General features: G+C 40.1%; 1 protein-coding gene, 1 non-coding gene and 2 pseudogenes across 2 annotated transcripts; all 4 read left to right on the forward strand.

Annotated features, from left to right (window-relative positions):
- The first annotated feature begins 11,629 nt into the window (after positions 1-11,629).
- Tbc1d15-17 (TBC1 domain family member 15/17) lies at positions 11,630-60,680 on the forward strand. Its single transcript, XM_080273374.1, has 15 exons — positions 11,630-11,661; positions 15,541-15,627; positions 16,913-17,021; positions 18,875-18,951; positions 19,458-19,582; positions 20,836-21,077; positions 29,852-29,950; positions 31,573-31,724; positions 33,683-33,881; positions 34,923-35,140; positions 35,394-35,581; positions 38,052-38,178; positions 39,802-39,953; positions 58,392-58,409; positions 60,317-60,680. The coding sequence occupies exons 1-15, from the start codon at positions 11,647-11,649 to the stop codon at positions 60,552-60,554; spliced, it is 2,046 nt and encodes a 681-aa protein (XP_080129500.1). The 5' UTR covers positions 11,630-11,646; the 3' UTR covers positions 60,555-60,680.
- LOC145401140 (5S ribosomal RNA) lies at positions 18,358-18,476 on the forward strand. Its single transcript, XR_013897552.1, has one exon. It is a non-coding gene; the product is annotated as a 5S ribosomal RNA (ribosomal RNA).
- Positions 34,322-34,442, forward strand: LOC145401165 (5S ribosomal RNA; annotated as a pseudogene).
- A 5,989-nt stretch (positions 60,681-66,669) lies between the features above and the next one.
- LOC145401171 (5S ribosomal RNA) lies at positions 66,670-66,788 on the forward strand (annotated as a pseudogene).
- The last annotated feature ends 1,933 nt before the right edge of the window (positions 66,789-68,721 follow it).

Here is a 68,721-nt window from a genome sequence, read left to right on the forward strand (position 1 = left end):
TTCCATGAACTTTGAAAATCAGGCTCGTAAAACCGGACCTATCTACATTGATCCATTGCTAAATAAAGTCATCAGTGTCTTTTGCAACAGACTTTCTCGAAAGATATCTCAGTATTCATCGAGAAAAAAGCAAAAGAAGCGGCAGGACTCTTGACATCGACTGTACATGCCCCTACTGTTTCTAGACATTATCATTCAGCTTACGGGGAAAATTTTTGAGTATGAGGGGTTAGACATATCAATGCCATGACGCCCGTCCAAATTAAAACAACCACTGCATCTATTCATTATGGACGGTGGATATGAGCACAGAAATGGTGACATGTGAAGCTGTGTGGCCTTGGGAACGGGCACATTAAAAAAAAAACAGTAGGGTGGAACATAAACGTGTTCTTGTAGTCGTTCTGCATGTCAAGTAAGAATACGAAGGGGCAGACATTGTTATGGGTATGTGTCTGCTCTCACTGATTAGCAATTACCATTACTATAGCGCGTCTTATCTGACCTGACGAAAACTTCTAATCCCTTTCAGCGCAGTTGATGGCTAAGTGTAGTCAGAAAGGAGAGTCGATCTGACTAGTAACCAAGGAGACTCCCTACCTCATAACTCTAAGACTCATCGAATTCATGCAACAACTACTTCCTACTTAAGGTGTGGGAGTGGTCCTGTTGTGTCAAGTAAAACCAGACGGACTATAGTAAATGATCATGACAAGAACTCACCGTCAGAAGTATTGCAGAGTATATTGCCAGCTTCTTCAAATGAGCTTTAGTTGCCCTGCTCGGCTTTATGTACCAAATTTCATGATACGCAGGCATTCTTTCTCACGTTGTCTGTTTATCAAGAGTTTGTAGAACGGTGCAGTAAATCCTCGTTATAAATCGCCTTATCAATGGGCCCTCTCCTCATTATATTCACAGCAATTTACAGAAAAAGTATGTTACAGTTTTATTGCGACTCATAAACTGATTTGCTGGCTCTCCCCAATTTTACGGACAGATATACTGATAAAGCTGTGATATTAGGGAACGCATGCTTTACTTCCAATGAGAACTGGCTGTATAGGAAACAAAGACAGCAGTGTGTGGGGTGGAATGTGGGTGAGGTAGGGTGTCGCGCGCCACGTCAGAAATCGCTCATTACCTACAGGGTTTCCTTCAAGGTTTTCCTGCAACACTACCATCATGCGCGCTACTCAGCTAACGGTCAGTCTGCACATCCTTGTTGCAAATGATCGTATTTTTGATAATTAAGTGAAAATTACTGCGCTGGGTGGCAACCATATAATCAAATGGATGCCAGGTGGTCTGTAGTGGGTTAAGGGCTCCAACGGGGTGTGGTTATAAAAATTTACATCTGAAGCATGGTTAGGGATTATTGCTCACATGATGTCGCTCAAGGGTTATCGACTACTTGCGCTCGCCAGCCGTGTGTGGAATAAGTAGCCTAACCCCGGGCCCTACGCTCCTGATGGGCGAAATAAAGAACTGAACGACGAGGTAGACAGAAGTGAAAATAATGTGCATACGTTTCAAAGTATGTATCTATTTAAATCACAGGATCATAATAATATCATTTCAGTACAAGTTATTAACATCCTCAGGCTCCTACGACTCACAGCTGAATAAAATCGTCTGGTGTTGGCTGGAATATATCAGAGCTGACCCGACCGTGAGGAGGTTCATGATGGCTATTAACATTCACGTTCTAGTGACACACATTCAACTAAATAAAATTGTCTAAAATGAGCTGGAATAAAATACTAAAGCTGTCCTGACCAGAAGAGGGTTAACTTTGTAGGCAGGCTATGATAGACCTCTGCAATAGTCATAGGATACTGTGTTATCGTCTAATGTCACATGAATGTCAGCATTGTCATTATAGATAACACTATTTATCGTTTATCTTTGGGCAGTACGTGTGTGTGTGTGTGTGTGTGTGTGTGTGTGTGTGTGTGTGTGTGTGTGTGTGTGTTGTACTGAAATTATAATTATGGACAGTGACTACCGGCTACTATAACCTCTTCCCTCGCTCCCCTCCCGGACCTAAGCCGCATAAAATCGGCTGTGTGGTGGCAAGAATTGCAAAACTGAGATGACATCGTAGTGTAGAGGTTATTCCACAAACATACACGTCTGCTTTAGTTTTTTAATCGGATACTGCATCAGTGTCTAACTTTTGTTTGTTTGTTTTTTCATTCGTTCATTTTAGAAATTATTGTACAGACCCTATTAGTCGCGTGTATTTCAAACAGGAATTCAGACCATATCTACAAACAGCTAGAACCGAAAACTCTCGCCAGGAGATGCATATGCTCTCCAAAGCTTATCGCAACTAACACTCCCACCGCAACCCCACCGTCACGTGGATGCTCGCTATCGCCAGGATGCCAAACAGATAAATACCCAATTCAGATTCCCATATATTCCAGTCTGCAAGTGCCAGTGCGTGTAGAGAGTGTGCGTGCCTTAAAATGATGGAAGTGGTACCAAGTTGGCGGCGGAAGGAGCAGCGATTTGCGTGGAGTGTTCGTTATATCAAGCCGAGCAATATGACAGTCCGCCCTCTGCCCTCAGATTATATTTACCTTGTGAGACATATGATTTATACACTTCTATTTCATCTCATTAGAATTTTGCTGTCTGCTGAAAATTTAGCAAAGGTTTAATGCACGTTCTGTCCTTTAGCAAATAATGTGTTCTTTTGTTCATATCCAAAGAAACATTTAAGCCCCATTTCACAACTTCCGAAAGTACGAACAGTTTAATGACCGACTTGTGGCTGATAAGTCAACACACACACACACACACACACACACACACACACACACACAGCGCGCGCGCGCGCTGTGTACCCTGATTCACAGACGCAGTACATCTCCTTACCCAAAGCCTTGACCTTACTCACCACGTCACGTTGTCGTTGTGTTTGTGCTCGCGCGCGTGTGTGTGTGTGTGTGTGTGTGTGTGTGTGTGTGTGTGTGTGTGTGTGTGTGTGTGATGGTAGTGTAGAAAGGAAAGGAGGGGGAGAGGAGGAAGGAAAAGAGGAAAGAAAGCAGAGGGATTGCAACATGATGTACGAGCATGTCCTGTGCGTGCACGTGAAGAGGGAGAGGGGGTGTGTTGGGGGTGCCGCGTTAGCACCATGTGTTGTAAGTGCCCTCTTTGCCTGAATCCAGTCTATCCCAACAATAGCTAGGTCCCTTTTACGTTATCTTATTTCATATTTGCAGCATATACCCTAAACGAGTTATCTGAGCGACCCTGGCCCAGTACATACTCGTATCTCAGACTGCTGCGATGCTACCCTCCCTCATTATGTCTCTCCTTACTTCCTTCTTACGTCACTCTCCCTCTCTGAATAGGGTCAAGTCAGAAAAAGCAAGCATCAAATACGAACACTCAACTGTATCTGGCGGAAATATAATGGATCCTTTGCCTGACTCCTTGTTGTATATGACTTCACCCTGGTGTAAGGAAAGGATTTTTTTTTTTTTTTTTTTTTTTTTTTTTTTTACGGAGGGAAAAGACTCCGCCCGTTGTGCCCCCCTCCCCTCGCTTGAGTCTGATTCTGAATATACCTTTTGACAGCAGGGACACAAGGTGCTGCATTGTACTGTGTGTTTAGAGAAGGTTGGAAGGAAGTGTCTCCAATCAGTACTGGGAATCAGCACCGCACTTACGCGAGACAGTAACCTACACAGTGTTCGCTAAGTCAGTACACATGTTCAAGCACACCATGAGTTTAACACACTACCTTAGCAAGACATGACGACACGTTGGCCAGAACCTAAATTTGCACACCCAGCCCCCTTACCCGCTTGCATAGGTTAGGCCTTCAGATTATTATGCTTTAAACAGTAATCATCAAGAAAAAACGTTAAACAAATTCAGTTTCTATGTTAAGCATCAGATGCAGCTGTTAGTGGAACAACCAGACTGAGAATGGGAAAGTCTATCTATCTACTATCTACAGCCCGACGCCCTAATCCCGCAAAAGGTGGCCGCAGACAAAACGCCTCCAAGTCTCTCTGTTACCCACCATTTGACTACCCTCCCCCCAACTCACTCCCCCCTCCTTCATATACCTCTCAACTCCATTTCTCCACCTCATCCTCGGTCTACCCCTCCCTCTTCCTCCCTCCATCTCACCTACATTCACCCTCTTAGTCATTCACTCTCCATTCTCTCCACATGTCCAAACCACCTCAGTGTATTTCTCCTGATCTTCTCAACCACATCCACATCCACCCCAGAGCGTTCCTTCACTTCTTCATTCGTCAACCTGTCCCTCCATGTCACTCCACATGCTCCTCTCAAGTAACTCATTTCCACTGCTATCACTCTTGACTTGTTCCCCTCTTGCAAGGGCCATGCCTCGCTTCCATACGTCAGGGTAGGAATCACAATACTATCATGCAGTGACTTCTTAACTTCCATACTCACCTCCCTATTTCTCATCACTGCTTTCAGCGAATCAACAACCTTCCTTCCCTGCTGTACCCTTTCAAGCACTTCATCCCCCAAAGTTCCATCCTTACTCATCACATTACCCAAGTACTTGAATGCACTCACATTCTCCATATCCTCACCATCCAACCTCACTGTGCATTCTTTGACTTCATTCCTCTCAAACACCATAATTTTACTCTTGTTTACATTAACTTTCAGATTCCTCTTCCTACACACTGTCTCAAATTCATTCACCAAACCTTGCAACTCCCATTCATCTTCACTCAACAATACTGTATCATCAGCAAACAGCAACACCGGAATCTTCCAAATCTCACCCTCATTCATTAGAGCCACCCACACATCCACTGTCCTACCTTGCACCTCCTTTACAACCCCATCCATCTATATATTAAACAGCCATGGAGACATCACACAACCCTGAGATCAAAGAACACACTGAGATCAAAGAACTCACTCAGCTCACCATCCACTCGCACCGTAGCCCTAGACTTGGGAAATGTGTGTAAGTTTGGAAAAAAAGAAAAGAAAAGAAAAGTAATGGAAGCTTTGTAGACTAATGCAGTTTTAGTGAAATATGAGTGTTAGGGGCATTTTTGTTTTTCTTCAGGGGGCGGGAAGTTGGCAAACCAGCTTTTCTAAAGGAGTATGGAACGCTGACAAGGAATCCATTGTTTTCCACTCAGATACTGTATGTCGTTTTCATAGTGAAATTGCAAAACAGAAGTGCCGCCTTCAGAAACATAAAATGTCCAAATCTATGGCATAAAGGCTGATATAATCACAATTTTTCGTTCTGACAATATGTCTTCTGTGCCTGTCAACTCAGTGAAAGCCACAGAATACATCTATTTTATTGCATGTGGGTAAAACTAACGAGTGTAGCATCAACTAAATTATTATGTAACTTGATTTTATACACTTTTATTTATTCAGTATTTTTATGTCCATAGCATATTATCGTCTTTGCTTGTTCTAATGTCACTTTCTTATGATGAAGCATTGCTTGTAGGCAAATACTATCATATTTTCATAGATAAACTATCATGCTAGATGGGTTTGTGTTAACTTGCCAGAGATGCACCAGCTTCCTGACGATGGCAAAAAGGATTCCACACGGCAACTTTGTTCTGAGGGGTTATGATAAGAGATTCAACAAAGTAAACCCTGTTGACATGCAGCAAAGAACTTTTAAATGACACAGGAAAGCTGGGGGGAAGGGGAGGAAGCATGGGAGTGATGAAAACCACCTAAGTCCTGAGTGAATGAACCATATCATTATAATCACAATGTCTGCACTGCTGCCAAGATGAAGGCCTTGTTTACGATTAGATAATGATCACCTGATCATTCAAAATATACATACCTACTCCTGGTTGAATGAAACCGGACGCTACGAATGAAGACAAGACTGTGTAGTATTTACAAAGACTAAAGGTGTTTACACTTAATATAACCTTTGGTATTCTGCAAAATATATATATAGCCTACCAAAAATTTATCAGCTACTTATATCCAGGCTTCTCTTCTGAATGCTGAGCATCTGGATCAGTAACAGCTCAGTTTTGTATGTAAACGGCAGAGTGAATGTTTCTGATGACGGAGAGGTCAACGCAAAGAGTCAAAGGCACTCACTTCATGATTTTCTATAAAAAAAAAAAAAAGAAGTCAGAAGTAGCTATTATGAATATATAGAGAAGCGTAGTCTACTTCTGCGTATCATTACTACTTATCACATATTGGGATGACGGTGGATTCGTTCAGCATTTTAAAAGTGAACTGATGACTGTGCCAGTTGCTCTTGGCAGTCCTAGAGATGGTAGCACAGCCTTCCTAGCATGTGTATTGACAGAATATATGACTTGTTCATTTGAGGTTATTCGGCAAAGCGTCTCGTCTAGTTTTAGATGGACAAGTTTTAGTTTAGTCACTTGGGAAACCATCAGGTGTTACTACTTCTGGTGAACTGGGAGATGTATTTGTAAAACCTGCCACTCAAGTACGAAGTTTCTTTGACGGGACTGATACGTTTGATCGTTATAGTGTCAGTCAAAGCTAGTACTGGGGTGAAGCATTCAGAGCCTTTTCTTTCAGCTAGGAGGATTGTGGAGGACATTTTTGTTCTAGTCCCTATCAATCGCAGTGATATTCGGACTGTGCCTACTAACAATGCGGACTTAGGAGAGTTTCTATCAAGACAACTTACTGCAAAATCTTCTCCAGGGAAAACTCTGCTGTTTATCGGTGGGTCCCACAGAAAGGATGGAAGTATGTACAAAATTAATATACTAGACTCTCATATGGACAGTCATTTTCTGGAGGTCACGTATGAGTAAGCAGAAACAAGACTTGTCCTTCACCGTAAGCACTCTGACAGAATGTGTGTTGGTGTCAGTACGTGACTCATATGGTGTTGGTGTTGCTCCTTGCACATTGTCATAAACTGAAAAGGAAAAACATATGGATGAAAATAGGCATTATATATATATATATATATATATATATATATATATATATATATATATATATATATATATATATATATATATATATATATTGTCCGTGATGGCAGGCTAAAACTTCCTTTAACAACAAAGAATCTGAAAGGACCTTTTCATTTAATTCCAATACAGGAAGAGACAGGCTAGTGTATTGTGCAATGAAAACAAAAGCTGCATGAAGAGTTTTCATTACTCATAATCATCTCATCTGAGATCTTGGCAAAACAAAGCAATAATATAAAAAGGGATGCACGGAAACTTCTCTGTATATTGTACAGCACGAAACGGTCAACACCTGTAACAATGCTCATGAAACAGATAAGTAAATAAATAAAAAACGCAAGACTCCAGATGCTCTGCCTCCCACAAATGATGCACTGACGTTTCATCTTGTGCAGGCACATTACCAAAGTATGGTTTGGAATCAGGCCACCATACAACAACCTGTTTTCCCATCACCTTAGACTATGGGCTGGGAAAAGAATTGTGAGCAGCTGTTACCAGTCCTGATGTCATTCGCCGTAATTCCTGAGTCGTGTAAGGACATTATGCGTGTGGTTGAAAGATCGGTGTGAACCACGTAACTGCATCTATAGAAAAAAACAAACTGACCTTCTCTAAAGCCTGTAGTTGTGCCGGCGGTGTGAACGAGTATATAATAAACTGTGATGAGGGAAAATCCTAAGGTTATTGTTAGGAAAAGTCATTGGTGAAGCACAGTATGAAATTTTCAGTCTCCCAAACGAAAAAGCTTTGCTTAGGATTTGTTTGTTTGTTTGTTTGTTTTACATACTGGAGTATTATGTAGGAATTTTACTGCTGTGAACAACCAGTGGGCTAATTTGCAAAAATTCAAGTGTAATAGCCAATGGATTATGAATTCTCCCTCCCCCCTCTTTCTCTCGGTGTGTGTGTGTGTGTGTGTGTGTGTGTGTTGAGTTCTGTTATGAAGGAATTGCAGTGATGCGATTTATAAACTGTAATGCTGAAACATCAGTAACTCATGTAAGGAAATAGCTACTTCATGTAATGTGTTTTATTCATAATACTTTAGTTGTCATGTCATTCACACAAGTTCCACCCAAAGGTAAAGCAAATATCTTTATAGGCTACTATGGCGTGTAGTGGGCTGACAGGCATCGAAACTGTAGTATGTAATCCAAAAATTATTATTTATATTTCTCATGATTCCCGTTTTTTTTTTCCCGCAATTACACTATGAAATCGGCAAAATAAAGCAGCAAACAATAAATTCGTTCCTTAAAAGTACTCTTATCTTAAATCACTCTCATCTTCAATGTCAGGAGCAACTTGCCTAGCCCCGGGCTCCTACGCTTCTCATGAGGCAACGTAGGATTGGATGATGGATGGATGGATGAACAAAAGTGGTTCGTAAAAAATGCTCGAACTCTCTTATTTTCAATCTTATTATTATTATTATTATTTTTTTTCACAAATGGAAGAAGTCTATGAGGAAAGAGTGGAGAATTTAAGGGGAGAAGTCATGCAAAGCTTTGATTTAGTTTTTAAAAAGTGAACATAAAAGGGAAAAGTGGCTGGAGCATTGGTAGTGCGAAAGACTGATATTTTGGAAGAAGGAACGCAGAGAGAGAGAGAGAGAGAGAGAGAGGTGACTGAGGGATGAAGAAAAGGGATAGAGCTATAGAGATAGGTAATATGGAAGATTTGGGGAAGAGGGAAAGAAATCTGAAGAAGGTAAGCTATTGGAAGATTTGAAACGAAACTCGAGGACAAGTGAGTCAAAGGTGAAAGTGCCTAAGTTAAACATTCCAGATGCTAAGAAGGCATCCCCCTCCTTTATTTGGCGGCCCAGGTGGTTGTTCTTTCTACAGTATTGCCTTCATATCTACTGCACATCCCTGTTCACCACAAAGAATGAGGGTCCCGCAGTACAACAACGTGTTATTCAGTAGGGTACGTCTTTTCAACTGTGTACCTGACCACATAAGTGACCTGAGGACATATTAACTTCTGTATTCAACTCCCTCCCCTAACTCAGAGTATTACTGGAAGAAGTATAAGAAACGCCGGAATTTTCTGTTCTCTTGTTTCCTTGTCTTTCCTGCGAAAACAGTAATACCTATGACATTATTCTCGCTAAAGATCCTTATCTGCAGAAAGAACAAAAGAAAAAGCAAGCTTTAAAACGGTCCTTCTTCCTGCAGAGTAATGAGTTACTGGATCGTACCAGATTTCACGGAATAGAGGCCGTGCAGGTGACGTCACTGAGTGACGTCAGTGGTGTTTATCCGTCATACTGGGAGGTATGGAGGCAGGATTTAAGCATGATGAATCATTGTGTATCATTTGGGGAGCGGTTACCCTGCAACCATGGTTATTTCCTGTTCGGCAATGTACAAATCGCCAGAAAAATAAACCTCGGTAGATCGTGTCACCGTCAAAACATGGTTAACTTGATATGGTCGGATTCCAGTGTTTTATGGCTTCCAGAGGTTTCCTTCATATTTTACACATAGTCTGTACTCTAATTTATTGAATTAATGTGATAATCCATTATTACCGTGGAACACAGCTATATCTGATTTTTTACAAAATCGTGGACCGCTTGCATGACTGGGGCTGGTCGTTTCCCCGTTAAAGCGTGGTTAGGTTATATGTGGACGGTTCTCCGTTGTATATTCTGGACAAACGGAGAATGAACTGAATAATGGATACCTAACGCCAGGTATCAAAGACCATGTGGCACTCATTCAAAGCAAAGATATATGACTAACAATGGAACAGCAACGGGGAAGATGCAAAGTTGGTCTTGCGTAGAAATGGTCTTGGAGCAGAAATAGTCTAGGCGTGAAGTGGCCACGGTGTTCAAGTGGCTTTGGCGTTGAAATGGCTTTGCAATGAAGGGTCTTGACATTAAAGTGGCTTGGTGATGAAGTAACTAGATAATTGGTCGGTTGGTTGAAAGGCTTGACCCATGAAGGGAGGAAGGGTTGACGCCAACGTGAGGTCCTTAAACTATATTTGCTGTGAAACTAAATATCTAACCTGATAGAAGCAGAGGGAAAATAAAGGCCGGAAGAAACGCAGAAATATCAAGAAGACAGAAGAGAGGAAGACAGTAAGAAGAGAAAGATTGGAGGCAAAAAGTCCCTTTTCAGTTGCCTCTTACGCCACGCAGGGAAACTGAGAAAGTATTCTTTCCCTCCCATCACAGGGGGTTAGACAGAGGGAAAGGTAGGTGACGAATGAATGTAAAATCTTGCATGCACGGAAGACATGAGACGAAGGGAAGCAATGAGCGATGAGGGATGAGAAGCGTGTAAGACAAGATGAACGGGACGGGGAGAGACAGGACGTGGTGTGATTACAGCACGGACATTTGGCTACCTCATTTCTGGAAGTCGATCACTTCTCACTGGTGCCCTTGATAGATATAATGTCAGATCGGTAAAGGATCAGTTTAAGTATCTACTAGTGATGGTCTGAATATTTGTCTTCGCATTAACATATATTCGCATATTTTTTTCGTTATCCGTATTAACATTCGCATTTTGTCATGAGAATATTTTGCTAATATTAATAATGTAACTTTGTTAATGAAGTTTATAGAATAGTTAAAGAACGAGTGTTCTACGTTAGTGTTGCCAATCAAGCATCTGTGCCAAGCTAGCTAGGGCTGCTTTGTGTCTATGGCTTACTGCTTCATGCAGTGTTGACAGATTCTCAGAAAGTCTGTATTTCCTCCAGAGATTTTTGCCTGGTAACAGATTTTCAGAATTTCTCATTAAAAAGTGGATAATCTCCAGATTTTTGGCTCATAACCTGAAAAAGTACTCTAAATCCCAAGAATTTCAGAGAGAGAGAGAGAGAGAGAGAGAATGCCAGCCTGACGTGATCTGTTCTGGGTCCGTTCGAAGTTCGTCCGGTAACATAACGCCATGCACACTCGATCCCGAATTCCTGTTCAATATTACTTCTATACACCCCATCCCCCTCCACCATCAGACATTCCCGTTAGGACCACTCGTTCTCAAAATGCTTACCCACTGTACAGTACGTACTGTTCATGTACTGTAATTTACTCACCGTATATGATACGCAATTCCATATATATATAATTATATATGTATGTATGTATACAGTATTTGTATAATAGCCTACTTGAAGGCATGTCTTACCACTATTATAGTATCACATGATTCCTATAGTAATTTTTTTATGGCATCACGAGCGGTATATTGAGTTGCATTGTAATAACTATGGAAACTGTCTATACTGGATTTCATGCTTATTGTCTGAATATACTGTATTACTAATGAAAGGAATCTAATCATACTGCAATTAACTAAAGAAACTTACTTTTTCTGAATACCTACGAGGTTTGCAGACCTCTGGAAGCGATAGTATTGTGGGTTATGGAGATTTACGCAAGAGATAACGGCAATCAACTCACATATATCTAATCATATGTGTTGACACTTCCCACTACTGACCAGCAACCTAAGTCATATACCATAATTCAGTACAACAGCAAATATACAGGACATCTCATCTCAAGTGGTTTTGGAAATGGTAGTGGTAGTGAGTGTGTGTCCAATAGTAAGGCAAAGTGGTGTGTGCCGTGTTGTGATTGGTGGACACGGCGCCGCTCACACCAACGTTAGTCATCACCTGTAGGACGTAAACAAAGATGGACGAGGAGCTGGTGAGTCTGTTATATAGCTTCCGTTATTCACTGTAGCTTGTAAATGCGACGTAATTGGAGTAACGAGTCAGGGGAAATATTGTTATGTTTAGCCAATTAGTGGTTGATGCTCAGATTAACACTGTAACGTAGCCAGTTCCTTTATCATTTTCCACTACTGCCATGTCTTGCGACGTAGTATTTTCAGTATAAAGTTGACAAGTGCAGGAGGCGTGTTGTACATTTACTTGCAGTCAGTGATTTGCAAGGCATTATGGATACAGCGTCTCCAGCTCCTTCAAAAGTTAGTGATGGTGAAAGCTGCACGTTATTTTGTCTAATCGTATTGATAAATCACAGGTTTGAGATAATACAAACCCATATGTATGGATAGTAGGTATGTGTGCGCTTTGATTTGTTTTCAGCATTTTTACTGTCAAGAAAAGTGCCGCACAGGTGTTGAAAGATTCATGCCAGGGAATATGGTGTTATTATTTGTAATTATAACATTTAAAATAGGCTAGAAATTTACTTTTGAATAATTTTGAAGAGAGGACCATCTCAGAGGTGTAATAATATATCCAGTTTAGACAATACTGTATTTGATACAGTTTGTAGTTATTATCTATATCATGGCATTTACCGTTTTTTTTTTTTTTTTTTAATTCCCACAACTTTATTCCAGTTATACATCAGTATTCTTGATGGTTTACCAGCCATGCATAAACTATCTGTGCATTATTGTTTTATACTAAATTGGGTAACCTTTATTCTTATGATATTCAGATTTTATTTGCCAGCAAGTTCTTTCAAATCTTCAGGGATTGCCATTGTTGTTATATTTGATGAAACATTGCATGTTTGTGATGTGTTCTAAGGTTAGGTTGTCACTGTATGCCCAGCCCAAGCACAAAAGAAGGCTTGCACGAAGGTCATCAATTTTTATTTGCCACCATTGTAATGGGAGGGTAAGGTAAAATGTTTTAGTAATACCATACACAGAGTCTCCAAAGAAATTATAATTTTTATCATTTCTGAAATTAGCATTTAAAAGTCAGTCCAGAGCTCCTAATTATGTCAGAGGATGATTTTTAGCCAGAAGAAATTGGGTATTATGCTGGAAAAATTAAAACATGTAGCTGGCAAAAATCATAAGTTGCTGAGTGACTAAAATGTGCTTCTTTTGGTATATTATCAGGCCATCATTGTCTGGTATTCTCACTAAGCCTTTTCAAAGCCAATGGCCTCAGGTCTAAAAGTTTTAATGCATATAGTTACATGCTTTGTGGATTAGGTTACAGCATGCAATCACAGATACCGTACTGGTAGTTAATGAGATATACAGTACCGGTATGTGCAGAAAACTGCAGTTAGTACAGTACCAGTTAGTCAGACAGCTTAAATGACAATGTGTGTACTGTATATACTTCATAAATGTGGGGAAAGATGTGAAGCAAAAGTATACTACTCAGGAAATAAAATTCCTGTCCAAGTGCTGTCTGCAGTTAACATTCATTTTGGCTCTGATGACCAATCCTTAGGCATGGGTTCTGCTCACACAGGTTAGTTGCTCTCCCAGATTTTGAATAATCTGTAGTACTCTGAGTGTCTGTTATGACAGCCATGAACACTGTAAACTATACATACAGAGAATGAAAGACTCTTGCACAAGACAGCCAACCTCGTGTGCTGCTTTACTCCCACCGTCATGACACACTTCAGGTTTGGTGATGCCACATGAACCTTGTTTGATGTTCAGTAATATGTTGTGATGAGTTGAAGATTAAAAAGAATTTTTGTTAATAACAACAATATGAGCCAGATAAAGTATGGAGCTTCAAAATTCTTCACGCTTATCATTAATAGCTTTTTTTTTTTTTTTTTTTTTTTTTTTTTTAAATAAAAATTTTGCATGTACAATAGTGCCATATGTCATTGGCCATATGACAAGACATACTAGGATTTCATTGTTGTTTTATAACCTCACAAATACACTCATTAGCTGTATTAAGAACCCCTTGTTACATTCATAATATTACATTGGCCTCGTGTCCAGTATGGTGATTAGATCAGATGACACTGTCATACTGAGCTCTTGTTATTCCATACAGGACAGATAAACATGATGGGGAAAGTTATTTATATCAGACAAGACTTTAAGGGACAAGAATCCCTAGAATGTTGTAAACATTGGTAGGCAGACATACAAATTTTCAATTTCGCATGATCAATAAAGGCATGTAGCGCGAGAGAGAGAGAGAGAGAAAGGGGGGGGAGGTAATAAGAACCCCTCGACACACCTTGGATTTCATGCACATCTGTGAAAGCAAACCATATTAACAAGTTTTCTGTGCTAAACTAATTTATCTTTTTACTGAATATATTGAGTGCCTACTGTACTAAAGGTGATCAGTATGCAAGGCCAATGTATTATTTCTAAATAATCTAAAGACTGTCTGTAAACACCTGTGGGTTGGTTATATGGTTACCACTCAGCATTGTAAATTGTTTCCTGGCTTACTGGAAACCACTAGGCTTGTCACTCAATGTAAAGTTTCCATTTCAAGTGGCTTTACATTGCCTGGCAAGCCTAATGAGGTCCTGTAAGCCAGGAAACCATTTACGATGCTGGATGGTAACCATATAACCAACCCATAGGTGTTCCCAACATGTCAACAAGTGGGTTGGCAGAGGGTTAGTGCCCATCTCTGTAAAACAGCTAACACAAAGACAAGTGACCACCCCTTAAAGGATTATGGTGTCTGGCTGTAGATGGATAGATGTGCATGTGAATGTTGTATTCATTGAGTATTCATATGAGTACAGCTTTAAAAGGGCACTGATGAGGAGCCTACACATGATGGTGCTGTGTGGCCTGGGTGGTGCAAAGCAACTGCAGCATCCACCTGGTAACCCTACCTCCTCATATATCCTCGCACCTTGCCATGGAAAGGACCCTGGTCCAACCCTGGCAAGGCTTTGTCTACCACAAGGGGGCCCAGATCCCTATACAGTTAAATTGTATTGGTACTGTTGCAGTACTTGTAGGGTGGTCTCAGAAACAGTTGCATACCGTACATTTAGTCAGTGGATCTGTTTGTCCAGCCAGACTAAGGTTAAGCAAGAAGATCAGAAACAACTTCATATGTATATATATATATTTTTTTTTTATTCAAGGAAGAAGGAACTAAGGGCCAGGAGCCCGCAAACTGTTCCCTCCAAGAAAAAAAAAATACCGGTACAGTAATACAAAAGAGAGCCATGTACCATGGTAGTCCGTAAAACAGTATTTGTTTCTGAGATAGCTTGTATCTGTTTGCCAGTGCAAGAAATCATTGATCATTGGCAAGAGAACATGGGTTAGTTTCCTTCCCAAATAGTACGTATAATGAAAATTCATAATCATGCCACTTATGTTGATTGATACGGTACATTAATGTTGGGTTCTTTCACATAAGCTTTTTGGTTAGACATAGTTTTTTAGGTTTAGATATTCTGGAAGTCTGGTATTACCAGTAACATGTTCACTTACCAGGTATATATGTTAGCTTCACTCATTGGAAACTTAGTCATTCCCACAGCAGTTCAGAGGATGTATGGAATTTTGCTGCCTTAGGCTGATTAAAAGTAGATGTTAGTGGCTTTAACAACTGTTCATTATAAGCAGCAGAGCCTATATATAGCTATATGTTGTCCACTGTCCCTGGCAACTTGGATCTGAACAGTTAGTAGGAGCAGTAGTAGAACAATAGCCAGTTAGCAAGATTTTGTTAAAATTTGTAGGTAATTTGTCCTACCTAGGCCTGCTAGCTGTCAGTTTCAGAAATGTGAAAAAAAGGAAATATTTGTAGAAAGTCACAAAATTACTCTTCTAACTAGTTTTCATTTCCATTTTTGTAGCTTGTTTATGAGCAGGATGAAGTGTACACCGTTCCTACATCACAAGACGATCTCTCAATTTGTGGAAAACTACGGATATTAGAGAAGGTAAGGATACAGCCTTCCTTTTTTTTTTTTTTTTTTTCTTCTTCCCTAAAGACATAACTGTTGAAAATTGTAGTTTTAAGTACGCATAAAATTTCTTGTTTAATTTTTACACCAGGCATACTTACTACATTTTCATTCATTAAGAATCATGCCTTCTCTAAGCTAAACAAAATATCCCATTGGTAGCTAGAATAATATATATATATATATATATTACTATACCTCATACCAATTAATCTGGCCAGGCATGTATGGCAATACTGTTCCCGACGAGATTCTGATTGGCTGGAGGTGTTTGTTCGATTTCGTTGTTGCTTAAACCGATACTCTCTGTATTATCAGATATGATGCTGAGTTTGTCGACAAGACAATCGTCAAAAGCAATGAGAAATCCGTTATATATTTAACAACAATGAAATTTGCATAGGAAGATAGAAATATGAGTCAACAAAGTATTATAACAGTCCAAGTCAAGGTCAGCATTCGAACAAGTCCTTTAAATCTCCGACTCTCGGTAATATAACATAAAATTAAGGAAACCTGCTTAATCTAAGCGTTGGTGTAACACACATTGAAATTTTAAGATCAGTCCGTACTGTGATAATAGAGGAGATATAATGAAATAGTTTTCCTGTAGCCTACTTTGATTTTTGCAATTTTTTCAAACCTCCCTCCCCGCACAAGTCGTCTTTTCATTAGAATTTTTAATTATTCAGAGTTGTGGCACGATTTAAGGGTGTGGAGTGATCTTAAAATTTAAAAGTGTGTTACACCAGTGCTTAGATTAAGCAGGTTTCCTTAATTTTCTGTTATATTATCGAGTGTCGGAGATTTAAAGGAATTGTTCGAATGCTGACCTTGACTTGGACTGTTATAATACTTTGTTGACTCATATTTCTATCTTCCTACACAAATTTCATTGTTGTTAAATATATAACAGATTTCTTATTGCTTTTGACGATTGTATTGTCGACAAACTCAGCATCCTATCTGATAATAAAGAGAGTATCGGTTTAAGCAACAACAAAATCGAACAAACACCTCCAGCCAATCAGAATCTCGTCGGGAACAGTATTGCCATACATGCCTGGCCAGATTAATTGGTATGAGGTATAGTTGGGTCATAGGAGTTTATTTCAAATCTTGTCAGTATCAAACATCTCTCCAAAGTTGGAGGTACCTGTACTGGAAATAGACAGTTCAGCATTTCGCTGAAAGGGTTACATTGTACTGGTATTCAGGTAGTATGTACAGGTATACCGTATCTTTATATCTTACATTTCAGCGTCATGGGGTGGTGGTGGAGTGGCGGTATGCAGATGATGACACAAGTGACAGTGAGTGGGCAGTGATCAACTCAGCTGCTGTCACATTCACACATCACAATGTTTCAGGTGATGTGTCCCTCCTTATCCCTTGTTTCCTTCCCCATCCTATTATGTGTGTGTGTGTGTGTGTGTGTGTGTGTGTGTGTGTGTGTGTGTGTGTGTGTGTGTGTGTGTGTGTGTGTGTGTTTGTGTGTGTGTGTGTGTGTTTATTTTCACATGCTTATGCATATCCAAGTGGGAAAAAAAAAAATGAAGTAAGCAGCTCTTAAAGTACTTACGATGAGTTGTAGTTAGCACTAGCTGATGCGTAATGTATACAATTGACTATACAATTTGCAGTGTAGAACACTTACATGATTTAGTGCTGCCTCCACCCATCATTCACACAGTGTAGTGCCGTCTTCAGGTGACTACACTAAGTGATAGGTCAAATGGTTTTCTGCAACCTAAGAAACCATTTACTATGCTGGTTGGTAACCATGTAACCAAGTAAAGCTTGGTGGTCCAGTGGGGTAAAGCACTCCAGCGAGATGGAACATGGAAGGGTTTCCATCTGAAGGGCAGTTTTAGCTTTGTTGCTCACATAATGCCACTCAGTCACTCAGATGAGTGAGGCTGATCACCCTTTCATTAAATGTTGGGACTGCATAGCCTAACTCCAGACCTCTGCACTGCTGATGAGGCAAAAAGAATTGGATAATGGACAGAACACCTGGCATAGTGGTAGTACATGAAAAATGAACTAGTAGATCCTAAGGCTGAACAAAGCACAAGGCAGGATGAGAACATTTAGATATGTAGTGGAGGGCATTATGGGACACCAACAGCATGTGGGAAGTGGTGTGATTATCACTGGGTGTTTTGATCTGTTGACCCAGGTTTAACTGTTGATTTCACACCCCTTTTAATGATGGTCCTTGACTGCATAAAAGAGATAAGGATCTCAGTTATGGTCCCCTTGTAAAGTTTGATCATTCAGGCTGAGACTACATAAAGCCTGGGAGCACTGTGCATGAGTGAGTTTGAATGTAGGAGGAGGTGTAACAAGGTGATTTTGTATGGTAAGCAAAGGTGTAAGAAGAATAGGCATGAACAGTGAGAAAACAGAGGAAATGCTGAAGTGAATGAGTGAACCACTGGTATGAATAGAATTACACATGAAACTTTATGACTTGGGAATCAGCAGAATGGCTCTTGTGTAATCTGCACAATGTGCATTGTGAATGTACTTCAATCATATCAGTGTTAATGGTTTTGTTTGTGGTGTGGACTCAGAAGTACTGAAGCCTTGAATAATGAATGACATTAGATTTTGCTTATTTTGTAGGCATTTTGTTGATAGTTATCCTCCTTTTGTGTTCTTGGAAACCACCCACCTTATTTATGGTGGTGGAAATAAGGTGCCAACTGCCTTACCACGTTTAGTACACCGCTTCCCATCCGATCAGCGAAGTTAAGCAACGTTGGGTCTGGTTAGTACTTGGATGGGTGACCGCCTGGGAACACCAGATGCTGTTGGCATAACGTTCTCCCTACGTGTCAAGTGGGGTTGGTGGAGGATTAGTGCCCCTCCCTGTAAAACAATTAACTCTAAGCCCTTGGCCACCTCGTTTGGGATACATGGCGTCTGGCAATGAATGAATGAAAAATAAGGTGATGATAATGTTGATTCACTGAGCATCTTCTTGAGCCTAGAAACCATTTGGCCATTTTTTTTATTCATGAGTGAAATGATAAAATTATTTTTTAGTGATTATGGTATGTTGTGCAATAACAGGTGATGTATTGTTAGTACGGTAACTGACCATGTGCTGTGCACCAGCGTTCTTTACAGATTAAAGGCAGTTATTTACCAGACTCATGATTGCATAACGGTAAGCCATTTCTGTTAATAATTTTTTGTTTGGTTGGTTTAACAGATTCGGTAGAGATATCCACACCAAGACGAACAGTTCGTCCTATCTCAGTCGAGTTGATTGATCTTCGTAGTTATAAGGTAAGCAGTTACTATTTTTGCAAGTAACTATGGGTATTTTTTTAAAAGGTAATAGTTGTCAGGTGTTCAGGTAGAGTATGTAGTTCAGTTTTGTTTGTTCCCTTATCAGAGTCAATGATTAGGCTTGTTAGGTAGAGTCATGCTTTTGGGAGCATTGATGATGATTGGATAAAGTGTCTGGCCCATTTCAGTGTGCATGCTGTTGTTATTTCTTCATCTTTCATGCTTTCTCATTCCATGTTTTATGGACCCTGCCTAACCTCATTCTTAGTTGGGAAAAAGAAGTCAGGATAATGATTATAAATTCATATGTAACTGGGATATCCTTTGTTTATTTTAATTTTGAGAGAAGTTTTTTAAGTTTATTGAGTTTCAAATTCAGCATTGTTGTTACTGTGATTTATAAATGGGGCTTTGTTTTCTCCTCTGTTAAGATTAGTGTTTCCATCTTTTTGTGTATGACACCTGTAGACTTGATTTAGTGACGTGAATTTTGGTGTTGGCAGATAACTGATGACAAAACACTGGTGTTGATCCAGCGTGATGGCACCACGCACCCGGCCCTGGCATTCCGTTCTGGCTCTGTCTTCTGTTTTGTTGACGTCCTTCTTAGATATGTTGCTGTGAAACAGTAAGTCAATCAGGATGATGGTTAGACAGAAGCACTCAACAGACAGGCAAACAACAGCATAATAATATGGACATTGATGAATGGATGATGTGGGACTTAACGTAATGAAAAGTTTTAAATCTTGAATATATAGGTATAGGTGGTAGGTGGGGGTGCTCACAATCCACTCACTTGATGTAGTGCTGCTTATGGGTGTCTGCCCTTTCCTCTCCTTCCTTCTTTCCTTCCTTCCTCTTCTGTCTTTCTTTCCATCATTCTTTCCTCGTCCTTCTGCCTACGGGTGACTTTACACTCCCTCCTTGGTCTTTCTTTCCATCATTCTTTCCTCGTCCTTCTGCCTGCAGTTGACTTTATACTCCCTCTTCTGTCTTTCCTTCCTTCATTCTTTCCTCTTCCTCCTGCTTATGGGTGGCTCTACACTGAGTGACAAGCCAAATGGTTTTCTGTACACCAGGAAACCATTTACTATGCTGGGTGGTAACCATATAACCAAATTATGGTGCCATTAAGGCACTCCAGTTGGATTGAGCCGGTGAAGGTTTATATCCAAGGGATGGTTGGGGTTTATTGCTCACGTAATGCCACTCAGGGATGAGTGAGGCTGGTCACTCTCATCTAAAATGTCAGGACCAACTTGCCTAGCCCCGGGCTCTTACGCTCCTCGTGGGGCAACATAGGAATGGATGGTATTGTTAGTTGTGTGCTGTGTGTTAATGTTCAAGGTGTACCTCATAAATGGAAATATCTAGTTGCTGAACATATCAGTCTAAATAAATGTAAAGACAGTGGCTTTTATCATGCTTTTGTTGTTTCATTCATTTTAAAATTCTTACTATAATTCCAGTAGGAACTGGTTTAACATCCATGCCAGTGTAATGATAAGTGTTTGGTGCACATTGGTGCAAGATGTAGCATGCTGTTTGAGTTCTCATGGCAGTTCTTCCTACAAGGAAAAGTGAATGTTTTTCATTAGAAACCTAGAGAGGGACTTCTTTACTTTCGCAGCTTTCGTGCAGTCATGGACAACATAACCCTAATGTTTTAAAGCCTAAGATTTTCTCCAGCTTCTACAAATTGCCAGTGGTGGTTTCAGGCATGAATAATTTCTCTTTGTAACAGATGTTACCACTGAATGAAGGCAGAGAGTGAAAAAAAATAAAAAGGCATAATCCTATCATAAGAACTAATCCATTTTTTTTTTTTTTTTTTTTTTTTTAATATTAATGTAATGGTACCGATTTTCATGTTGCCAGGTCTGAGAAGGATGAAAACCTGTACCTAGTGAGAGACAAACGTCAGGCTGCCCAAGATGCGCAGCTGGCTGCGATGAACCTGGTGCCTGAGCGACATGGCCTGGCTGGAGGAGGGTTTGGTGGTGGTGGGTCAGGCCAGTGGACGAATGCACAGCAGCGGGTGTGGGGCTTCTGGAACAACCTCAAGCGAGATCCATACACCACCGCCGCTGGGGCTCTCTCAAAGTTCTACGATGCAGTGTGTAAGTTTGGCAACCATCTCACACCTAACAAATTACTCAGTGCACAGTGAAATTACTGTTTATATTATTTATTGTACTTTATGGCATTATCATTACTTGGTAGTATGCTTCTGATACCATATTTTCAATGTTTGTTTGTCTCATTAATAGTGCAGCCTCTGAGAAGCTACATTTCTTTTCTGTGAATGTAACTACACGTAGTGCAAAGGTGATATTGGTGAAAAGCCAGTTATTTTGCAGGCAGTTGCATCCCTTGAATAATGGAGATTGTGTTTGTTAGAAGTTACTCTTTTTCTTTCTGACTATATTCTTTAAAAGAAAATGTACAAGAGTGCAGTTTTAAGCTCTTGATTATGAAGTGTGTCTCCTTAGCTGAATAAAGTCATCTAGCAGTGGCCATAATATTAACCCCTCCTGGGCTGATTCTTATAAGATAGTTTACCTCCCTTAAGTCGTTGTTTAATAACTAGTGTAAATTGTATATACCTCATAAGGCCTGTAACTTGGCCTGTGCATACCTTCATTGTGCCTCATATGAGGTTTGCAACTCAGCAAGGATTAAAGATTAGACATCATTGGGTTGAAGAGGCTAATGAAGATAGCTCCTGACCCCTTCACTACAGGAGGTCATTCTCTTAAGAGGGGTAACTTTGTTTGGTGATGGCCACATTAAAATAAAAGATGTGATTGTACTGAAGAGGATAATGTGTGAAGAAGTGGAGGTCACAGTTTTTTGTAATAGTGTGCTCACCATCCACTCGATGTAGTGCTGCTCTCGGGTGTCTGCCCTTTCCTCTCCTCCCTCCATTCCTTCCTTCCTCATCTGTCTTTCTTTACTTCCATTCTTTCTACATCCTTCTGCCTACAGGTGACTTTACACTCCCTCTTTTGTCTTTCTGTCCTTTATTCATTCCTCTTCCTTCTGCCTGTGGGTGTCTCAACACTGAGTGACAAGCCGAATGGTTTCCTGCACACCAGGAAACCATTTACTATGCTGGGTGGTAACAATATAACCAAATTATGACACCTGGTGGTTTAGTGGGTAATTACAGCACTCCAATTGAATTGAGCCGGTGAAGGTTTATATCCAAGGGATGGTTGGGGTTATTGCTCAAGGAATGCCACTCAGGGATGTGTGAGTCTGGTCACTCTTACCTAGCCCCGGGCTCCTATGCTTCTCATGGGGCAACGTAGGATTGGATGATGTATGGTCATTAATGTTTTTTTTTGCTGGGTGGTTTAGTGTTCTGAAACCCTGGTTGGAGTGAAGATCTTGAGCTGTGTGTATCTCTTCAGATCTCTGTAATAAGTGGCTGGAGATTTTTTTTTAATTATCGTGTTATTACTTTTAAATATTATAAACACTACTTTAGCCTTGCCCCAAAACCATATGAGATAATTCTGTATGTTGACTGGCTTTTACCATTGTCACCATTCACTGCCTGCAGTCATTCAGAAAGTAAACAAATTGTAAACCTAATTTTCGTTATGTCTGTTTGGGATGATATATGGACCACTAGGTAGCATAATAATGGTGACTGGTTCATTTATACTATAAATTATTGGGTAATGTAAGGGTTAGCTTCCAGTTGGAAAAAATTTAGAAAAAAAATCTCTAACTATACTGAACTATAGCGATACACTGCACTGCAGTATGTACAAGCCACAATACTGTATACAGAAAGTGTTACAGATCCAGAGAAAATAAGAAAAGCGGAAGAATATTACAGTGTCAGTGGCTATCAGGACAGACTGACCAGTGATCCTTAAACCTTCATCTCCCTCCACCCCCTTCCAGATTGACATGCCACTGCATTACTATTTCAAGCCACTGCATAATTGACACTAAATATATTACCGTACTGTTTTAAGTTAAAGCTTCCCATTTATCTATCTATCTATCTATTGCCAGACGCCTCAATCCCGTTTGGGGTGGCCACAAACAAATCGCCTCCAAGTCGCCCTGTCCCCCGCCATTTCACTGCCCTGCTCCCAACTTACACCCCCCTCTCTCATACACCTCTCCACCCCATCCCTCCATCTCATCCTCGGCCTCCCCCTCCCTCTTCCCCCCTCCACCTCACTCACATACACACTCTTCGTCAGTCTTTCACCCTCCATCCTCTCCACATGGCCAAACCACCTCAGTGTGTTCCTCATAATGCTTCCTATCACATCCACATCCACACCACAACGCTTCTTTATATCCTCATTCGTCAGCCTGTCTCTCCATGTGACTCCACAGGCTCCTCTTAAATAACTCATTTCCACTGCTCACTCTTGACATGTGTCTCTCCAACAACGTCCAAGCTTCACTTCCATATGTTAGAGTTGGTATCACAATACTGTCATGTAGTAACTTTTTCACTTCCATGCTCACCTTCCTGTTTCTTATCACTGCTTTCAAAGAACCAGCAACCTTTCTTCCCTGCTGTACCCTTTCAAGCACTTCACCCTCCAAACCTCCATCCTTACTCATCACACTACCCAAGTAATTAAACGTACTCACATTTTCCAATTCCTCACCATCCAACCTCGCTGTACATTCACTGACTTCACCTCTCTCAAAGACCATCACTTTACTCTTCCCTACATTCACCATTAGATTCCGTTTCTTACACACTCTCCCAAACTCATCCACCAAGCCTTGCAGCTCCCCTTCGTCTTCACTCAACAACACAGTATCATCTGCAAACAACAGTACAGGGAGTTTCCAAACATGATCCTCTCTCACCATGGCCACTCCAACATCCACTACCCTACCTTGTTCCTCTTTTATTACCCCATCCATGTACAGATTGAACAACCATGGAGACATGACACATCCCTGTTTCAATCCAATTTTCAAAGAGAAAAATTCACTTAGTTCACCATCCACATGCACTGCAGCCTTCGCACCATCGTACATACTCTTCACAGCATTCAACAACTTCCCATCTACTCCATATATTCTTAACACTTTCCACAATCCTTGTCTATCCACCCTGTCATATGCTTTCTCCAAATCCATGAAAGCTGCATACAACTTCTCTCCCTTCTCTAGAAACTTTTCCACTAAAGATCTAAGAATGAATATCTGATCTACACAACCTCTTCTCTTCCTAAAGCCTCCCTGTTCTTCACCAACTAATTTCTCAGTTCTTTCTCTGACTCTGTCAATAAGTATCCTGCCATACACTTTTCCTATTATACTAAAACAAATGCCCCTATGATTACCACACACTTCTTTTTCCCCTTTTCCTTTGTACAAGGGAATAATTATACCTGACTTCCAATCCTCCGGGACTCTACCTTCCTCCCTGGCCAATCTGCACATCTTCCACATCCATTCTACTACTATCTCTCCCCCATGCTTCAGCATTTCACCACACACTCCATCAGTTCCTGGGGCTTTCCCCAATTTAACTTTCTTCATTGCTTCCACAACTTCTATCCTACTGATTTCTTCCCATTTATGAATGCAGAAAAATACGATAATTAACAGAATCCAATTTGGTAAGTGATACAGCCCCAGCTTTGATTGTCAGCTTGTATTTTCTGCATATGTAAAGTCAGTCTGTCCATTACCCAGTCCATTATTGCCCCGTAAGAATTGTAGGAGCTTTGGCTTTGTCTGCCTGACTGCAGCATGTATGATTGGGATGGCCACTTGCTTTTCTCCGAGTGTTATTTTGAGAGTAGTAAACCCCAACCATCCTCCAGATTTCCAGATTTAAACCCTAGTGGGCCACAGCCAGACATGGTAAACAAGAAATTTAAAGCTGATTTTTAATTTCATTTCAGTAGCAGCCTAATGTAATAATTTTTGTTCCTTGCATTTCACTGGTGGTAGGTTGGGACGTATCATCATCCATTCACTTAATAGTACCGCCATCAGGTAACTGTACTGAGTGAAAATCCAGATAGTCTTTTGTAACCTAGGAAAAAATTTAGTACATTTTATGGTAACCAGTGGTAGGTGGGAACACTCACCATCCACTCACTCAGTGTAGTGCTGCTTTGGGTGTCTGCCCTTTCCATTCCTCCATCCTTCCTCTTCTGTCTTTCATTCCTTCATTCTTTCCTCTTCCTTCTGCCTATAGGTGACTTTACAGTCCCTCTTCTGTCCTTCCTTCCTTCATTCTTTCCTCTTCCTTCAGCCTATGGGTAACTCTACACTGAGTGACAAGCCAAATGGTTTACCGTACACCGGGAAATTTACTTTGCTGGGTGGTAACCATATAACCAGATTATGGGACCTGGTGGTTAAATGGGTAATTAAGGTTCTCCAGTTGGATTGAGTCTGTGTAGGTTTATATCCAAGGGATGGTTGGGGTTAATTGCTCACATAATGCCACTCAGGGATGAGTGAGGCTGGTCACTCTCATCTTCAATGTCAGGACCAACTTGCTTAGCCCTGGGTTCCTATGCTCCTCATGGGACAACACAGGATTGGATGATGAATGAATGGAATATGGTAACCAGATACCCAAATGTATGCCTCTTCATCAAGTTTGTTAAGGTGCTCCAATTGGATAAATACCATAAGAACTAACATACAAGGGATGCTGGGGTTTATTCCTTACTTAATGCCACTCAGGGGTCAGTGGAACATCACTTACTTTAAATGTCTGGACTTAGTAGCCAAATCCTGGCCGTCTACACCCCTGATAGGGCAGTAAATGGTTGGATGATAGCTTGATAGGCACAAAGTATTTCTTTTAAGTGGTGACACAGATTAGGTGATTATTTACCGTGAACATGTAGTGTGGAAGGGGGAAGGGAAGAATTAAGCCACATTACTAGTTTTGCAAGCTTTTTCTATTACCACTTTTTTTTTCTCAACTTTATGACATGTGTGTACCATGGCCTGTATGTATTGTAGTGCCAGGACAGTGTATAGTTATATTTTTGTTGTCTCAGTAAATTTTTTGTGTAATATTGCTTGTTAAATTACTGAACACTGCCTCACCAGCTGTGTGATGCTGTACTCTGTGCTTTCTTTCTCTTTATTTGCTGCACCCACTGACTTTTATTTTTTATTTTTTTATTTTTTTTTAAGTAAGACCATGAACAAATACGAAGTACTGGAAGTTTATTGTACTCACCTACAGATTTGAAGTTATGCCTGTGCTCTGTTGATACTGCCAAAGAAGTAGGATAATGCACACTCTTGTAATACAGCTCAGAAATTACTTTCTGAAGTCCTATTATGGCTTTCATATCATTTATAAAGGCTCCAACATGCTTGCATGCATTGGTCTTGGTCACCTAATGGTGGCTCTTCACATTTTAACTAGATTTATTGAGTGTGTGTGTCAGTTGTTTAATTGTAAAGAAAATTGTCAGCTACACTTGACTATCGAGTAAAGCGGACAATAGGGACTGGACAAGGACCGAGCTACTCAGACCCGTGTCATTCAACCAGTATGTTTGCATGTACAGTATAAAGGTACAGTGTGTTATGGCTGCTTTCCAAAATTCTCACTCTTACCCCCTTCATACCACTCTACCTCACATACATTACCCTCTACCTATACCCACCACCAGGTAAATCACTGAAAGGAATATAACTATTGTAATTAAGAACATGAATGATATTAAAGTAGCATTAACAAAAACAAAAGTTAGGCTGGGTTCCCATGGGTTGTTGATGCGTAGCTCCCTGGCACTTTCCCTCCGCCCCCCATCCCCATTGTTGTTGTTGTCATAAAGTTTCGCCTTTTCTTGTCTCATGAGGCCTTCGGTATGGATGTTATTTTTTCTCTGGCTCTTCACAAAACACCCTATGAGTTTCCCTGTCAGCTTCAGAACAACATTACGAACTTTCACTGTTGCCAGGTTCGCATCACCTGGGTTCCCCCGCACAGTCTTCATTATCTTCTCCCGGTCCTTCCAAATCATTCTGATGGTGCCTTCATTCATGCCATGCTTTTTTGCCATTTCTGCCTGCCTCAGTCCCTGCGGTAACTCTTTTACTATCTCATACTTCTGGGCATACCAGAAGATGTTCCACTTTCTGGGTGGCTTAGGCTGATCATGTGGCATGACTAAGAGTCATTGTCCTTTCTTGACACTCAAACACACACACACAAAACATCTTGCTGGATATTGCGGGTAGAACTCGGTGAGACACGAGAAGGGACTGGTAGCCGTGTGCTCAGTCGGACTGAAATGTGTTGGGAAGCGTGCAGTCGAATGAAGGATGTGGAACTGAATGCTAACTTATGAGAACACATGGATGACAGCAATTTTTTTCTGATTAACAAACATTTTTGTTCCATTTAGTCCCCTAAAATTGCAAAAGCCATAAATTTTTTCCTAAGCATACAGCCTTGAGTGTGCCCAGGACAGGTACCCCTATGTAAGCTGGCCAATCATGGCAACCCTAGCAGGTGACGTCACTGCGTGCGATTTTCAAATTTGTTGCTAGGCCGGCTGACTTCCTGCGTGAGCTCGGGTTTTTTCCTGTGTTGATTATGACTTGTCACATTATGCTGACCATGTTAGAACAAAAATGTGAAACTTCGGCCACGCATTGCTCAAGGACTGAGTGTTCTGAAATTTGTGCCAATGATAAAATCTGCTGTACATCTCTTGATGATACGACAGGTATATACATGCAAAGGCTGACCAGTATTTAATATGCCCATTTAAGCAGCAGATTAGGAGTTCCAACTACCTCAAGGTCCAGGAGAGGGACCTGGATACATCAGCCTGCTTGTTCGGAATATATTTATTTTCTTCAGAATCTCAGTAGTTCCCTGGGATAGGGGAGAAAGACCAAGTAGTCTCACATATTCCAGGGCCTAAGGAATTTTGTACACTATTTTTTAGTGCATTATTATACTCTTATTTTTGCATCATTGCATGCAGGTCCTGTCACAGCCAGAAGTCACATTGCACTTTGCGATTGTGGTGACTTTCCTTCCCCTGTCTCCATAGACTTTACAGGAGGTACCTGCCTGCATTACAGGAGGGTCTGATGTGGATTTTTTTTTTTTTTTTTTTTTTTTTTTTTTCATGTTATTAAAAACTTCTGAATCTGTAACTACATACGCTGAACTCATTGATAAGTAGAATCCAAAGTATTGTGCCACACCCTAATGGGTATAGAACTAAGGGCTATAAGCAAGTTGGACTTAATCTGATAGTGAGTCACTTACCCTGTTAATTGTTAGGAGGCAACCCTCTTTAGTAACCAGAATAATTAACTTGTTTTTTGCTGCCCTAAACCCATTTTTTTGTCCCTTTCTTCACGATACCTGAATGTCCCCCGTAAAGGGTCCTACAATCCTCTCATTCTCCCAGTGACAATCTTTCATTGTGCCTGAAAACGCATTAGGATGAGGGTAATTTTAGAGCCAAAGAAGGATGGGAGACTAGTATAAGTAGCAGGCTTACTAACCAGTCACAGATTGGTGTTCAGGCCTTGGCACTGCTGTTAAATTTCACGGACTGCTGGTATTAGTTTCATTTGATTTTCTGAAGCAGAATTATATTGTTACAGCACCCCTGCACACTTGTGTGTGGCAGTCAAGGACAGCATAAACCACTCTTGTAGCTTCCTATTGTCTCTGGTGATGGAAAAATTAGCTCCTGGTAATGCAGAAACCTGTTTTGTTGTTTATTTTGTTTAGTTTGATATTGTTTTGTTTTTATTGTTTAGTTTGATATCCTGCAATACTCAGCTTTCATTTTTTTCCCTGTTAGATAGCATTAAGCCTTCCTTAATACAGCTTTAGTATAATCCCCATACCTTATTGTGAACAGTTCTGTGCATCAGAGAGGTATCATCAGGAATGGAATCAGACTTTCAGTATTCAAGAAAAATAACATGTTATAGGTATTCATGGAGTGTAAACTCTCTGATGGTGAGGGGGATGCTGTCTTGTACTGCAGTGACAAGTTTAATCATGGAGGTATCACAGAAATATGAATAGCTTCTATAATAAAGTAGTTTCCTTAGAAATACTGGTGCTTCATTGTCCTTCTTGAAGCATCATGGTCAGCTTGCTTAATTATTTTTGTTGTTGTATACTGTGCGTAAGTTCAGTAACATACAATCATTGAAGATCCTGTGAATAGTTTTCCCCACATTTTCACCATAAATGTTTTTACTACGAACCATATTTTGTGCAATAGATACTGACATTCATTGGTCAGAAATGATCTCTCTGCTAAAAAGAAGTATCTGGCATGTCAGCTGATAATTCCATAGTGATACCGTCACATTTAAGTACAATATTAAGATACTTATATCACCGAAGGTGAATGGAGGCTATATGTTGATCCGTGTCTGTCTGTCTCTCAATCCAGTGGATTGTTGAAAAATAAGAGAATGATAAATGTGAAAATATTCTTGCTGACCCAGCATTAGATTTTGGTGTACAAGGTTCTTCAGGTTAACCTTGGATATATGGAAATTTGATTCATCAGTTTTCATATGGGACTAACCTGAAACACTATAAACCGGTGAAAGGTGTGCTACTGCTGAATGTCCCTCTATTTGAAATCATTTTTATTGCAGGCAATGCTGAGTCCTCCTCAACTTAATGAAAGTTTCTGGTACTAGTGAAAGTAAAATACCCCAGTCAGAGAGCTCAAGTCTTAAGATTATATTTTCCTGTTATCCAGGATGTTTTACTGAAGGTTGTCACTGCAGTGCACCAAGGATTTTGTATATAATATCTCAAGATTGTCAAAGATGGTTGAACCAGAAATGCCATTGGATTGAAGTGATTAAAGATAGAATTTAACAGACCGATTAAGTATTATGAGTGTTGCTTCTGCAGTGTACAACGGAGTGGAAGGGTACGTGCGTGAAAGTGATGGGGAAGAAGATGTTGCTGAGCTTTTTCACAGTCTCAACGGCTTTGAGGATCTTGAACCAGGTGAGTTGTTTCAATCGTTGACTTGAAAAGTTTTCTAACCTCTCTTTCTTAGCAGCTTATCATCACTGTGTTCTTCATTGTTTTCTTTGCTGTTTTATCATTCTGATACCAATATACTTTGCATAAATGTCTGTCTGTCAGGACACCTTAATCCTGAAGATGTGGCTTGATTATATCACCTCCATGTTGCCCTGACTTCTGCATTAAAGCTGCTGTCCTTTCATCTCTCACCAGTCTCATACAGATACCTCACCTCTGTCTTGGTCTCCATTTCCTGCTCTCCCCTTCTACCGTACTGACTTACACTGCTAGTCAATCTCACCCTCCTCTCTCTTCACCCTCCAAATCATCCCAGGGTACTTTTAACACTTTCCAGCACATCCACTTGAGCACCACAATGCTGCCTCCAAACTTCCCATATGTCCATCTCTCCACATAACTCCATGTACTCCTTTCAGATATATCTGCACACCTCTCACTCTTGGTATGTATCAGTCCAGCAAAATCCAAGCTTCACTTCCATAAATCTGAATAGGGATCATAATACATATGCAAAAATTTAAGTGGCAAAGAAGAGGTGCTGGAAAGCCTCCTAAGCTGATGAGAATATGCTCCCTGGAAAACTGTACAGTAGAGTTGCTGTTGTTGTTGCTTAACCCCAGTCTGTTTGGCTGAGCAGACCCATCAGCTATAGGTAAGCAGATGCTTCTGTGGGGCTGTGCTACAGGTACAGTACAGTACAGTACATACACTGTGCAGGGATCCAGCTCCTCCTTCTGATAGACAGCACCTCACAAGAGTCAAATTAGGGTACATCCCAGGACAAGGTGCAGGGAAGTTAGGAGGATTGGGTCATGGGTAAATGCTGAAACTGCTTCACCCAGGATGCACAAAGACTTTCCTAAGGACTGACATTTTGAATTTTATCAGTTTTTTCAAGCTTTAAGAGCTTGTCAGCACAGGGAAATCTCTCCTCCAGAGCTCATCTTTCTCCCAGGCACCATGCCTTGTGAGAGGGACACCACTGCCTTCTCCAGCTCATAAACAGCCAGCCACACACACTGGTCACAGGATACGTAGGTAACAGACAACCTGCTCCACTAGCATCAAAGTACAGGGCATCTCCTTTCCTGTCAGCGTAAGACCCATTCTTACTGCTGGTGATGAAAGTAGGACAGTGGCAAAATGTGTAAGGGAGGGGGGTGAGATAACCAGGATCAAGCAAAGCACGCAACATTCTCCCCCTCTGACCACTATTGCATCACTGAGCTTCAGTTCTTGCTTAACCAAGATGAATGGGAGTTTATGACAGACTGACATACAGTCAGTCTAGACTGACCAAGGGTATAACTATGGTGTAAGTGGAAACAGTTGCTTGTACAGATCCCTCATGTGAGTTTAATGTCCAAATTTCTTTTGCCTTCACTGCATATGCAGTTGACAGGTCTGTTGGGCCAGACAATACTAGTGTTGAGCAGTAACAGTAACAACAACCTACCCATTTGTAATATGGAAAAATAAGATATGATGATGATCTACATGAATTACCATACTGTATTATTGTTCCTAGCATTCATTACGACTTAATGTACTGTATATTAAGTTCCTTTACACTAATCCAGGATATGAATTGCTCACCAAGAAGGGTACATTGAGCGAGCGACCAGAAGTAGATCGTCTGTCACCACTGACCCACGATGACTTCCAGCACTACGTGGAGGATGACGGCAGAATACTTGATGTTGATCCTCTTCTCACGCGGATATTTAGAGGGGTGTGTTGTCTTTTTTTCACATATTGTCCTCTTTGTTTCCATCTAGAATTATTCTGATTGGTGGACTGCACACAAAGAATATGTAGTTAGGAATGCATTGGATGTGTGGTTTGCAGGGGTGTTTCCTGGTAAGATAGGAACTTATGGTGGGATTTGGAGGTAAGAAGAGCAGTGGAAGAGTAGTAGATGGGATGAATTTAAGAAGGGAGCTCAGTAGAAAGAAAGAAAGAAAGAATAATTTTTAAAAAATAAGTTATGTGTAAAGAGAAGAGAAGGCAGTTGGGAAGTGGAAGAAAATGGATGTGAATGTTTTTGAAAGAAATCTGTTTAAGGGAAAAGGTACACGAATGTTGGAATGAACCTGGGTAAGTATGAAAATGTAAGGCACGCAAATGTGTTAACAAATGAAAGAGAAATAAGTAGGAAATAGGATAACTGTTGAAAAAAAAACAAATAATAATAAATGGGAATGACCAGAACAGAGCAGTGATTAATAATTGGGTGTGATGGTGCACAAAGAAAGAATATAGTATTTGAGAATGATTCAGTGACAACTGTGAAGAGAGCTTCGAAAGAACTGAAGAGTGGGGATGCAGCAGTTGTTGATAGGGTAATGTATTGGAGGGAATGTAGTGGACAGAGTAAGGAAAGTATGCAAGAAAGGCTTCATTAACAAAGATGTACCAATGGGGTGATTAACCCCTCAAAACTGCAATTCTCCCAGCCACCCTATCCCCAGAACTGTCAAAAGGGTCCAATTTTTTTAACTTTCAGGAAAGTAACATTTTTTCTCACAGACTTCAAGAGCTTGACTTTACACCTGAAAATGTATATTCCACTCTCATATGACTAATGGTTACTGCGGTATGGACTGTCAAAGAATGTCAGAAATGGCAATTGTTATCCCTTGCTTATAGAGAGAGAGAAAAGAAAATGCACCAAAGTAAAATATTGGTGTATAGATTTGAAGAGCTTGATTCTACACACCAGAAAATGTGTATTTCACTCTCATATGTCAAATGGTTACTGCACAATCGACTGTCAAATAGAAAAAAAAACAAAAAAATCCTCGCTGTGACCGAGAATGGGACATACTTGAGAAATAAGGGGGAATAAGGAGGTGGAGGGAGTGTGGAGGGGCATCAGAAGGGAAGGGAAAGGAGGAAATATGCCTGCCACACACACCCAATATGGTTTAGAGGGGGTATGGGGGGGGGGTAGTTTTGGTGGGAGGGGACACAGAGGGCAGGATCCAGTGGGGCAGAGGGAGGTGCAGAGATGGGATGGGGTCAGTCCCTCCTCACACCCGGGGAGGGGGTCGGATCATGCTTCCCACCATCTCATTTCATAGTTTCCATTGGTTAGGTACCATTTACGTCATAAATGAGGCAGGGTTACAGACCTCCAGTTTTTGTAACCTCTCTACGATCGTCAGCCATAGCACTTCATGTACCAAGTTCGGAATCTGACGATTGTTGGCCATAGCACTTCAGAGGTTAATAATTGTGATATACTTTTGCACTAAGTATAGGTGACTAAGATGAATGTAAAAATTGATGTGGAAGAATGTGATGAGTGCGTCAGGAATGTTATATGGAAGAATTGTGATGAAGATGGCAGAAATCTGTATGTTTAGTTTTTGTTTATTTATTTATATATATATTTTTAAAAATGAAAGGGGATGTGTGAATTGTATATATGCAGGAAGGTAGATAGTAGAGACAGCCTGTAAGAAAGACTGCAGAATATTATGATATTTATTGAGCTGGTTCCTTAATGCTAAGGGCTAAAGAAGTGTGGAAGTGTTGGATATGAAATATTTAAGAACTACAGTATATATATATATATATATATATATATATAGAAAATAGATACAGTAGTTGGATACAATGAGGTCAAAGTTATGGCAGTAGTTGCAGTATGATGGAAGGGCATCACATCAACCTGTTTTACCTCAGGGCTTGCATCCAAACCTGCGAAGAGAGGTGTGGTGTTTCCTCTTAGGACACAATGAATGGAATGCAACACACATTCAGCGTGCAAATCGGCGGCGAGTGCGGGAGGACCTGTATTACACCATGAAGCAGCAGTGGCGCACTATCACGCCAGACCAGGAGTCAAGATTCAGTGGCTTCAAGGAAAGGCGCAGTTTAATTGGTAAGCATTTTCATTTATCATATTGGTACCTTTGATTTCCAGTATTATAGTATTTTTTTTTGTAGAGGGTAATTGAATGTTGCTGTGGGAACTGCGTTTACCATTTTTTATTCGTCTTTGCTGTGGGAACTTCTTTTACCATTTTTTATTTGTCTTCCCTTGTAAATGAAGGAAAAGGAGCTACCTAGCAATGCTCTTATTAGCATTCACAGGAAAGCATAATTCACACAGCATATCGTTAAACCCTGTCATTTCTTAACTAACTACGGTGGTTGGTCAGTGAATTAAGTAATGGAACAGTTAGAATACTATTTTATAAGTCAGACAGTTACCATTGCATTGATAAGACTTTACACTCATTGCTGCTTTTGTAATGCCTCTCTGAGACTTTAAAAATTAGTATCCAACTTATAACTGTGAAATGCTCGATCAATTAAAATATGGTAATTCATACCACGTTGAGTACACCGCTTCCCGTCCGATCAGCGAAGTTAAGCAACGTTGGGTCTGGTTAGTACTTGGATGGGTGACCGCCTGGGAACACCAGATGCTGTTGGCATCCCTGCGTGTCAAGTGGGGTTGGTGGAGGATTAGTGCCCCTCCCTGTAAAACAATTAACTCTAAGCCTTTGGCCACCCCGTTTGGGATACATGGCGTCTGGCAATGGATGGATGGATGGATGGATGATTTGGAAAGAGTTGGTGCTAAAAATATTCTGCCTCAGATTTGTATAGGTACCAGAATTAAGGGGTGGTTGGGGTTTATTGCTCACATAATGCTACTCAGGGATGAGTGAGGCTGGTCACTCTCATCTTAAATGTCAGGACCAACTTGCCTAGCCCCAGGCTCCTACGCTTCTCATGGGGGGGGGGGCAACATAGAATTGGATGATAGAATGGATAGGTAGTCAATAATAGTGCCTTATTCTTCAGTCTAAAGTTATCCAATCCTTCCTCCTAACAGGCATGTGGATATAGTCATCTGTATGTTGGAAATCTTAGACAGGCACTGTAAATCACTTGTCTAAATTTATTTGCACAGAGAAGGACGTGAACCGAACAGACCGAAACCACCCATTCTTTGAGGGTGAACACAACCCCAATGTTGCTGCCCTTCACGACATCCTCATGACCTATGTGATGTACAACTTTGACCTGGGCTATGTACAGGGGATGAGTGACCTTCTGGCTCCAATACTTTATGTTACACAGAATGAACCCACTGCATTTTGGTGCTTTGTTGGATACATGGACATGGTTGTGAGTAAAGAGATATTGTAATGTTTAATTTTCTGAAGTTGTATGAATATTGTATTATATATTTCTTGGGTGGTATTTTCTCTTTAAGGATTCTCATGCAGGTTAAGTGAAGAAAATAATATTTGACAGTTGTTAGGAATATTGTTTTACTCGAGTGCTGATTGACAAGATATGCTGTTTGTATTAGTGGGAAAATGTGTGACACTGGTTTTGACCTTGATATGACTCCAGCACTTTATCTTCTTCCCCATAGTACCGTAACTTTGACATGGACCAGTCTGGGATGAAACAGCAGCTAAAGGATATGCAGCAGATAGTAAGGTTGGTTGACCCAGAACTTATGTCTTACCTAGAGGTTCGAGATTCAGCCAATTTCTACTTCTGCTTCCGCTGGCTTCTTGTTCGTTTCAAGAGGGAACTCAACTACGCCAATACACTCAGGTGGGCCCTTAGTTATATAAATTTATACATTAATGGGCATCTAAGTGAATGGTTCACAATCGGTGTGGGCGTGCGACAAGGTTGTGTGATGTCCCCATGGTTGTTCAATATATATATATATATGGATGGGGTGATGAGAGAAGTAAAAACACGAGTAATGGAGAGAGGGATGGCATTGGTAATGAATGATGATGGGTGGAATATCTCATATTTGTTGTATGCTGATGATGCAGTACTGCTTGCAAGTACCAGACAGGAACTTGGTAGGCTAGTGCAGAGTTTTGTTGATGTCTGTGAGTGTCGTGCCTTGAGAGTAAATGTAGAGAAGAGTAAAGTGATGGTTATTGAGAGAGAAGGTGACTCCCAGTGTGATGTCACGGTGAATGAAGAGACTGGAATTGGTAAGAGAGTTCAAATACTTGGGTACAGTGATAGAAAAGAGAGGAAAATGTGCAAAAGAAATTGAAAGTAGAGTGACACAAGGAAGAAAAGTAGCTGGTGCAATGAAGGCCTTGATAAGAAACAGAGGCTTGAGTGTTGCAGCTGCACGAGGCTTACATGAGGGAGTGTTAGTGCCAACTCTAACATATGGGTGTGAGACTATGGTGTGGCATGAAAATGAAAAGTCAAGAGTAAGAACAGTGGAGATGGGACTGTTGAGGAATGTATGTGGAGTACAGAGGGTGGATAGGATATGAAATAGTGTGATACGTGAAAGATGTGAAGTGAGGAAGTTGGTGGACACCAGAATCAAAGAGAGTGTCCTGAGATGGTATGGTCATGTGGAAAGAATGGATAACAATAGAGTAGTGAAAAAGGTTTACGTGAGCGAATTTGAAGGAGGGAGGAGACGAGGTAGGCCAAGGAGAAGGTGGAGAGATATAGTAGATGAGTGTTCGAGGAAGAGAGGTTTGGAAGTTGGTGAGGCTAGGGAACTGACAAGAGATCGAGCTGGCTGGATGAATGTTGTGAGGAGAAATGCATGATCAGGGATTTTGGCACCCCTTGTGAGCATGGCAGCGTCCAGACTGACTCAACCGGATACGTTTGTGTGAAGCTGCAGAATGTGGTGAATGTTTTTTGGTGTATCCAGTGGAGCCAGGATTCCAGGGGCTTGAATGATGAGTGAATAGAAGTGTGGCCTGTTTGGATTGGGCAAGTTTGTGCTGTCTGGACATTGCTACTCCTCACCCTGCCCTTGGTTGGGAAAGGAGGTCCGGATGATGATGATGATGAATGATATATATATATATATACATGCATGCATTATTGATAATCTTATTAAAATCTTTGTTTTTCATGGTTGTTTAGCTTAGTTTATACTTACAGGGGCATTCACGATCCACTCACTCATTGTAGTGCTGCTGGGGGTGTCTGCCTTTTCCTCTCTTTCTTTCCTTCATTCCTTCCTCTTCCTTCTTCCTACAGGTGACTTTACACTCCCTTCTCTGTCTTTCTTTCCTTCATTCTTTCCTCTTCCTTCTGCCTGTGGGTGACTCTTCACTGACAAGCCAAATGATTTCCTGTACACCAGGAAACCATTTGCTATGCTGGGTAGTAACCATATAACCAAATTATGGCACCTGGTGGTTTAGTGGACAATTAAGATGCTCCAGTCGGAATCAGCCTATGTAGGTTTATATCCAAGGGATGGTTGGGGTTTGTTGCTCATGTAATGCAACTCAGGGATGAGTGAGGCTGGTCACTCTCATCTTAAATCCCAGGACTAACTTGCCTAGCTATGGGCTCCTATGCTCCTTATGGGGCAACACAGGATTGGCTGATGAATGGATGGATGGATGATGATTGTTCTGTTGGTCCTCTCATTATCCAAGTTTGTAGTTATACAAAGATCATTTTTCAGCCAAAAGTTTGTCATATACAGAAAGTAATTGTGTGGTTAGGGCAGTGCAGTCTTTGATGTGAGTCATGGTACTGATGTGATGTGTGATACATTGTGATATTGCTATGTGGACATCATCTACTACTGTGCATATATTATTCTGCATTTTATGGTATTGCAATGCCAGTTTTGTGGCTTTATATCTTCAAAGACTATATTGTGTTGTAGTCACAGTATTCGTCTTTACAAGTGCGGTTTATGATCACTTTTTTAGAGTGCATGCATAGCATACAAAGAGGATTTATTCTGTGATCTGGTGTTGTTTGCTTATAGCATATGAAGCCACTTGCTGTGGATGCTTTATTGTCTCCATGTTATTGTTGTTTTGGCCTTAGGGTCATCTGAATGGGAACCCAGTGGACTGCAGGCTGAAATTGCCCTTCTGCGGTCCATCATCCTCAGTTAATTGGAAATACCAGGTTTTGGCTCTGCAGTCACCTGTATATAAGTCATACTTAGTCATGAAACTCTCTCATAAAAGATGCTTTCATTTAGACTATCTTATAATCCACTCACTAGTACTTTTTTTTTTTCCATGTTGATGCTCCTGTTGGTTGGGGTGCCTAGGCTGTGGGAGGTGTTGTGGACAGGGAAGCCTTGCCCCAACTTCCACTTGCTGGTGGCAGCAGCACTACTTGACACAGAGAAGAACACCATTATGGAAAACAAGTTCGGCTTCACAGAAATCTTAAAGGTTCGTCCCAGTGTAATCTTGTTCTCAAATTATAAAACTTGTATGACCTATTCTGTAGTTCTCCAGAATAACTACTGCAGTATTATATGCATATTTCAAAGCTTGTTAAGCTTAGTTCCTGAGGACTGAGATATCAGGAGATGAATATTCAGCAAGAAGTGATTTAACTAGGACCCTTATATCCTCAAGGGTATGGTGAAGTAGAGATGACATGGGAGTAATTAATGTACAGGAAAAACAGAGCAAACTTCTTCCAGAGTTTTTTCCCAACTGAGTGCCACCCTTCTGACAAGTTTTAAGCATGCCATCAGTATTGTTTGATACAGAATAATAACTAATAATAGTATAGATCATTGTAGTGCTTAGAAGGCATAGGAACATGCACAGTGGTAGTACTGTGTAGGGTTAGGATGGTGTCAATGACAAGTATGATAACAGCATTTTCACCCTTTTTAAAATTCATTCTTTTACACATTTTCATATTGTGAAAATACTTTCTTTTCAGGGAATTGTGCTTTTCATTTTTCTTTCAAACTCTTTCTTGAACTTTTCTTATTTCTCCTTTCTAATCTCCTTTCCCTTTATGCACCTCCTGTTTTTGTAAGATTGTACCCATTTTCTTTTGTCTGAACTTTTTTTTTTTTTTACATGAATCATGTCTTGCCTTCCTCTTTCATTTCTCTTTGTCTCCATATCCCACCATAAAGTACCTGTCCTTTTACAAACCTTTACAGTCCCTCATATACCCTTCAGCATTTTCAATCAATCACGGCTAGTACTATGTGTATTACACAATTCTTCTGTATTCATTTCCTTCTGTATTTGTATCAGTCCATAACAAAACTGGGCCTTTCTTTAGGAAGGAGAATAATAGGCATAATTAATCCTTCCCATGCTGACCAAGTATGGCTTGGGAAGATATTTCTGTAATGATGCAGTTCATAATTATGAAAGTGGCAGTGTTCTATTGGTTATGTTTTCATGTGTCAGTGTGTATACTTGTCCTCGATATTCATCAAGAGGGTGCAGTGTGTAAGCGCATGAAAGGACTTACTACCAGCATGCAAGTTAAATGTTCCCCACAACTTGGCTTTCAAACCTTAGGCTTGGGTACACTGTATGCAGATTAGGTAAATGTGCTTCCACTGAGCCAGCATGGCTGTCATTTAATTCTGTTATCATTTAGTTGAAGTGGCAGCTGACTTTTATATCCCTTTGGATCCCAGGGTTGCTGCTTGTGGAGTGTTGATGGAAGGGTTCTCAGTGGACTGCTCTCAGCGTATCAGTTAATAGTCACAAATCCCATAGGTCTGAACCCTGGTATTCCCCTCTTTATGAGCATTTGAAAATGCCCAGTTTTGTTGATTCTGCTAAACCAGGGTTCTAAGTGGGATATCCTGTTGTCATCCTTAATTTGATTGTAAGTTAAGTATGTAGGTAATTATAGTTGACATAGACTGTTCCTTGGGGTGAGGACCTGCCTTGAGTCCATATACTCTTGATGGTGAAAGAAAAGATTGGATGACTGATAGATGGACAGATAGATAGTTGTAGTGTAGTTTTGCATTAATTTTCAGTCTGTGTGCTTTACTAATAAGTGCATTGTGCAATCCTCCATTTCAGCATATAAATGACATCTCACTGAGAATTGACTTGGATGTGACTCTGAAGAAAGCCGAGGCAATCTACCAGCAGATAGCTTCATCTCCCAACGTACCTGATGGCGTGAGGTCAATATTGGGACTGCCTCCACAAGAGCCACAGGAGCAGCAGCAGCAGGGTCACAGCAGGCACACTCAGGTGATGTAATGCCCATCGCATTAATCCCATCATTCTGATATCATACAGTAGGTTTACTTTTTGCAACCATCAGTCTATTTTATTCACCTCTAGGAAGGGTCGCCAGTTATAAAGTGGTTAATGGAGACTGTATCTAACTCCCCCGGTGTATCCCTAAGTAAAGGAAAAATGTCTCAGTATACCAAGAATGGAACACATCGTCAGACAGAAGGGGTTAAATGGTACCAAAGACAAAAGATAATTGGTAGTGTTCTACCAGTTGTCTTTCCTATAACATTATCAGGGGTAAAGTAAGAACGAAAGAACAAACAGAGGTCAGCATTCTTAAACCCACTTTGATAAGGTTTATAGTAGCCCATTGATGTCTTGGAGTTACTTTTCAGAGGGATTGTCAAGACTGTTTTCAGTCCTTTGACAGCTGCAAGTTCTCTCAGTTGTTTAAGCTGTCTTTGGGTGACCAGAATGACTTATCAAGTACCCGGTACCATGGCAGTATGACATCAACAGTTAATGGGTAAAATAATTGCAGAAGAGCAGGATAACTGGAAATTTCTCATCATCATTTATCATTAGTCTCATTTTTCTTGGAATACAAGTCTAAATCAATAGATAATGCTGTTATTTATTTCAGTATGGATGATGATGCAGTTGTAGGAGAGTGTTGGGTGTTTTTGACGTATTTCTGATGTTTTCAGATTTCTTATAATAGGATTCACATGCTGATTTTATGTTGCCTTTGATATTCAGTTTTGTTTTTTAAACTGGTCGGGTTGTTCACTAGCTGTTGAAATTTAGGGTGTTAAGTTGTTTACTGGCCTTTTCGTGATGCGTGGATTAGGATGCCTGTCTTTCATTATCTGTTGTATTCCATGGCTGTGGCACAGGGAAGTAGTTACTCATTCCTCCATCCTCATTGCCATACATCACATAGCTCTATATAGGTTGGAAGGTGGTTGTGTTTTATGCGCCGTTCTTCTCAAACACCTATCCTTTATTATTGTCATTATCCTTAAAGAATATTCCATGCTGTATTCATTTTTATGCATTCATTTATTATGTGGAACTACAGATTGTATACCTCTGTGCATGTACTTACTTCTTTCCAGTGCTTTCCTTGTACATAATGTTGGCATACTATGGTATATATCATGATACTGAGGTGTGGAAGTGTAGTATGTTTGTAGTACGTGTATTTTGTAGGAACATAATGCATTAGAGATTATATTTTTAACAGTTAAGAAATATTTATTACCTATTGTACAGGCCACTGTATTTTAATTGTAATTGCTACTCTTGTTTATCGTGGTTGAATGGAACTGTACATACTGTAACATTTGTGGATCAAATTTTTGTTCAGTAGTTTTTTTCCACCTTAGTGAGAAGAATTGGTTCCATTAATTATGTGGGTTCCCTTGAGTCTTACAAAATACTATGTCATTATTGGCTGCACTGTAAAAAAAAAAAAAAAAGAGAGAGAGAGAGAAATGCATCAGTGGACCCTGATGTGGCCACAGGATAAGAAAGGAGCTTAAGGTCTGCAGTACTGCAATTACAGCAAACAAACTACTGTACAGTGTATTACAGGGGGTGGAAAGCTGGAGGGATTGCCACTTATGTGGCCAGTCAGCTTTCAGTGGCCTGATTTCAGTGCTTAGCCTGTTTCCACTGTAGGTTAGTGTTTTTAACTGCCCATGGTGCAGTAATGGGAAGGACCCTTGTCTGACCCTGGTGAGGCACTGTCTACTACAGTGGGGCACCGGATCTCTACACTGTGTATGTACTGTACTGTACTGTACTGTACATGTAACAACCCCACAGAAACATTTGTTTACCTATGGTTGGTGGATCTGCTTAGGCAGACAGACAAAGGTTAACATGTCACATGATTTTGTTTTACTATGATGGATGGATGGATCATTATTTTTATTATTATTATAATAAAAGAAATAAAAGGTAGGACAATGTATGTTGGACTCTCTCAGGCAAGAGAGGGTAGGTTATGGAAATTGCTTGTATTTAGTTGATAATGTTATGTTATGCAAAGATGAGTTGGAGTTGCAAGGCATGGTGAATGACTTTGGTAGCATGTGCATGAGACAGAAATTGTAAATAAATATGACAAAAAGTCGAGTTCTGTTTTTTTAGGAGAATAAGTGCGTGGAGTGCGCGATGAGAATGAATAGCCAGGCAGCGGAGAATGTAAATACCTTCAAATATTTAGGTGTAGTGAGCAAGGACTGGAGTTTAGATGGTAGAGCAGAGAAGGAAGGGTGCAAGTACAAAGATGGCACTGATAAGGAGTAGGGAGGTGACCATTGTAGTGAAGAAGTCATTGTGCAACATTTTGTGATCTTCACTCTAACATGGATGTGAAGCATGTACTTTGCTGGAGTGATGAGTCTTTTGTTAGATAGCTGGGCCCCAGGATGAGTGAACATATCCATATCGTGTTGTAGTGTCACCATTTATAGTAATTGGGGCACTCCAACCAAATATGGTTTGTTAGAGGGTCTAATTCTAGGGATTGGTTGGGGTTTATTGTCCATGTAAAGCATTGTATGGGTGAGCAGCTGGTCACTCTCACCTTAAATGTATGGACTGTGTTGCCTTGCCCCAGGCCCCTAGGCTACTGATGGGGTAATAGCGGGTTGGATGATGGATGGCATTTCAATTTATAATCCTGTACTTCAGTTTACTTGCTGTGTAGTTTGTGCTGCAATTCACCCGCCTTACTTGTGTTTTTTGCTGAGGAAATCTTTTCCTCTGAACTGCCTTTTTCTTTTACTTTGGTGCTTTATTAGATTATATTGTGTGAAGTTATGGTGCATTGTGCTACCTAGGTCATGTAGATCTGGCACTTTAGTTATAACTGTAAACTCTTCTAAATCCTTACGCAGGGAGTGTAAGCCATGCTTCTGTTTTTTGCACTGAATGCTGTATATTTTGACCTCTAATTAATATTATTTGACACTGTGAAATAACGTGTGTGTGTGTGTGCGTGCGTGCGTGCGTGCGTGCGTTATGGTTCTAGAGTTCAGACATCATTCTCATATAGCGAGGTTCTGGCATGTAGTCTGCCATCTTCCTGAGACTGCAGCACGTACCTGCATCACTACTACCAAACACCTATTACATAACTGCAACCTTAGGTTTCCTTAGATCTTCTGCTGTTTGATGAATGAACTCTTGACTCTCCCCCAAATAGCCCTTCACATAGAGATATCCTCTGCCGTCTTTCCCTAGTGGTGATACCTGAATGTCATTAGTATCAATACATTATCATGCCCAAGACAGAGGCATCAGATGTGATGCACATACAAAGCTGGAAAGCTCTGGAGCATAGCATGTTTCTGGTGGAGGTTTTATGAAATTTATCAGGCACTGTTATGAGTTATTTTTGCACCTCCTGTTCAAACCTGTTACCGAGTTGAGATGCATCTCCGTGCTGAGTGGAAGTTGTAAAGATAGCAAAATCTGATCCTGCCAAGGTTCCCTTTGTACATCCCTTCAGAGAGATTTTTTTTTTTTTTTTTTTTTTTAGCTCATGCAAAAGCCTGTTTTATATATAGTGGCTGGTATAATGTGTTTGAAAGTTGGATATTTTTTGCAAATTATAAAATACTTTGCCTGAGCTGTGGAAGAATCTGTATTGGTTTGTGTGTCATAGTAACCACTGTGTGTGCTATAGATTACTGCAAATAATCATGTGTATCTTAGAGCCACAATGAACATTCAGGGGTCTGGTCACAATATCTTATTAAGTTGTATTTACTCTATGCAGTTCATTAATTAATGAACACACCAAGGGAAATGAGGAGTTAGCTCCTTTATCTGTAAGGTCCAGTGTTTTGGGATGTCTTCCATAGCTACTCTACAGCAGTGAAGGCATTCAGAATGTATAAGTGTGAATTGGCTTTGACCCCTACAGTAGCTGCCGGATGTCAGTCGGAACTGTTGAGAAATTGTGGAGCGGCAGTGCCAGGTGTCGATCGGTACCGCACTTGTTTTCACGTCTTAGTTTGAAGTGGCCACCACTTGATTTCGTCGCCAAAGGGTAGGGAGTGACTCTTGCCACCTCATGCAAGGGTACCTCAGTCATCTCTGTGACTTAGCCAGGTGTTGAACAATGTTTTCTGAGACTTCTCGTCCGATTCCATTCCCCTCTCACGCGGACCCCTTGCCCCATCCATCCCTGTCAAGCCTCGTTCCAAGGATACTACGAAAGAGCTGAGTGATAGTGCCATAGGATGTGCCCTGGACACCAATGTTCCTAGTTTATCTTGTACAGGCAAACCCTGATATCTGGTGCATCACTAACCAACGTTTTGTTAGACCAAAAAGAAGAAATGTTGGAACATTTTCACAATCCATACGGCCATCAATTTGCTAGTCCAAACACTCTACCCTTCTCTAGGTTTGAAATGAGCGTGTCTGAACAAGATGTGGTGGTGCACACAGCTCTCCCTGTCCTCCCTCCATCCTCTCCTCCACCGTCATTCCTCCATCCCCCACCAAGCTCAGCGCTGTCAGGCGTGTCTCCTTGTTCGTCCCCCTGCCCTCCCTCACCCCCGATTGTCTCCCGAGTGTGTGTGTGTGTGTGTGTGTGTGTGTGTGTGTGTGTGTGTGTGTGTGTGTGTGTGTGTGTGTGTATGTATGTATGTATGTTTGAGAGAGAGAGAGAGAGGTGGGGGTAGTAGGTCAGTTTGGGTGTCTTGTGTCCCTCCCAGTCCCCCAACCCTCCATGCCTGCATGTCTCCCTCCCTGTCCCCCAACCCTCCCCCACCCCAGCTTGTCTCCCTCCTCACCTTTCTACCCTCCCCCACCCCCACCTGCCTCCCTCCCTGACCCCCGCCTGCCTGGCCCACTCATCCACTCTCCCACTCTTGCTGCGTCTGTTGGCCTGAATACCTTCGTGCATGTGATGTTTGATGTCTCATTTTCTAGCAGTAGCATTGTGTATGAGGATAATAACATGCCTTATGGTGTTTCTGTGTCAGTCTCTGTTGACTGGGTAAGGTATATGAGAGTTTGGGTTTGAGCCTGGAATGCATCTCTGGCTTTTCTTCGGTATCTTATGGGGGAAGTTGCTTCGATATCCGACATACTCGCTGACCGAATACTTCCACTGGTACACAACCCTGCCGGATATTGGGGTAGGCCTCGTGCACACAAGAATGCATCCTGCTTCTTGCTCCGAAAGGTAATCATCTACAGTACTCATCCTTATTCATCAGCACGACCTCCTGCAGACCTGGGAATGCTTTTATTTGCAAGAAGAAGGGTTGGTGAGTACTGTAATATGGTCTTCAATTTGTTTCCCTAACCACTATACTTTCCAAGATATTAAGGTTTGAAAGCAATCAGTTTTGGGAAAATTGCTCATGCTGAGAGGACGACTGAGGTATAAATATTCTGGCATCTATGGGTTAAGCTGAATTAAATAATTAAGGGAAAATAATCATACTGGAAGAATTAAAAGAAATTGCTTCTAACCCCAGCAGTCAAAGGGGTCTCGTAAACTGAAGAAAATCTTCTCGTGGTGGCTCTTAAGAAGTGAAAATTTGATTCCATTAAATCCACTCATTTATGCATTCATTCGAGAAGCCATCTAAGACGGAGGTGGTAGCTCAGTTGGTAGAGAGGTGGCCTGCAGTCCCACCGGACCCAGGTTCAAATCCCCGCTGGGGCAGGGAACAGTTTAAGGATTTGAATTTAGTAAAAGCAGACTTTACTTATCTACTAGAAGACCCGCCGACAGGTCGTAAAAATACCCCCGCTAATACCAATACGCCAGTCCTGTATGAGACAGCCCTAACATGTATTCAGTATGGACGGTGGGTGTTAGCGCTGAAGTGGTGATATGTGGAGGTGTATGGTATGTAGGAGGACTACTGGGCCTTGGGAGCAGGCTGTGATGCCTTTGCCCAGAGTCGGATTAAAAAAAAAAAAAAAAACGCCTTAGTGTTTGGCTGTGCAAGGTTATATGTTACGCATTAATTAATCGCTTACTTGGTACAATTCGCTGTATTCAGTTTCTGTGTTTGTTTCTTGTAATAATATCAGATATAAGGTTTCTGAAAAATTTTATGAAAGAATAATGGATTGGAAAGATGGCTTCAGTTATGATGGTCATAATATGAAACTTTTAACTTGAAATTCGTCATATGGGATATTAATAATCAGGTAGTCTTAATCTTTTATCTTGTATAGTTCTAGTGTTTTGGTTGTGATGCAGATTATTCTCTATTCTCAAGTCTGGAGCAGAGAGAGCGCTTCCTCTTTGCTGTTTCATTCCATTCCCTTCATTGTTAGAGGGACGAAGGTGTTGCCTGTGGAAGGAGGACTTTGGTGCAAATAGCCCTGTGCAACCAAATTACCTTTCTGTATGTTACAGAGTAGTACACTAGTCTAACCCAGCAGCAGCTGTGAAGCACAAAATCACAGCAGTGGATTTAAACTGATTTGTACAGTATGACTGATCTTAAGCTGTGTGAATACTGGTGTAAATTGATGTATAAGGATGAACATGCTTGTAGCAGTGTTGATAAATATTATATATAGATATATGCCTTACTGTAGATAGACTGTTGCCCATATTTTTATGCAGTTCATAGCATCATTAAGATTTTATGGATTATTGAAAGAAATTGTGTGCAGTATATGAAGTAATAATACTATAGAAATGGGTGCATATTATTCTGTATTTGAACACATGCTGGCATCGTCTCCACGGTGATAACTTGTGTACAGTGATACCTTTTTATTTTTATTTATTTATTTGTTTTTCCCCTTTAGTCAAAGGATGTCTTTTATCGGTTTATTCTTTCAACCCCCAGATGATTCTTTTAAACTTGGGAGCAATCTTTAGGAGCGTGAAGGCATTAATGGAGGTTATATCTGACTCCTATTTGAAAATCTCTCCCAATCTGAATAAAGGCATCTGTAGGTAGCGCTGATAGGATAAAAATTACATCCTTGTAGTCAGAGGGTTACCTTATATGTGGTAGTCATTTAGAACAAGGGATAGTTATTATTATTTTTTTATTATTATTAGTATTACTGTATTATCTTTTACATTTTAGTGATACTTTTATTTCCTGTATAGTGTTAGCATACTATGTTTACACATCAGAATATGTTAGAATTTACAGATGTGTTATTTTGTAAAGTTAGCCTTAGTATATCTCTGTCTCATTATATCAGTCAAGCAGGAATCTGATGGTCAATATAGTACTGTATAGATTTCAGTACAATACAATATGATACAGTACAATACAATATGATACAGCACTTTCTTCATGTTATATTATAATTTGTTTTCTGTCATGAATTATTATATAGTTTTGATGTGTTTCATGAATGTTAACCCTCTTAACACACAGCTCTACAACTGAGGTTCTCAGAGCAAGAGTGGAGTTTTCTGCCATTTTGTATTTTTAATAGTTATCACTATTTTGGCCATTTATCTGTGTGGGAGCATTGGATAGAAGCCCATTAAGGCAGTGGAAGTAGAGTCAAAAGTCCTGCAAAGTTCAGCTAGGTTTTTGCTTGGGGAGGGAGGTTCTGAGTTTGACCAGATCCCCCCCTTCCCCCCACCCCCAACCCCCATGACTGTTGATAAAGGTATGATATCTAACTTTCCTAGGGTACAAGCAAGATTGTCTGTATAAAATCACCAGTTCTAAAGCCATCTTACAAGTGGGGAAAGACTGAAAGCACCAACATTCACTAGTGAGAAGAATGTGACTTTAGTTTTCCTTACTGAACACTTCTATAACTTGATAGTTTATTGATGCAGATGGTTCAGTTATGTCTTTACTGATAATCAATCCACATTATTTTGACCCATTACAGTTACAGATGTATATTTTTAGTATTCTTACAGAAATACTTGAAACAAAAAAAAAAATTATCTAACTATCTATAGCCCAACGCCCTAATCCCGCAAAGGGTGGCCACAGACAAAACGCCTCCAAGTCGCTCTGTCACCCACCATTTGACTACCCTCCCCCCAACTCACCCCCCCCTCCCTCATATACCTCTCAACTCCATCCCTCCACCTCACCTACATACACCCTCTTAGTCAGTCTTTCATTCTCCATTCTCTTCACATGTCCAAACCACCACAGTGTATTTCTCCTAATCTTCTCAACCACATCCACATCCACCCCAGAGCGTTCCTTCACTTCTTCATTCGTCAACCTGTCCCTCCACGTCACTCCACATGCTCCTCTCAAGTAACTCATTTCCACTGCTCTCACTCTTGACTTGTTCCCCTCTTGCAAGGTCCATGCCTCGCTTCCATACGTCAGGGTAGGGATCACAATACTATCATGCAGTGACTTCTTAACTTCCATATTCACCTCCCTATTTCTCATCACTGCTTTCAGTGTACTAACAACCTTCCTTCCCTGCTGTACCCTTTCACGCACTTCATCCCCCAAAGTTCCATCTTTACTCATCACACTACCCAAGTACTTGAATGCACTCACATTCTTCATATCCTCACCATCCAACCTCACTGCACACTCTGTGACTTCATTCCTCTCAAACACCATAACTTTACTTTTGTTTACATTAACTTTCAGATTCCTCCTCCTACACACTGTCCCAAATTCATTCACCAAACCTTGCAACTCCCATTCATCTTCACTCAACAGTACTGTATCATCAGCAAACAGCAACACCGGAAGCTTCCAAATCTCACCCTCATTCATTAGTGCCACCCCCACATCCACTGCCCTACCCTGCACCTCCTTTACAACCCCATCCATGTATATATTAAACAGCCATGGAGACATCACACAACTCTGTTTCAGTCCCACATTGAGATCAAAGAACTCACTCAGCTCACCATCCACTCGCACCGTAACCCTAGCTCCCTCGTACATACTCTTCACAGCACTCAACAATTTCCCCTCCACTTCGTATATTCTTAATACCTTCCACATACCTTGCCTATCTATTCTGTCATAAGCTTTCTCCAAGTCCATGAAGGCAGCATACACTTTCCTTCCCTTCTCTAGATACTTCTCCACTGAACATCTTAGAACAAATATCTGATCTACACACCCTTTTCCCTTCCTAAATCCCCCTTGTTCTTCTCCAACTAGCTCCTCTGTCATATGCCTAACCCTATCAATGAGTATTCTGCCATATATTTTACCAGTCGCACTAAGTAGGCAAATACCCCTATGGTTACCACATACTTCTCTCTCTCCTTTTCCTTTGTATAAAGGAACAATTATACCTGATTTCCAGTCCTCTGGAACCCTTCCCTCTTCCCAAGCCAATCTACACAACTTCCATATCCAATCCACAACAATATCACCCCCATACCTAAGCATTTCACCACACACTTCATCAATTCCTGGGGCCTTTCCCAACTTAATATTCTTAGTAATAATAACAATAATAATAATCCTTACCATCTCAGACACCCTCATGAATATGGTTCTCTGTGCTGAAACTTCTGGATTCTGATGAAATGCACCATAATGGTTTTGAAAAGTACAAACATGAAACTTACTTCTATATTTATTTTCTTTCCACAATGATTTTAAAGTCTGTCACATCTGACTATTTAGTTACTCACTGGCGATTGAATTTCAGTAACTCAGGGCACAGTGCAATTATATTTAAAATTTGAATTCTTTTTTTGCCTGTTCAAAACCGAGGCATCAAGCTTCATTTCAATACAAACTTGATATTGATTCACTGAAAACTACTGTCATTTTGGTCATTCAAAGATGGAAATGCTGGAAAGTTTTATTTATTTGTTATCTTTCTTTTATAGCATTTCCTGATAATTACAGTGAGAGTAAAGAAACCTTACCTTTTCCAGCAAAAGCATAATGAACTTTCTATGTCAGTGTTTCCACGAGAGTTTGATGTATGGAAACCTTTAATTGTATTTTTCTCGGTTTTTATATTTAGCATGTAATGCTGGGTGGTAACCATATAACTAAATTTGGGCATCTGGTGGTTTAGTGGGTAATTATTGTGCTCCAGTCAGATTGATCCGATGAAGATTTTTTTCCAAAGGGTGGTTGGGGTTGATTGCTCATGTAATGCCACTCAGGGATGATTGAGGCTGGTCACTCTCATCTTAAATGCCGAGACCAACTGCCTAGCCCCTGGGCTCCTACGCTCTTCGTGGGGCAGTGTAGGGTTGGATGATGGATGGATGGATGAACTCCATTCTTGCTCGGAGCACATATCCTTATGTCCTTCCGAAATTTACACATGCCATTTTACCCATCAGACTTTTTTTTTTTTTTTACCCATCGTTGTGGCTGAAGCTTTGTTGTTTTCATCCAAAAATCACACAGACATTATCATAAAGCATTGATCTGTTAAGTTAAACAGAACAAAAAGCAAACATTAGAAAATATAATTTTTAAGTTATGGAGACAAGATATCTTATTATACAGGTTTTCAGCTCATAATTCACTAACATGTATCCCAGTAAAGATATATGTTATTTCATCAAAATGTAGAGAATTTTACAGGCATTCTTGTTTGAGTTTTGAAGTGTTATAAGCCTAGTACTTTTGAGTAATTGATGGAGAAGTAAGGGAAATATCACAGTTTTCCGCCCTGCATATGAAGAGAACTGAGGGATATCTCATATGTCCATCCAAATTTGTAGCACTGTCAGGAAATCATTAATTTCTTTTGAAATAACAGTAAGCCGTACCATGGAGCAAATTTTGAAATGAGTAAAAAAAAAAGAAAGAAAAAGAAAATGTTTGAAATACAGTATAACACTTCTGTTGTGTTATTTGTCAGCAGGAACTAGGTAATATACTGTACTGTAGGATGTGGGCTGTTGTGTCATAGTGCCTGAGAGAGTTAATATTTTGAACAGTTTTCTTCCTTGAGTATGTTACTTGCATTTTCCAAGCATTAGTGAATAAAATATGTTGTTGATGTACTGATTTCGTACATTGCATTTCCAGTTGCCTGCTGCTGTTCTTTTAACTAATTTTTCAGAAATAAAGCTTATGTGTTATAAAAAATTAAAATTTACAAGCAAATTATCAGAAGTAAACTAACATTAAAGATCCAACTTGTGTTATGATGCTAGCTTGGTATGCTGACCACAACTAAATCATCATGCTTGATGTTCTTGCATGCTACAAAGAATCCACAGGTTCATTGTATTGTTTTACATAGCATTAAAATTACTAACATTTTTATTTTCAGTTTTTTCCCCTGAGTTTTAGTGTAGTTAATGTCCTTTTTCACTCCAAATAACTCCATTCTAGACACACTACTGTTTTATTTTGTAACAACATCTTCATTTGTACTCCATGCCAGCCAACTTGTCCATAGAGCCACACTCACCCACTGTCTGAGACTAATGAAAGGTCAGTGTGAAATTAATGAATAAATATGAACATACTGTGTGACATAGAGCACTTGTTTATCATATGGAATAAAATTGCCATCACTAAATATAGGAAACTGCTATAATGTGAATCTGTAGAGTAGCCTAGTTGACTGGTGTGGAGTATACAGTATTGGGTGGTGACAGCATCTAATGAAATTAGCTCATCTACCACTAACTGCCACACACAAACATTGTGGTTAGTAAGGATACCATCTCAACATAACCATTGTCAAGGAGAGAGGTGCTGAAACTTCACAGTGTATGAAGGGTTAAGTAGAAACTATCACGAAATATGTGTGACTGCATCTAGACAGGTTTTGCAAGAGCCAAACTGACCAGATTCTGTGTGTAGCATCTGTGGTATGCAGACTCACTCCACTGTGTCACAAGTTATTTCCACATGTTTGTTCACATGGTCTTAAACTCCTGTGAATGTATTCATGTCAGCTTCCCACCACCCTAATGTATTTCCCTGGTAAGGATGTTTTATGTGAATGCAGTGACTGGGAGGGTGTTAATGCTTACAGTAAAATTAATCTTCACATATGATTCTTCTGTAGGAGTACTAGGTGGCTGGGTACCATGACTCTCTGGAGGGAAAATCAATGGCAAATTATCTCTTTCCTGTTCTTTAGACACCCTGGGGCATCAAAGCTTTAAATGCACAACCATTCTTTAGATGCTCCTGGGTGTGTATTAGCCCATCATGTAACCAGTGCTCATAAAAAAGCAATACCTGTGGAACTGTAAAAGATATCTGGAATCCAAAAAAGCTCTTAAGAATCTGCAGAAAGAGCTCTAATAGCTTGATAAGAATGGGATCAGGCAGTGAGTTGGAGAGGGGATGAAACTGGAAAGTATTATCAGTAACAGAGTTCACAGTGAGACTCGGACTGTTACATCTCATAATAGTATTAAAAATCTGAGATTTCTTTCTCAGCAATTGCCAGCAATTAGTAGGAATTAATTATATGGTTTTGGCACTTGGTTAAACTTTTAGTCCATAGAAAACTTGAGCTGCCATACAATGACCAGCCTCAGTATAGGGCATTCTTAACACCCACACACCAGGCTAGGAGTTGGGTGACACCTATCCACCTTGAGAAAATTGAAAATAGTAATCTTTTCCAAAAATAATTTTTAACCTTACACAGTGATAAAATAATGAAGATGTAAGAAAAGCCTTATATTAGTCACAAAACTCTCCTACAGCCATGAGTGGGCAAGAACAGAAGTATGCAGTTGAGAAAATCAGAGGTAATATTACTACATGAAGTTATTGGGGACTTTTTATGTGCTGGAGATCGGGAAGGAGCTAGTTTGTGGCTAGGGTAAAGAGTGGTAGGAGGAAGTTCAGGGAGCTGCTGCCTCTCCCGACACTGAGAAGGCTCTCCCTCCATGGTAAGGGATCCTTGTATGCAACATGTGTTTGTATGGTAGTGAGAACTGGGCAGTAAAGTAAGTGAATATCTGAAGGCTCAAGTGTACCGAAATGAAAATGATTAGGCAAATGAGTAGTGTATCCCTGAATGGAAGGCCTGGGGGAGTGGTTAGGATGCAGTTGAAGAGTCTGGGAAGGATGGGACTAGAATGTAATAGTGATGAGGAGGGGAAGAGTGAGGTGGTTTAGGCATGTTGAGAGGATGGAAGGTGTTAGCTGGGTGCAGAATGTGAGAAGTGTGAACATCACAGGTAGGGTTGCAAGGGACAGACCAAAAAAGTCTTGGGGCTAGGTCATAGAGTGTGACCTCAGGGATAAGGGACTGAACAGGGAGGCCCCCAGGGTTAAGCAGTGTGGAGAGCCGCCATTAGGTGACCAAGGTTGTTGCATATAAGTATGGTGAAGCCTTTACAAATGAAACAAAAAAGTACAGCACTTAGACTCACTAGTGGCACTACAGTGTCTGGCCCTCATTTTGTTTGGAAAAAGTACTAATAGGCACAACTGATAATGGAACCGTAGTTGAAGATTAAATTCCTTTATGCATTATTTCCCCTGTGCAGCAATACAGTGCTCTTATGTTAATCCAGAGTATATTCTCACCAATATACTCATCTGACATTATGAAATAATAATATCAAAGAAACAGAGAAATGCAAGTGTGGGGCTTAGGTGGAGCAACAAGAAGTTGAAAGATGAAGAGGTTGCATGGTGATGAATGAGAGGCAGATGAACAATCAGTGGCCTAGCCAAAGTGGTGGTTGGGGTGGCAATGGCCACCCCTGAAATATGCCTGGCCACCTAAAGAGTTCTTCTCAGACCACCCCATAATTAGCTTTGACTACTCCATTTTATAAGTTCTGTCTATTCCCCCTGCAGACAACTCTCCATAATAGAGTACTAGGCAATATGGCACAGAGTAAACATGAGAAGTATCACCTATACTTCCTGCGTGAGGCAGGATGCTCATTAGTAACACTGGATCACAAAGATTGTTTGTAGGCATTCAGACTATGTCAGGAAAATATTTTAGTCAAGATCATCATCTGGGGTGTGCTGACATTGCATTCTGGAACATCATCCAGGGTGTGGAGGTTAAGAGGAAGCATGTATTTGTTGCAGTAATAGAGAGAGAAATGTGCATGGAAAGTGGAAGGTGGAGTGGCACAGAGAAGGAAAGTGATTGGTGTTATGAAGACTGAAACAAAACTGAGGTCTAGATGTGGAGACTGCAAGAGTATTGCAGGAAGATGTGTTAGTGTTTATATCAATGTAAAGGTGTGAGACTTTGGTATAACATGAGTCTGAAAAAATGAGAGCAGTAAAAATGGAATTGTTAAAGATCGTGTTTGGAGTGTGTAGAGTGGATAGGAAAGGAAATACCAGTAATGAGAGTCATGAAAGATAGAGTAGGGAAGTTTTGGTGATGTTTTTTAAGAGACAGCTTAGATAATTTGGTCATCTGGAGAGAATGGATGTAGATAGGATGGTGAAGAGGGTATATGTGATAGATTTTGAAGATGGGAAGTCACATGGTAGGCCAAGAAGAAGGTGGAAGAATATGTTAATGTGAAAGAAAGCAAGGAATGGAAGTTTGATGAGGAACTGATAGGGCTGAGTTGACTAAAGGAATTATTTAAGGAGAAGCACATGGTAAGAGTTTCGCATCCCTTTCATTACACTGTATTCAACAGACTGACTTTATCTGATGAGTAAGGATGGAGGTTTGGAGGGTGAAGTGCTTGATAGGGTACAGCAGGGAAGAAAGGTTGCTGGTTCTTTGAAAGCAGTGATAAGAAACAGGGAAGTGAGCATGGAAGTGAAAAAGTTACTACATGACAGTATTGTGATACCAACTCTAACGTACAGAAGTGAAGCTTGGACATTGTTGGAAGGACACAAGTCAAGAGTGAGAGCAGTGGAAATGAGTTATTTAAGAGGAGCCTGTGGAGTCACGTGGAGAGACAGGCTGACGAATGAGGATATAAAGGAGCGTTGTGGTGTGGGTGTGGATGTGGATGTGATAGGAAGCGTTATGAGGAACACACTGAGGTGGTTTGGCCATGTGGAGAGGATGGAGGGTGAAAGACTGACGAAGAGAGTGTATGTGAGTGAGGTGGAGGGGGGAAGAGGGAGGGGGAGGCCGAGGATGTGATGGAGGGATGGGGTGGAGAGGTATATGAGAGAGGGGGATGTGAGTTGGGAGCAGGGCAGTGAAATGGCGGGGGACAGGGCGACTTGGAGGCGATTTGTTTGTGGCCACCCCAAATGGGATTGAGGCGTCTGGCAATAGATAGATAGATAGACTTTATCTGAAAGTTAATGTGAAGCCCATCTAAAAAGAAAAATCCTCCCCCCCCCTTAAAAAAATGTGAAGATGATTAAGTCTGTGAAATGGACCTACTGGGGGTTGAATGGGCTGAATGATATGTTAACTGAGTGTGTAGATCATTTCACTGGGCATGTTCTTTTGTGCCTTGTCTCTTTGTTTTTTTGGATCCTACTTCACTCCAATCTGTAGATGGGAAAAAAGTAGTCAGGATGGTGATAATGATGATGATTAGCAATATTACAGTGAGACTGTGCCTTCAGATCCTCAAACCACAGTCATTCCACGTGCAGACTGAACGGGGTTGATTGCATGGAGGTGCATCATGGGTTTTCATGGCTCACTGAATATCTGAGAGTTGCCTCAGGAGACTAGATAAAGAAAGAGATCAAGGAAGATAAAGGGTTAGCTGGAAACAGACACTAAAACGTATCATGGAAAACCAGAAGGATGCAAATGAAAATGTCATATATAAAAGAGTACAATATAGCTAAATAAATTAAGAATATGAAATCTCAGGAACTGGCCAACATTGAGGACTTGAAATATTAGTTGAGAAGTCAGAAACTAACCCATGGAAAAGTTATGACAACATAGAAGGTAATCACATTGAGAAAGTTAGTTATTCTCAGTGTAAAACTTAGGCATTGGCAACTACATGGCCTATAAGATGGGATTACAGTGCATGGAACTTGAGGTAAACTTCCTGAAATGCAGGGGGAATAATACAGTACTGTAGTACAAGAAAGTAGAAAGCACGGAGAGACAAGGATGATAAAATTATCCATTTATTCATCATACACTTCTTTATTCTCCCTTTTCATGACTATACGGGCCTGCAGCTAGGTTACTCAGTCCTGACATTTCAGCTGATATTGACCAGTTGCTCATTCCTGAACAGCATAATGTAAGTAATAAACCCCAACCATCCCTCGGACTTAAAACCTGATGGCCAAGATCCAGTAAATGTACCTAATCCACTGGACCACCAGAAGTTACCACATAACAGAGTAAATAGTTCCTGGGTTACAGGGAACCATTTTGTCTTTTCTACTTAACCATTACACAACCTCCTTCTCTTCAGAACAGATGTAACATTATCAAGAAAACAAAAACTCTACAAGCATAGGACCAGAATACATCAGAAACCAGCACCTGAAACACAACACCATATGGCATCCAGAACCACACAAACATCAACCTTTTATACTAACATGATGGCATTCCTGATGTCTGGAAACAAGGAATTACTGTCAACTTATAGTACTTAACCCAAACAAGGACCCAACACACCCGTCTTTGTACAGATCTGTAACACTACACTGAACACCACCCAAGATAACCAAACTCCTTATTCTTAACAGTCACACCCCATGTCCCCCTTGCTCCCTCACAACACGGCTTAAGAGCACTAAAGCCCACGAACACATTGCTAACCAACCTTTTGCAACTCACATCTGATGGCATCAGTTCTGCATGACCCAAACAAGATAAACTTCATATGACAACAGACACTGGCAAAGTCTTAATGCCAACCCCTGATTCAAACTAATCACCAAAAGCTACAACACATACAGGGAGAACAACATATGTTGGCTTGTCAACTACTTATCTGGTATACAAGCACATGATATGCTGCAAGGCAAGTCTTCACAAACACAAAACTCTCCCAATGCAGTTCCACAGGGCTCTGTCCTTTCAATCACACTTTTCAACCTCTACATGCATGACATTCTTACACCCCAGCTGCCCACAAACATTGCATCATATGCAGATGATATTACCATAGCAGTCGCACACCACATCGAAGACATAACCAGCACACTGCAACAAGACTACCTCAATACGCTTCGGGCATGGGTTGAGGTCAACAGTATGACGACTGCTTCTGCCAAATCCACCACCAGACTCTTCACCAGCAGCACGTACATGCACAGGTACTCCCCTGACATCACGCATAACACTTAACTGTGCCACACATACCCACCACTAGGATCCATGGAGTGACTTAAGACAGTGGATTCACCTTCAAAGAACCACATACAAGACATTAAGAGACATCACACCCCCAGATTCAACACACTCAGGGTACTTAGAACAGATTTTGGAGAGAGAGAGACACACTCCCTCCTGCACAAACAGATCAGTGATGTCCTGTGCCTCGCCAACATGAGCCCCCATCCTATCTAACACCCACTACAACTCCTTGCAAGCCACACAGAACAATCCCTACACATAATCACTGGTTGCACCAAAACCACTCCACAGTTCACACCATTTGAAACCAAAGTCCTTCCTGTTAGAGAATAGCTTGATATGAGAGGCAAACAAATCTATGAAATAGCCTATACCAACACACACCACTCTTATTATTACATGACAGAGCTACACAACACAACTAGACACATATAACAGTCACCACACAATCACTACCAGACCCTTATTTTGACAACATCCCACTTCCAGACATTACAACACTAGTAATGACGTAACACCTAAATACTCACTTCACATTTAAAACTACTGTACTAGCCCCATTCCCCACATTCACCAGAGATATCCTTAATATCCTTAAATGAAGCTGAGCAAATTCACCTGACTAGGCTAATATCAGGACATCATCCAGCCCTCCTTAGTCACCAGCTTAGATTTGGACTGGACAGAATCACATATGACATATGCCCCAGTTGTCAAATAGGCCCACACAACATAATGGAGTATTGCATGGTACATCTAGCTATGTATTGCCAGACGCCATAATTCCATACGGGGTGGCCGCAAACAAATTGCCTCCACGTCACCCTGTCCCCTGCCATTTCACTGCCCTGATCCCAACTCACACCTCCCTCTCACATACCTTTCCATTCCATTCCTCCATCTCATCCTTGGCATCCCCCTCCCTCTCCCTCCCATTCAACTCACTCACATACGCTCTCCGCATTAGTCTCTCACCCTCCATGCTCTCCACATGGCCAAACCGCTTCAATTCATTCCTTCTAACGCTATCACATGCCATGATAAAATACAGGTACATCAGTGATGTAAGGAATCTATGAGATGATACCATGGGGGCAGTTGCTTTCCTACTGTCAATGAGTCTGCTTAGCCAGGCAGACCAGAGTTATGCAACAACAACAACAACAGCTCAGTGTAGAATCACCAGTTAGCATTACCACGAGTGAGTAGGAGATAAACCTCAAAGTAGGACAGGCATAAATATCAGAAAGCCCAAAGCCAGCAGCAGGCAGTGCAAATGAAAAGGACATGTGTCTTCAGTTGCTGGGAAAAAAAAAAAAGAGGACACACCAGGAAGTTTGGGTACTTTGCAACAAACTCACATACACAGAGAAGAGGAGGATAAAACAGACCTGAAGCTGGAAGAATTGGTCAGAGAAAGAGGAAAAACATAGATGAGTCAGCACTGGTAAAAACAGAATGAGTTTCTCAAAGACAGGGTATGGTATCACAAAATAAATGGAATCTGAATCTGTGTGAGTTTAGGATAAACTAACATTACCACCTCTGACCATATTAGTGTAAGTGTATTTCGTATCGAGCACTGCATTTTAGTAAATGACTGATTGCAAATAGATATAGTTTATATCAAATGATTAATATTTGAAAATGAGCCTGAAATCACTTGCATACTTCATAGAAAATACAGTATAGGTAGAATTTAAATACATAAATGTAATGGTCTTTCAGGGAAATATAATTGTGATTGTGGGAAACGATTTACTGCATCTAGCTGTATGTTATGATGCCATATATTTTTATATTAGAAGTACAGTAATACTTAATCCACTGAGCCCCGTAAACATCATGTTCATTAAACTACATTGTACTTTTTTAAAATTCAGAATTGTTTATTGTTTATTGTAAACACTGCACCCCTCTACTGGAACAGTGTAAGAAAGACACAGCAGATCACAAGTGACTCTGGCAGCAGAGAATGGAGGAGAGAATGGATGACAAAAATTTAAAACCTAACGGAATCAAAATTAGAAAACAAACAAAACTACATGATTCACACTGTACTTGGGCCATCCTCTGAAGCACACTGAACTCTGTTCTCTGACAAGCTGTTCCACAGCTGATAATAACAGTAGACATACAATTAAATGAGCAGTGACTGACGATCATTTTCAAATAATTTGTCAGCTGTTTCAGGACATAGAGATGGGAAAGTGTAAAGATACTTGATCTCAGGTCCCCCGTGCTTCATACGCACGCACGTTACCACTGAGCCAAAGAGAGGATCCCCTGTTTGCCTCTAGGCAATGCGGGCTTTTATACACCCCATTATATCACTCATCATGAAATATTTTTTACTTGTTCATCACTGAGCTTTGACGTCTTGGGGCATTGATGTGCCCACACCAAACGCTTTCATCAGTTTATTCTTGTTCTTGCTCTTTGTTAGTCTTTCTCAAATTTCCAACTTCTGCCAAAAGCTAAGAACAGTGCGCATCCATTTCATGGGTGATGTCATGACATGTACATTACAATTAGGCCAAGAGAATAAGTAAGTACTGTACAACACTTTGCAGCAGGGTGAACAATGATGGTAGGATGAGGAACTGGGTAAAGAGAGGTGGCACTACCAGGTGGTGTAGTGGATAACAGAGTTAGGCATAGATGATTTAAATTGTGTGTACACATATTTTCCTTTCCCTCTGTTGAAAAAAAATCCAGTTGTAATAATATTTTGTGCAAGCCAGATTGACCTAATGAAATTTTTAGAGACCCAGGTAGCAGGGAAGTGAGAGTACAGTATACAGTAATGTACTGTTCATTCTTGGTATCTCCAGGTGATTTTATTTTATCAGTGAGAAATAATTCAAACTGAATGGATTAGATATAATTCTCAGATTAGATATAACTCTTACTAACCTCTTCATTCCCATAGTATTCTCGTATACTGAATAAAAATGTTGGGAAATAAGAGGAAGAAGCGAACAAAATCATCCCTAGAATTAGTGGTTAACCTACTAAATCCAGGTAGCATCCATGTTGGTTTATTCATGACATTTCCAGTCAATTTAGTAAATTGTAGTGAAAAATTTTTTGAGCTGAAGGAGTTAAATATAGCCATCATTAACCAGTAATAGTGTACTGATGAACTTTCTTGTTGAATGCAGGAAAATGACTTGCCTGAGAGGGCAGACAGCAGTTGCAGTGATGATGGCTTTAATGTGAGTCTGGCTGAGGGCCTGGGACTGGTTGGGGTGGTCAGCAGTATGATTGGCTCAGCAGTGCGGCACCTTAGCGGGGAAGACATGGCAGATGCAGACCTTGAGGCGGTTCCTGAGCGGCAGAAGGAGGAGGGACAGCGACTCCATCCACCCCGCCACCTAGAGACGGATGAGGAGAAAAAATTTGAGACAGCCTTGAGTCACCAGTTTGTATAGCCCCAGTTGGTGTATATATGGTCATATTTTGACAGCTGAATTATATGTAGTAATGAATTACAAATTGTGCACGTTACTTCAGTAACTGAGGCCTCTTGTTCGTACAGTATTTTCAGTTGTTTTCCAGGGAGGGGCACTAACCCTCTGGCAACCCATTTGCTCTCATGCAGGGAACATGTGTTGGTTGGTTATAAGGTTACCACTCAGTGTTGTAAATGATTTCCTGGCTTACAGGAAATCATTTGGCCACTCAGTTTAGAGCTACCCTAAAATAAAGTACTGCTACACTAAGTGGGTGGATGATGGGTGCCCCACCTACCACTACATGGAGAGACAGACTGACAAATGAGGAAGTGAAGGAGCACTGTAGTGTGGATATGGATTTGGTAGAAAGTGTTAGGAGAAATACCTTGAGGTGGTTTGGCCATGTGAAGAGGATGGAGAGCGAGGGACTAGCAAGGAGTGTGTATGCGAGTGAGATGGAGGGGGGGAGAGGGAGGGGGAGGCCGAGGATGAGATGGAGGGATGGAGTGGAGAGGTAAATGAGAGAAGGGGGTTTGAACTGGGAATATGGCAGTGAACCAGCATTGGGCAGGGCGACATGGAAGCAATTTGTTTGTGGCCACCCCTTATGGGATTGAGGCATCTGGCAATAGGTAGAGAGATAGACAGACTTCAGTGACAAATCCTAAATATTACTGATGATATTTTAAATATTTTTGATGAAACATCTTTTTATTATTTTATATGAAGTTATACATAGTTTGGAGTTTGGAGTTGATGGTTTGGATTATGTACTAAGTAGATTATGTTTCCCTGTAAAGTTAATCACTAAATGTTTTTCCATGTTTTTGACTAAGTGAAAATAAGAATATGCTGACTTCTTCCATGTATATTAGAACTGTGAGTCATGACTATTGCTTGAATATTCTGCCAACTGTTGCCGTATAGAATATTTTCCATTAAAGGGTCATATACATGTATCTTGTTTCCAGGCAACTCAAGCTCTCAGTTTCAGGTATGCTGCAGTATCCCAAATCAGATATTACAGTACAGTACATGTCTTTCTTCTAAATTTTCAACTAGTTAACCAAAGGAGGCCTTTTTTTTTTTTTTTTTTTTTTTTAATGAGCCTGATTCATTGGATATAAAGTGGGTCAGTCTGTATTATAGTTTGCTGCTGTTAGTCAGAAGCACAAGGCAATCTATGTACAGCTTTACTGTTTTGTGTTACATGTGATTCATTACATTTATTATAGGTGAACAAACAGCTGTAGTACAAGTGATGGAGATTGTTATAGTACTTAAGGCAACTAGCATATATTTTCTCTGGATCTCATCTTGGAATACCTGCTTGACATCAGTTTGATGCGTATTCAGGTAGAAAAGAGAACTGCTAAGTTTGATATGGCAATAGCACCACAGTTTTGAGTTTTTGGTTGTGTTAAAGACTCGCTAAAATTGTTTAACTATTTTTCTTTCCTTTTGTGAACACTGGTTGATAAAGCTAAGCAGTATCAAAGAAGTCATTGCCTCAGCACAAGATCAATCCCATCCTTAAGATCCATCTTGGCTCTTTAACTTTTTTACTCATACTCCCCCACCAGAAATTAAAAGAACAACAACTTCATAACACTGTACAAAATAATATTCTCTTGGAAAACACCAACCCACCACCACCACCCAGCACTACATTACAGAAGCTTAAATTGTTCACTGACACAGCTGCAACTATTATTCAGACTTTTCAGTTATATAGCTGCCTTCTGGAGCCACCAATTGAATATATCCCACAAATTTTCTATGCCTGAGCGACTACTGTATAAAGTGGCTGCCACCCTTCTTGTCATCAGCACCAACACCAAATACACCTCTGGCACAGCCTACAGTCCCCACTCTGATAATACAGTCTATCTTCTCAACAGATTATCTCAGGGAATGTCCAGCTGAAGTAACATAATAACAGCAATCCATCAGGTTCATGAGTGTGTGAGCCAGGCATAGTGACAACTCATAGTTGTCTAAAATCACACTTTTTTTTTAAAACTTCACTCAGCTTGGCATTCTCAGCAATGATGTCCAAAACTGAGTCTTAGTTTTATTTATTTATTTTCTCAACGGATTCACAATTAGGATAGTCTGTAGTTCCATGTTTGCCTAAGGGAACAGAATCTCTTCTGACGGATTCTGTTTCTCAGATTATGCCACCTTGTTCATTGGCCTAGTTTATACAAAACTCACTAATTAGCCACAACAAGAAGAAAAGCCATGTTGTGTGTATACATGCCTGTGTAACCTGGAAGACAAGTGGAGTGCTCTTCTTGGCAAAGTTGGTTAGGTTGCAGACTACCATCCCATTGTGTATGGATTTTACCTCTTTCATATCAGCAAGTAATTTGTTAAGTGTATCCAGTCCTTACTCAGTGCAGTGAACTACATATTCACTGAGTTGTCATCCAAACCTTAAAAATTCTTGGCTGTACCCCATAGCCATATGCCATCCACAAGGTGTGCTTTATGTTATTAAGTTACGATTGCATTCTTTGTTATGTACATTTCCATATATACTTCATTCATCCATTTATATTCTCTGTTAGTTCATTTGGTTCATTCATTGCAGCACAGTACGAGCTTTCTCAGACCTTCATTTAGCTTTTTTTCTATTGTGCTTTCATTCAGAGCAACCTATCTCCTGTCTTGTATACCACTCTGATTTTCACACTGCATACTACAGTCATATGTTACAACAATATCTGCATAGTCCTTTGTCAGCTTTCATAATGTGAAGACACCCATTCTCATTTCCACTGCCATCTAAATCATATTTATGTACAGTACTTCTTCTTGTTTGAAATACGAGTTATTCACACACAGTTCTCTTTCGTTAACACACATCTTACAAGTAGTGTCCATTATCTACATACAGACAGTTTTATGCCGCATAAGTCAGCCAGATTTGCCAAGAGTTCGATTATTGTCTCAATACAATGCAGTACAGTACCTCCTCATGTTAATCTAAATCACATTGTTGGAATGTAATACATTTTGCATGATCATTAATTATGCTGTTACATTTTCATATCATTTCAAACTCAGCACATCCGGTGTAATGACATTATATGTAATACTTTCCTGCCCATCACCAATTATCCATTACCTTGTATTATCTATTTTTTAAGAATATAACAAGAGAACTACTGTATTACTGCACTATTCTCACATCTTATCAGATTTTATTGTAACAGTCAATACAGTGATTTCATACAGCTAGTACTAAGGATGGCATAACTTAGCCATAGGTCTAGACCTGTAGGGGTTCTTACCAAATGATACGGGTCACTTATCAAAAAATAATAAAAATAATTTTTAACGATTTTCATTTGGATGGACCGCTGGCCAAATATTATCAGAAGGCTTAATATCTTAGTACATTTGTGCATTTATGAGATTTAACAGACAGCCTGTACCTGAGGTAACAATAACCTTGTTGTTGGGTGTGCAGTAAATAATACTGTATATTTCCTGATATAATGACTGTGGTATTAACAAAACTTAAGTAACTACTGTACTTTGAAAGTAGAAGCTTCTTTTGTATTGCAGTAATATGAAATTGTCTGGCAGTAGCCAGAATGAAAGAAAAGTAATAACTTTTGTTTTGGGGTTAATATCACACTTTGAATGGTGTAACCCAGCCAAAAACCTGTTGTCTGATATTGTATAGGTTATAAAGAGGGTTTAGCAATAAGTAAATGTTTTATTGTATTTTAGGATAAATGATAATCTGTACAGTAAAGTTGCTCCATGATGGTGCTTCAGAACCAAACCTGCCTTATGAGTCAGGATACTTGCCATAATATACCTTGCACATCACTGGAGATGTTTACGGATGATTTATCGTATATACTGTTACGTACTATATCTTCTCTGTGGAACAATATGCTGTGAGTGCAAGTAAAAATAAGTCATTGCTGCTGGTATATACACCTTCATTTATTATTCAGGCTGTTTCCAAGATCTTGAGTGAAGAATAAAGCTGCTCTGCAGTATCATCAATAAATAATTGCCACTGAGCACTGAAATGGTTAATCAAGATAAGGCTTAACCTTGAAAGCAGATGGATTTTGCTCATATGAGTAAATCCATCTGGTATGAGGAAGAACAAAAAACTGAAATGGTGCAGATCACTGGTAAAATCGAACATATTTGCCAATAAAATGATTTATGCTCTAATGTTTTATTTTTATTTGTCTTTAATCCTGCCAGGTAACAATATACTTGTATTACCATTCCTTTATATTATAGTCAGTGTAAATGATAATGTGGCAAGCTTGTGCCTTGATTAAATAAAGCACATTGAGATTTTTCTGTCATTAAGTTTTATTGTGAACTGTTATCAATGGGCACAAACATGAGTACATTTTTTATCAAATACTGTAATTTTGTACACAGTATGTTATTGTTATGGAAAGACATATATAATGTATGTGTGCTTGTGTGTTAGATTAGCTATTGTGCATCATACTGCTGTATCTTAAGTATCTGTTCAACTGTGCAAAAACTGTACATGACTATATGTAAGGCTGTATCATAGCATCTGACTTGTGACACTTTTTGTTAATTGTTCATGCTTGAAAAAGGATACTTTATTTTTGGTTACTGGTAGGTTGTTCTTGACACCACTGGGGAAGAGGCCTAAGCCACAGCGCTCATTAACACACACAAGTGTAGTGTTGGTGAGGTATTTGCCTCAACATTGCCAGAAGTCAAGGAGAGTCAAGGTGCTGTTACTCCAGAGTTGTCAAAAGAGTAGTATGAAATTGTCCTCAAGTTTTCAAATGCTAAAGTACAGTAAATCCGCATTAAATCGCTTTTAAAGTTGTTTCCTGGTAAGTTCACAACTCAGTTACAAAAAATTGCTTGTGACAATAATTTGTGAGGGTGATGGGACAGGAGAAAGGGACAGTATTTGCAGCAGAACTTGCATGGTCACTCAGGTGGATGTTAACATTGCCATCAACCAATAAGCTGTGAGATTCATACTTGATACAGGGTGGATCAGTTTTTATAACACAGAATATTGGACATTTGTGAGAGACTAGCTCGATGTGATGTATTGACAGTTTTTATGCTCAAACTGTATGTGTTGTGGTGAATGCATTTTCATTAATTTTTTGGGAAACTTTCTTGTGGATGTTATGCAGATATCCAAGATTGTGCTGTTAGCAGAAACAGTGGCCGTCCTGTGACTGTCGCATCTGTAACTGCAAACTACTTAAATCATGTGGCGTTTGTTGAAAAGGTTATATCCATCCATCCATCCATCATCCAATCCTATGTTGCCCCATGAGGAGTGTAGGAACCCAGGGCTAGGCAAGTTGGTCCTGGCATTTAAGATGAGAGTGACTCGACTAAAACTGCTTTAACAAAGACTCACGATGACTTGGAGGCAAGCACCTTTGTGGGATGTCCTTGTTCTTGTTTGTGTTACATCTGTCTGCAACCTCTGACAGAGTCAATCATGAACTATTGCTGGATGATCTGCATTTTTATGTCGTTCACCATGATGCCATTTTACTTCTAAAGTCATACCTGTCTGACAGATTTCAGAGTGTGGTAGTTTACCATGCTTGTTTTGATTTAGTTCCAAGCTATGATCTGGGGAGAGATGTTGTGATGGACAATGAAAGGGTTTAAAATGCTGTCACTTCTGTTGACTAAGCTTGAATATGAATGATATCACTGTTTTTTTATTGGAAAAGTGTTGAAGTGTAGAGCACTTGCGAATTTCTTGTTGGAAAAACCAGCACTTTTGAAGAACAAAAGACCATATTAATAATAATAATAATAATATTATTAATATTATTATTATTATTTTAACATGACAGCATTTGGATTGGCTCTTATCAGATAGGTATATGTGAAATTGCAGAACATGGTGATTTTTTTTTTTTTTTTTTTTCCAGATGGAGAAAGGATTTTGAGGGACTGAATGATGAGTGAGTGGAAGCATGGTCCACTGAATTGGTCAAACTTTGGCTGTCTGGATGTTGCTACTCCTCATCCTGCCCTAGGGTGGGAAAGGAGATCAGGGTGGTGATGATTATTATTATTTTATTATTTTTTTCATACCACGTTGAGTACACCGCTTCCCGTCCGATCAGCGAAGTTAAGCAACGTTGGGTCTGGTTAGTACTTGGATGGGTGACCTCCTGGGAACACCAGATGCTGTTGGCATCCCTACGCGTCAAGTGGGGTTGGTGGAGGATTAGTGCCCCTCCCTGTAAAACAATTAACTCTAAGCCCTTGGCCACCCCGTCTGGGATACATGGCGTCTGGCAATGAACGAAAAATGAAAACTATTTTTATTATTATTATTATTATTATTATTATTAAGTGTTAATTTCTCTTTTCTGCCAAGTAAATTACAGTATCTGAGGTCTTGTAGAGGCTCAGAATGAAATTAACAGTTTTCAAATGCTATTCCCTGCAGAGGCCAGTATATTTGGAATAGATTCCATAAGTGTACAGTGCTGACGAATTCTGATATCTCAGGAGTGTGATTACAAGTTAGTGATGGCACTGAAGCTGCCACTGCTGCAGGAATCAAATGTGGTTGACAGAAGTTGTAAATGCATCTTACCAGGTGTCCTATCCAAGTTAATCGGACAGTCCCTAAAACTCATTTATGTGGTGGGTAATCAGAGATACAGGTTCAGTGTCACCTAACCCCAACTCGTATTGTCTTCCCAGCATTTGCATACTTTAGGAAGAGTGCTGGATTAGCTTTACACAAACAGTGGGCATAACAGAAGCTTTTTCCACTATTTTTGCAAGTTTTAGATATGTTGCAAATCCCTCACCCTCATGCGTATTGCCACATTTCTGGAAATGGGTGTAGAGGCTTACACCTCATTCTCAATGGCCTCCTTGTGGAAGAAAAATGAGTTTATGGCTGTGCAAAGCACGGTTTTCTTTTTTTCTTCTTTTTTACTTTTCAGAAGCTTTTTGTGCTTCATGTTCTCAGCCTGAGTTCTTAGTCACTGTTAGCTCTCTCCTCACTCTAATCAGCTAGTTTTGAAAGAATCAACAAATCAGTGTGATGCGTGATGGTTGTCAAAATGGCCTGATGAGACTGAATATATATATATATATATATATATATATATATATATATATATATATATACAGTATATATACTGTATATATAAAATTATATATATATATATATACACAGTATATAATTTATATAATAAAAACATATACTGTATATTTCTATAATATCTTAAAATTATGTACGATATTGCTCATTCTGATAATATTACTTGTATGACTAGTTTTACAATTGACTTTTCAACCTGTAAAGATTATTAGACAGACCTTGTAAAGATCAGTCAATTATGGTTATAAATATAATATGGTTGTACTTTAGTAGTACAGTATCATGGCAGTAATAGCACTACAATAGTATTCATTAAAAGATGTAGCTAAATATGTACTGATTCCAACTGATGAGTATCAATGGACATGAGAACTAGTTCATCATTCTGCAGCATAAAGTAACTGTATGTGAAATGATTTTCTGTACAGGACAGGGAACCACACTGCACTTCATTTTATATTAAAGCTCAAAAAATTTTTACCCTCCTTATATACTCTACAGTAAACCCTCTCTACTTTGAACTCGAATAATTCGGAAATCAGTTAATTCAGATCTTTTTAGACCACCAGACAGATAATTTCAATTCGGATATAATTCAAATTAAACAAGACAAGTCCGAAAAGGGTTCCAGTGATAAGTGGACGTGAACAGTTTTTGTAGTGGTAAGTGTAGTAATAAATGTAATTTTTAAGAACTGTATGGTACCTTTGGTACAGTTAAGTGTACTGTAGTCTACTACTGTGTTGCAAGACTTTATTATCAAAGTTTGACACTATTGTATTTATTGTATTGTGCACCCTTTGAGTATAAAGTAATAATATACTGTACTGTTCAATATTTTTGTGAAAAAGCCATGTTTTAGTGAGCATGGGTGTGATTTGGGGATAGGGGCAAGCCAATAATGTGGATTTTTGAATAATTCGACATAATGTTCACCCCAATTAATCCAAATTATAGAGACTTTACTATATATATATATATATATATATATATATATATATATATATA

Source organism: Coenobita brevimanus, chromosome 54 (assembly GCF_032717465.1).
Source record: "Coenobita brevimanus isolate Jiangsu-jjx chromosome 54, ASM3271746v2, whole genome shotgun sequence".
Classification (NCBI taxonomy): Eukaryota; Metazoa; Arthropoda; class Malacostraca; order Decapoda; family Coenobitidae; genus Coenobita; species Coenobita brevimanus.

What these genes read in the sequence shown, in the direction of transcription:
- Tbc1d15-17 (XM_080273374.1), top strand. An exon ending in GGAAAGGCGCAGTTTAATTG is followed by an intron (nt 33,882 to 34,922) that starts GTAAGCATTTTC and finishes TTATTTGCACAG; the next exon opens with AGAAGGACGTGAACCGAACA. An exon ending in AACTACGCCAATACACTCAG is followed by an intron (nt 35,582 to 38,051) that starts GTGGGCCCTTAG and finishes TGGGGTGCCTAG; the next exon opens with GCTGTGGGAGGTGTTGTGGA.